Consider the following 72,089-nt stretch of genomic DNA (forward strand, 5'->3'; position numbering starts at 1 on the left):
AGTACGGGACACCCACATGTCTATTCTCCCTTCACACAGGCACCACCACCCATGCCACCCAGACGGAGACGTCAAGGAGTGCCAGTCCTCCACCTGAAGATGGAGGCCCCACTCAGGAGAGTGCAGAGGGATGTCTGGACACAGAGGAAATCCCTGGCCCATCCCACAGTCCTGGACTGTCACCCTCTGAAGCCCCACCCAGGACACCACTGACAACCCTACCACACAGTCACCACCATCCGATCTGGCCAAATGACCACACACACCAGTGTCTCCCAGCCACGGACTGGCTGCCCACATGTACAGAGGCCAGAGTCTCCTCCCACCACCAGGAAGGATGATGAGGGGCCCAGTGCAAGTGTGACTGCCAAACCTTTGCAGGGGACACAGGCACAGAGGGCTAGGGCCAGTGGGAGGGCATTAGTGGCCCATGGGGGTGGCCAAAGGAGAATGCTACAGCCCAGGAGAGGACGGTGATATCTGAGGTCCTGGGAGCATACCACCATACACAGGACAGGATGGGCCAGATCCTGGCCACCCTGGAGCAGAATCAGAGGCTGCAGATAGCACACCACCAAGAAGCCATGGAGCAATAAAAACAGCTCAATGCCACCATGGCCTCCATTGCAGGGGTGCTGCAGCACCTGTACCACAGCCAGCCTGAGTCCTCCACCCACCTGCAAGCCTCTACAACTAGTCAGGACACAACCCTGCCTTCTACATCTGCAGCATCCACTGGACTGGTGGCACTGCCACAGGACTTACAGGAAACCAGCACCCCTACCCCTGCAGCCCAGCTGCACCCTCGCAAACGTGCCCTCAGCCCCAGATATACCACTGAAACACTAACCAAGACCAAGCCCAGTGCCAGGAAGTGACTCTGCCCTGAACTGTCTCCCTTGTGTGCCACTGAGCATATGTACCTGCGTATGTTTTTCACCATGTGCCCACTTCCTTTCAATGTCCCCATGGTTATTTATATATGGACATTGAATAAATACACCTATGCACTCAAATGATATGCCCTTCATCAATATGAGAAATCAATTGTGAATGTGAATGCATTAGCCAGTTACTATCACAATCACACTTTCATTGTAGGAGAGGATCCACTGTAGTGTCTGAAGCATGTCACACCGTACCTAAAATTGCGGTCCCTGGCACATGCCTCTTCAGTCATGATTTAGCATTGTCACTGACAAAAGACACCACAGTACTTATTACATGATTCAGACTGTTACTATGCAGTGAAGACATCAACATCATTGAACAGTATCTTAGAGTCACTGGAAGTATAGCGGGATTTGCTGGGTGTTGGAGTTGAGATCTTCCTCCTCTTCTTCCTCACCATCACTCTCATCCCCTCTCTGAGGTTGCAGGGCTGGTTGGACAGCACCCTTCTCTTCCAGAAGGGGAATAGTTTTCCTGACTGACACATTATCTTACACACCTTGTCAGGGACATAGCACTGGGATCCCCCAGTAAGATAGAGGCAATGAAATCTTGTTTTCAGGAGTCCTATAGTGTTCTCTATCACCCTCCTGGAACAACCATGGGCCTCATTATAATTCCTCGCTGCATCTGTCCTGGGATTCCTCACAGGTGTCAGGAGCCCTTGCAAGTTGGGGTAGCCAGAATTACCTGCAAACGTGGGTGAAAGAGGACTTCAACATATTGCCTTTACTTGCATACAGCCTTGCTGTCAGCTATGTAACTGATCCAGTGTCATACACACTCACCTATGAACCAAGCTCTATTCCCCTGTAGTTGTCCCATCATGTGTGGCACACTGTTGTTTCTCAGGATAAATTAATCATGGAATGATCCTGGGAACCTCGCATTGACGTGATATGTACTGATCAGCAGTACACACCAATTGTACATTCATGGAGTGATAGTTCTTGCAATTCCTATACACCTGTTCATTCGTTCTTGGGGGTATGAGAGCTATGTGGGTTCTATCAATGGCACCTATCACATAGGGGATATTAGGGAAGGCATAGAATCCTGATTTGATGGTGGTGAGTTCAGCCCTTTGGGGAAACTGGACATAAGTTTGCAAGTGTTGAACGAAGGCATCCAGGAAATTGGACAGGATGATGCTGAACATTGGCTGTAAGACCCCTGCAGCCATGCCCATTGTCACCTGAAATGAGCCAGTGGCCAAAAAATGGAGCACAGTTGTAGGGATTACATGCTTTATTCCGATTGCCCGGCTTCAGAACAGGATCCATCAATGCACGGAGGTCATGGATTGTAGCTCTATTGAGTCGGTAGGTGATAATGATGTGACGTTCCTCCATAGTGGCCAGATCTACCAGAGGTCAGTAAACAGATGGGGCACTCCCTCACCACATGGGTCTGTACCTTTGGGGGAGGTAAGAGCACATTTTGAGTGTCAACATACACTTGCATCCCATGATGTCACTATACTTGTCAAAATGTGCCCACATAGGTAACTCACAAGCACAGTAAGAATGAGGTACACCATCAGGCTAATGAGTGCTGAGGTTTCTCTGTCATAATGGCATCACATTGTATACACACTTCCAACCGTGACTACATGTGTGGATCAAAGAATCATGTCAGTAATCGCCGAATGGGAGAGAGAATGGGGCCATGGATGAGGTTCCTGGCAAGGCTATTGCGACATGGTGAAAGCAAAATGGTAGCCTCTTGCCATATAGGTATGGTAGTGTGGAAGTGAATTCATTCCGCTGGTGGAAGTTGTCATTGCAGAAGGCGGTGTTCACCGCCGTGCACCTGATCATTGGATTACATGGTTGTCAATGGGGAACCTGGGCCAATCATGATTGCCGCCGACGGTGACGGTGCACACAGCCGCGGTATCTACCATTGACACTTGACTCCTGCATCACGTGAATGGTAGTACTCCACTGCGTGTGCTGCTGTGTCCTGACTCTGGTCCCTGAGATGGCACGTGTCACAGGGGAAGGAGCCTCAGTCTTCACTGCGGAGGAGCTGGAGAAGCTGGTGGACGGGGTCCTACCCCTGTATGCAAAGTTGCTTGGGCGACCAGAGGAGCAGGTGAGTTGCCATCTGTCATCCTTGATGTGTGTGATTGTGGCGGATGCCTGTATGCATGTGTGTTCGATGTGTAACTGCCCAGCCGTAGGTTGTCTGGCACTGTCTGCCTGTAATTGTTTCATGTGCATGTCAACATGGGCCATGTCGGTATGAAAGGGCATGGCATTTGTGCAAGTTGCACCCACAATGATGTCAGTTTCTTTGCTCTGAGTGCCCCATGCAGGTCAGCGCCCATCAAAAGAAAGGCTTGTGGAAAGCCATCGTCAAGGAAGTGTGGACCCTGTGGGTCTACAACCAGCAGAGCACCCACTGCAGGAAGCGGTTGTAGGACCTAAGGTGCTGGGCCAGGAAGACCGGAAAGGCCCAGCCGGGGAAGATCTCCCAGTGAGGAAGGGGTGCTTCTCGGACCCTGACCCCCCTAATGGCCTGCATTCTGGCAGTGGCCTATTCAGATTTGGAAGGAGGCTTGAAGGCAGCACAGCAGCCACAAGGGGGTGAGTACCAACACTGTTGTGATACGACTTTGATGGGTATATTTGGGTGTTGTGGGATGCATGCATTGTAGTGCCAGGAACCTAGACAGTTGTGTCCCTGCAGTCCTGCCCCCCTCCACATCCTTGGGATAGTGTCATAGCTAGTTTTGGCAGGGTCTGTAGGCCTATGAGGGGTCCCCTTTTTTTATCTGTTATTCATTGTAGCCTTAGGAACTTGGAAGTGCATTAGCTTGGCATGGTCTCTCATGGGTTTACTTCACACAGTGTATTAGAGTCATGTTTCATGAGGGTTATGTGGTGTAACCTGGGGTCACCCCTACTAGTCAGGGGCACATTCATGACATATGTTGTGTCTGCTGAGGGTTGGTGCCTGACCTGGGTGGGAGTGTCTGTGACCCAAAATGTACATACTTTCAGGATTTTACATACTTCTTTCTTGTTTTGTTTCCCCTCCCCTGTGCTCTTGTATCCCTGTGTACATTAGCATCATCTGGTGAGGGAGCTGAGGCTCCGGCGAGTGGGATGCAGCAGCCCATGGTTCCAAGGAGGCAGAGCCAACCGACGCCAAGGGGACCAGTGAGTTGGAGGGTGAGGGGAGCACCACAGAGGGAGTGAACTACCACTGGAGGTAGTGACTCTGAAACCTCCTCCTATGGCAGCTCCCTGGTGGTGGCGGACCCTACTGGGCCGACCCATTCTTTGTCATCTTCTGCCGCCCCCCATACCATCACTGCCCTCCCAGTTGCTCCACACGGAGTTGCCCGTGCGCGCTCACCCAGGAGGGTGGGAATCTCCTTCGCCACAGGTACCTCATCCCCTGACAGCCCTGCTTCCCTCACAGAGGAGGCTATTGACCTCCTGAGGACCATCTCGGTTGGGCAGACAACCATTGTGAATGCCATCCATGGGCTAGCATCCCAGATGCAGCAATGCAATGCATACCTGGAAGGCATTCACGGTGCCATGTCTGGCCTACAGAGATTTTTTCATGCTCCGGCCTCCTCTTTAATGGCAGCCAGTGTCCCTGGTCTTTCAGTACCTCCTCCCACCACCTCTACCCCTTCCAGCACTCTACTCCCTCCACGCATCCCAAGCACACATACAGACAGCCATGCAAACAGATCAACACACAAGAAACACACAGACAAACACAAGCACCACACTTCCCACCACAGGCAGGCACACACCCAACATACCAAACCACACACAACAACATCCACTTCCCCCAGTTTGTCAACCTCCCCACCACCCTCTCTGTCACCTCACCATGCACACCCACATGCACTGTACCCTCAGTCACTGCTGCTGCCCCCATTCATGCAGTCACCACAACATCTGACATCCAGACATGCACCCCAGACACCACACCTGCACTCACCACGACTACATTTACAGACGCTTGCAGCACACTCACCAGACCTGCAGACACCCAGATAACATCCATCTACACTGGCACCCTGTGTTCTCCCACTGTGTCCATCCCCCTCCTCCCAAAACACACAAACATTCGCACAATCCACACCACACACATCCACCACGCATATGCATACTATACAGGCACTTGCATCCACATCCGGCACACCTACACCTGGTATGAGTACTCCCTCAACCTCCACTCCCAGACCTGCCTCCAAATCCCCTCCAACTGCACCTAAGAAGCTCTTCCTATCCCGTGTTGACCTGTTTGAACCCACTGGCCCAACCCGTCTCGTCCCTAAACGTTCCCATGTCCTTGCCCAGTCCACTCCTTTCTCATCTAAGTCCACCCCAGTCCACCCTTCCCATTCCTGTGCCCCTTCCCCAGGGAGAAAGAAGCCCCCTGTTGCCCCAGGTCCCTCTGCTAAGCCCCATTCCAGTCCCACTCCCCCTCCTTCCAAGGGCAAGCCCAAACCTCCTCCACCTCCCAAACCTAAGCTGAAGACCCCCCTTCCAGACCAAAGTCCCCAGCCCCGCCAGCCCCGCCAGCCCCGACACCCCTGCCACCCCCTTCCCCTATTCCCTGAGGTGCCTGGCTGCCCCATTGATGTCCCTTTCCAGTGGAGTTCCCTTTGCACACGTGGGAGTCAAGTTTGGGCTATATTTGCCCTTCAGGCACTTTGGGATGGACTGGCCAATGGCCATATGTGGACATTACCTTTGTTTGATACAATACATTTTAAGTGCCCAGCAGTGCTGTTGGCACAATATAGTGATGCTCAGTGTTTCACTGTGGGGGGGGTGTGTTGTGCACAGGTGGGTACATTGGTGCAGGTATTTGTTGGCTTGTGTCTGGTAAGTACATCTTGTTATGGTGTGTATGGCTTGGGATGGTGGGAGGGGTTGGAAGTGCGTTGCGGGGGTGGGTGGATGTGTAACTGTGCCATTTCTTCCCATGTTTACTAGGCTGCGGTACTTATCGTTGTCGTCTTCGTCGTTGGTCACGGTCCTGGAGGAATATGTGGAGGAGAAGCACTGGGACTATTCCCAACTCTCGCTCCATGTCTGCGTTGGCGTGTTGTGTGTACCTCCGGTGAGTGTTTCCTTTTATATTGTTTTTTTCCACCACACTTTGCCTGGCGGTGGTTCCCGCCCCGGAACTGATGGCAGTATAGTGTTTCATTATTTGGTGGGTGGGTAGGGTCTTTCCGCTGGCCTGAGGGCAGCCTCCTCCGTCGTCGTCGGGACTACAAAAATGGCGGTGTGTTTCTCATGTGCTTCATTATTTGGCAGCCCGGACCGCCAGCCTTTTGGCAGAAGTTACCACCACCACCGGCGGTACAGTGTTTACCGCCATGTTCATAATGACCACCTAAGAAATTAATACTGCATGTGTAGTAAATGTACCTTTCTTTTTAAAAGGAAAAGCGCAGTGAGGACAATAATTTTTTGAGTGTTGAGCTTCCCTAACCTGAGAGAGTCAAGTGCTACAATGGAGTACTCGGGTCACAGTAAGCAGGTAGCTATTATGTGTGAAAGTTTGGTAGGTCGGCCTTTGGGATGTGGCTTGGGAGGGGGTTTTTCAGTTTAGGCTTAGGGGAGGGGTGGCTTTTTTGGGAGGGTTAGACTTCTTGGCAGAAGGAGTAACATTGGTAATTGCAGGGAAGGCATGGGAGGCCTTGGAGGTGAAAGGAGCGGTTTTGGGGAGGGGAAAAAAACATTTAGGGGGTCTCACAGGAGGGGAGAGGAGTAGGGAAAAGGGCAGGGATGGTCATTGCAAAAGGATTTGGCAGTGGAGGAAGAGGGAGTGACTGTAAGACGTGTTGGTGTGGATGTCTTAGATGCATGTTTGTGCGAGGTATGCTTGTGGGTGCTGGATGTCTGTTGGGTGGGTGAGTGAGGGCATTTATGTGTCTTGGGATGAGGGGAGTAGAGTTTCTGGGGGATGCCATGGTGGGTGGATAACTGTCTGTTGGGGTGATGACTGCAGGTATGGTGGATATGCTGCATTTAGGCGTGTCAGTGGTTGTGGTGTCTGTGGGTGTGGTGACTGGGTTGGATGTATGAGGGTCTGCTGTGGTGCTGTCTGTGGGTAGGACAGGTGAAGAGTCTGGATCTGTCAATGTTGTTTGGTATCTGCAAGTATGTCAGGTGTGCTGTCAGTGGTGCTGGGGATGGTGGGAGTGTCAGGGCAGGTTGTGACTGTTGTTGTGTGTGCATCTGAATTTTGCTTGTGTGCATGCTGGTGGTGTATCTTGTAGTGCTTATGTTTGTCTGAGCTACCCTTGGGTGTTGAGGTGGATGCATGTCTGTCTGTGTACTTTGGCTGGGTTTGAGAAGAGGGGTTTGGGACTGTGAATAGGAAGGTGGCGGGCACGGTAGACAAAGTGTGACTGGCTGCCATCAGTGTGGAGGCCAAAGTCTGAAAGGATCTCTGTAGGCCAGCCAGTGCACTGTGAATGCCCTCCAGGAACATATTACACTGTTGGATTTGAGTTGCCAGTCCCTGGATGGCAGTCACAATGGCCGATTGACCTACAGAGATGGACTTCAGGAGGTCAATAGCCTTGCACTGAGGGCAGCAGGGTTAACAGGGGCTGGGGCAGAGGTGCCTGCGGCAAAGGAGACGCCCACCCTCTTGGGTGAGCGGGCACGGCCAACTGGGTGGGAGCTACAGGGAGGGAGGTGGTAGAAAGAGGGGTGGTGGACAGAGATGGTGCTGGGGTAGTCCCAGATGGGCACACTACCGCCAGAGAGTATCCACTGAAGGAGGATTCTGGAGATAATGAACTGGATCCTGTCTCTCCCGTTACACTCCCCTCGCCATCCAGGCCACTGGGTCCCTCGGTGTCGGTGGTATCATGACTTAAGGTCCCATGGCCAGCAGCTTCCCCACTTGGCTGTGCCCCGTCTCCCTCGCCTGCTGATGCTGATGCTGGAAAACAGAAAGAGAAGTAGGGTCATCATATTGTTTTAAACACTAACCTCACACTGTACAAATCAATCACATTACAACCACTTTTACTACATTCCCAGGTAGAACCAGGCTAGTGCTCATATCACAACTAGATACCATCTGCACCCCTAAATTACAACAATGTCACACATCAGCTAAGCCACGTATCACACACCTACTATAACATCATATCAGTAGAGCTGTCACAATAGCCATTCCGTGACAACCCGATTTGCCAACATGATTCTGAGTCCCTCTCCACAGCAATATAGTCCACCAACAACCAAGCAATGGGAATTAATGGTAACATTCATTTCAACATATCACATACACAAAATCCCCACATACCTACATTATTAGCTGATATAATGTACCATGAAAGAAACCTAATCATTTGCCAAACACAAGACAGCATGTTGCATACAAGCCAAAACCATTTCATGGCACAGAGTCCACAACCTTAACAATTGACATTTGCTAACTGGCAACAACTATATTTGCCTTTCCATAAATTAAAGAATGATAGAGTCTAAAGACATGTCAGCAACACATGTCCCAATAGTCATGTAGGAGAGGATGATACATACTTTGTTGAGCTACTCATCTCATCAATCTCAATCTGTAAACATAGTCATGTACACTTATGTGGCCAAATTAGCCCACAGGATTTGCCCACAGACAACCCCAGGAACCATACGAACAACATAAATACAATGTACACCTGTCATGTGCATGAACACCACATACATACAAGTAATCATGATGAATGGCAACAGCAATAGCCCATCATGCAAATGACAACATCACCATCCACAGTTCAGACATGAGCAATCTTACATGTCTATTTGAACATCACAATGCCACAATACACTTCTGAGCTTAGCGTGATAGAGACATACACTTTGAGGCAAGTCAAATGACTGACTACACATACCATTCCAACAACATGTGAAGGTGAACTACCACACCTCTATCACAATTAAGTCAATACTAACAATAGGATTCAATACCAAAAGCCGGTAAAATATATCCATAATAGCAAAAGTAAATGTGTGTAAGTTGCATCACAAATTTGAAATATGGCTCAACTTAAAAATGCACACATGATGTTGTCAAAAAACAGTGTAGATTGTACCTATTACAAAGATGTAGTGGCCTATTTAGCATGCCCACAACATATTGGAATAGGAAATTGCTGTGTAGCCACTTATCATCAAGGGAACATGTACGCGGTACCAATATTCTGAGCTTTCATATCAATGCTATGAGTAGCACTAGGAGTCCAGTGATACTACCATGATTAAGTACATGCAGGGCATCCATTCTAATGAAACATCACATGTGCCAATTTTTAGCCCTCACTTACCAATGGGGACACCTCCCTACAGGATTGAGTAAGTGTAGCAAGTATGGCATGTGAAATGTCAGATTAAGATCACAGCCTCACAATAAGTTGACACTCATTGGAAACCTCAGGAACAGTGGGCATGTTCTCAACTTGTCTGACTCTATGTTGCGGGGAGAGATGGATCAAGGGACATTTGAATGGACAGAGGACAAAGACCAGGACAACTTACCATCAGGGAACTGGGAGTATGGATTTGTAGGTGGCAAGGAACAACCAGCAGGGTGTTAAGAGCAATATAGTGGTACACATATGACACAGTCTCATGTGCACCATCATATGCTAATGTATAGAAGGAATGACATAGGTGAATATTATGTCCCTAGACACAATACAATGTGCACACCTGTGTACTAATGTTGAGGAGTCGACATCTAGGTGTTCCTCAGAGACATGTAACCATTTGCATTTACCACATTGTCGTAGCTTGGGGTCTTTCAATCATACACTGACCTTGCAGAGGAATGTAAATGAGTGTAGTCAGTACTCACCCCCTTGTGGCTGCTGTGCTTCCCTCACAACCCTATCCACCTCAGGGTAGGCCATCGCCAATATGTGGGCCATTAAGGGGGTCAAGGATAGATGGGCACCCCTTCATCCTTGGGAGGACATCCCCAGCTGGGCCTCAGCGGTCTTACGGGCCCAGCGTCTCAGGTCCTCCCACTGCTTTCTACAGTGGGTGCTCCACCAGTTGTGGAACCCCAGGGTCCACACTTTCTTGGCTATGGCATGCCAGATCCCCTTTTTCTGATGGGTGTTGACCTGCATGGATGACACAGACAAGAGGAGAAAGTCATGTACACATGCTTCATCCCAATACAAGTATGGTGAACAATCAAGTTAGTGCAAGTAGCCAAACATACCTTTCCTCACAATTCAAACTCTGTTTCAAGCCACTGTCTGCACTCAGGCCATGGGTGAAGTGGAGTCAAGCATACAACATGCATACCCAGTACTAGCTTTTGGCTAGAAACATATGACCAGACCACAAGTATGTCCTCAAAGTGGTACCTCTCTACAACTATTTGTCACACCAAAATGTATGTTAATGCTGCAATGTACATGTGTTGATCAGGGTACATACATCACACATTACCTACTATCTATCGGGGTAACAGTCTTACTATGGGCATGTGCACATAACCATCTACCCACACATGATAGCTCAATCCTTCATTCCTGCAAATTCAACGACATCATCATCCACTCTACCTTTCACCTATTGCTATTGCATTGGACTCATCTGCTCCACTGGTGCCCCATATAGCTGTCCATACAGGGGGAGGATCCCCTCCACAAGCTTGTTCAGCTCTTCGTGAGAGAAGGCAGGGGCCCTATCACCTGCAGGACATGGCATGATTGTTCCCAGAGGCAGTACACAGCAGCGCAGGTCATGGAGATCTTGCTGACATCAGTGTCAGGAATCTAGTGAGGGACTGTGCTGAGGATGGCGGTCACGTCCACCACGTACAGTATCAGCACTGCCTGTGGACGTTGCCATTGGCCCAAGTCTGCCAAAGGCAGAAATGTGTTCGAATGGCAATGTCCACCATGGCTGTAACCGCCTACCGCCATGACGGCATCCGCCGGCGGAGTCAGGTCACTTCCTGATGTCCTGTACATTAAGTCAGGCAGCTGCCATTTTAGGGCTCATATGTGTATGACAAAGGTATGTAATTTCTTGAAAACCAATGTCTATGACAATGTGTTAAATGCTAGCTTACTGTTTATAAGTATCAATGTGCATGTCATTAGGAGAGGAAGTGAAATTAGGTATTTTGGGTTATGCACATTTAACAGTGTTGTCACCATACAGATGACAATCTGAAGATGGTATAGGTGCAACAAATATGTGATACGTGTCAACTAGGTTGTTGTAACTTTCACTGTCAGTGACTTGTAACTCCATTTCAAGAACATGAGAGGGTTTATGGGATTTTGATCCGGTACACTTTCATATTTGGTTGCTATGTACTGAATGCCACATATAATGTTTCATGTGACATGATTTAGGTATACGTGTGACGTTGCATACTCATGATGTATAGATTGAGTCATTCACATACATTCTGGTGTTGTCCTTCATGGTTTCCCTGGGCTGAGGATAGCAAGACAACCTCCAGTGTACTGTCCACTAGCAGACCTGAAGACCGTGGAAGAGCGACATGTAATCCAGATATATCGCCTGGATAGGCATACAAATATGGGACTATGTCGTTAGTTCAAGCCAAATATGATGGCTGCCATTCGCAATCCCAATAGCGTACCTCCCATCATTCAAGTCATATCAGTGCTGCACTTCCTGGCCACTGGGTCCTTTCAGAATATGGTGACACTAACTGCAGGGATGTCTTAGCCCATATTCAGTCTGGTTTTGAAGGCTGTACTGTCTGCAGTGTTAAAACACCAGAACAGCTACATCAGATTTCCCTAACATGAGAATTTGGCCCCCTATAAAGGCAGATGTCTATACTTTGGGACACATTCCACATGTGGTTGGCACCCATAGATGGCACCCATGTAGACTTGGTTCCCCCAAGTGCTAATGAACAGGTATATAGGAACAGGAAAAATTACCACTCCATAAATGCCCAAGTGGCCTGTTTGGATGAACTATACATTTCACAAGATTGTGCAAGGTATCCAGGATCAGTCCATGATTCCTTCATCATGCGAAAAAGCAATTTCCCACTGCTGATGACATGACTATACACAGACAGGGCCTGGCTTGTTGGTAAATCATATATGTCATGTGTGTCTGTATCTTTCTCCAGCTACCACATATGTGGATGCCCAAGATTAAAGATTGGATAGGTGTTACTATGCCTTACAGGGGGCTCTGGCTACCCAAACTGTCCCTGGTTATTCACACCAGTGAGGTACCCAAACATGCCAGGAGAAGTCCGCTTCAATGAGGCCCATGGGAGGACAAGGGTGTCATGAAGCGAACTTTTGGGCTCCTGAAGGAAAGATTTTGCTGCATAGACAAATCTGGAGGAGCCCTCCTCTACTCACCTAACAAGGTATGTTAAATTATTGTTGCCTGCAGCATGATTCGTCAGATACCATTCATACCAGAGGAGGGGGAGCTAACAGATCCTGTTGGTGGAAATGCAGAGGATGAGGATAATGAGGATGAAGCTGGAGACATCAGGGGAGATGCCATCAATCAGTACTTCAACTGACTCAAGGGATGTGATGGGATGTTACAATATAGATTCTGTGGAGTATTGTTGAGGTTATCCATGCCATGTAATGTTCTTTGTACCACCATCACTGTGGCCTTAAGTGGCTCCAAAGCCCATGATTCAGATATACATGTAGAATGATACTTGGAGTTGTGTACAGAACTGTTATGTACATAGTCTATTGTTTTGCAACTGCACAGTCAGTCACATTTGTAGTTATGAATAGATTATGTGATGTATGCATTCCACTCTGGCCTATACCTTATATTTGTCAATCATGGATTTGTAGATTGTCTGTTTGGCTGTTCCTCATTTGGCAGTCTCAGACAGTGTCACAGGCAGATGGGATCTGCAGGCTGACATGAGAAGAGGGCATGGTTTGGACCAGGTACTCTTTAGAATTAGATTTGTGGTGTATGAGTTCTATGCCTAGACTGTCAGGGTAGTGGTTTGGAAGTGTCCTTTTCCGCAAAAAAGACCTGTTTGCTATTGGAGGTGGCTTAAACAATGCCAAGGGCATCCATTCGTGTCTCACATATGTCAGACCCACTACCATCATCATGGTTTCTGTTGCATGTGATCTAACTTGTGCATAGCTGTCAATGTGTTTCCTCATTGCAGAGCAATGTGCATATGCCTGCAGACTGACATTGGTGAGTGGCAAGCCTACAGATACCTGCCCATGGTAAGTGGAAGGTACCATGACTGGGGAGTTCAGTACTATCCTCTGTCTGTTTCATGGGATGTGGTTATTTGGAAAGATAAGGTATGGGTATGTGATAAGGCTTTAGCTGATGATACATTGAGAAAATCTGTCTGCCTCCTGGGATGGTGATAGACTGACAAGTCCCTAACTTCTGTATTCTGTGAGTTGGTAGTTGGTAGTGAGTGCCACCCAAGCTGAAACACTGAAGCCCACAGCATGACTTGAAAATGTGCTGATTTCCATTCTCAAAATAAATAGGTGGAGATATACAATACAGGTGACTTGTGTCATGGCTATGTTACTGTCCCAATGCAATGACAAAGGAATAAAATTGGAGAGTAACATTTATGTACAATAGTTGTCATACATGACAGTTGTATATGTTTGATCCATTACACTTACACAGGATCTGTGGTTAAGTGGTATTTATTGGCGAGTGCACAACAAAATGAGTGATTTGAAACAGAAATGCAAAAAGTTGACAGTAAATGGTTCCGTCATGATGGATTAAATCATCAGGGTAGCTGCTACACCATTTGGTAACACAAGTCCAGTGTCCTTGCACCATAAGAAAATTTAGTTAGGTATCAGAACAGTCAGCAGGGCTTATCAGTGGCACACAAGGAGAACCAATCAGGCCAGTTTCACTTCCTGGCAGTGGGTTTAGTCTTGGCATCTTCTCCTCCTGGGTGGGCATCCACGTTTGTGGGGGGAGGGGTTCTTCTGCTACAGAGGGTGGGGTGTCTGAGGCATTCCCTTCCCCTGGCAGGCCCTCAATTCCACTAGCAGCCATAGATGACTAGGGGCCTGATGTCTCATTGCTATTGGATGAGGCCTGATGTTGGGTGCCAGACCTACTCAGGGTAGTGTTCATGTTCCTCAGCACCACATTTATGGAAGCCAAGTTGGCATTTTGGGCCTGCCACTGCTGCATGGCTTCCTGGTGGTTGTCCCTTTGCAGCTGTCTGATCTCCCCCATCATGGTCAGTACCTGGCCCATCATGTCTTAGGAATTTTGGGAGGATCTGAAGACTTGGGAGATGGTGTCCTGGTCAGTTATGTCCCATGGAGCCCCCATCCTACGGCCCACACCATCCCTCACATGCACCCTACCCCCACATACTTGTGCCCCTGGGACAGTGTGCCTACTTCCACTAGTGGCAGGACCATCATTGTCAGAGGTGTCATTAGGAGACTCGGGTACCTGTACTGGGGGGCACATGATGGAAGAGACTGTCCGTGGGACACAGGTTTGGGGGCAAATGTTTGCCTGTGCTATAGCTGCAACAGGGCTGGGAAGAGTCGTTGTGGGCAGGGTGAGGCTGATAGTTGTTGACTGACCAGGTGTCCCGAATGGGCCAGCTTCGTCCCCAGTGTCCAGATATCCAGGGGTGAATTCTTCACTATGGCCTTCATCCAGGGTGTATTTTTCACTTTGGCCTTCATCCAGATGGATTGTGTCAGTGTCTGGTGTCCTCTCCATGTTGGGAATTGCAAGGTTACCTATATGAGAAGTGGAACACACAGTTGGAAGTGATATATAAGTTAGACAACTAAACATGGTATGTGAGATGCACACACTGCCTTTACATGATCCGCTGAAATGACAGTGACAGCTGCTACATAATTTGGGTTAGTGCAATCTGAGACACAGAGATTTGCAATTGCATATAGCATGCTGCAAGCTCTTGGAGTATGTAGGTGTTTAGATGGCTGCTAATATCCTCATATTGTGTCTGAGTAAAGGTATGACAATGTATTTTTCTGTCCTAGTAAGGTGTATGGCTTCATTGAGTCAACTAGAAGCTGAACAATGCACAAAGGTGTAAGAGCTGGCACACAAAAAAGGTGTTCCAATTTGACCTGGGCCTCTGTCTGGATGTACTGTAAGTGCGTCCAGTTTACCATTTAGGTGACCCCCCCCCAGGGCAGTGTGTTACATTATTAGAGAGGTTTTCTCAGAGTCCAGGTTGGTATGGGACACAGCTGTAGCTGTGAATTGCTAGTAATGGTACTGGTAGTGGACCATTGCAAAGCTGTGACTTACCCGACTCCACTACCTCAGGTATTCCTGTCAGGCCCTCAGGATGCAGGCTGTCCAAGATGTCCAAGACCTTCTCCTCCCATGATGTGAACTGTGGGGGAGCAAGTGGGGGTTCGCCCCCAGTCTTGAGGACTGCCAGCTGGTACCTGGATACCATGGAACGTACCTTCCCCCTGAGGACATTCCACCTCTTCCTGAGGTCCTCCCTTGTGATTCAGTGGGTACTACATTCATCCTGTTGACTATCATTGCCACAACTCCATTTTCCTGGCTATTGATATTTTCTGGGCCTGCGCTCCGAATAGATATGGCTCTACCCTGACAATTCTGTCAAACATGACCCTCAACTCATCATCAGTGAAATGTGGATGTTTCTGTGGGGACATGGTAGTGGTGTTAAAGATGGTGAGGTAGTGAAAAAAGGATGGAATATGTTTGTGATGAGGTGTGGGTGCTCTGATGTGAGTGGGTGACGGTTGTTGTGTACAGTTTGGGTTGGAAAATGTTGTGTTGTGTATGTTATGCAAGTGTGTGATGTGTGCCGAGTGTAATGTGTAGCGGTGCCTATTGTTTGTTTGGATAGATATGAATTTCTTTGCTAGGTGGGTTGTGTAGGGGTGTGTTTTATAGGGCAGTGTGTGGGTGTGTCAGGTTTGTGAATGTGTGTCATGTGTTGGGTATATGAAACTATCAAATGTGGTGTAGTGTTCTGACTGATGTGAGTTCAAAACACCGCTATTGGCAACACCAATTGTTTTCCACCATGGAAGAACCGCTCTTTTGACTTGTGGATCATAATAAGATTGTTTGTTTTTTGTCGGCCTGGTGGTGATGGTGGTCGAACCACCTTTTTCCGTCCACAAATGTCCTGGCGGTTTCGGGAATTTGACAGTTTTTTTGGCAATCAGTGCTGTGTGCCTCTTAATGCAGCAGTCAGATGACCGCCAACTTGGCGGTCGCCACCTTGGCGGTCTTACCGTCAGACCGTCAATCTCATAATGAGGACCTTATGTTGGAAAGGGCATCTTAAATCAAACCACAAAATGGTAAACTGTTACTGCTTCAGGTGGGATGTGCTTACAGTTAAGAGCGCAACCACAGACAAATACTCATTGGAAACATACAAAAGATTATTTGAAAACATGTTTTGGGATGGCTACAACTAGAAACAAAATTGTACAAAATGTTAGAAAGACAGAAATGAAAGTTAGAAATGTGTTATAAGGCCTTCTGGAAGCTCAAATTAGTTCATAAGAACCTACAGGTACTATTTAAAAAGATATCATTCCAAATGTTCCTGATTATACTAAAGGACAACTATCAGCTATCCCAAACTTGAAAAGACTCTTAGCCAGAACGACAAAAGCTACAACTGAAAGTCCTGTTGCCCCAGAAAAATTTGAAGACATAAATATCCCCATTAATTTAACTACAACAGAAGGTGAGGAATTCTTCCTTATGTAAGACAGAACCACCAATGACAAAATAATGATAAATCATGTTACAGAAAACAGTTTCCGAAGATCAACACAAAGTAGGTCCTGGATGATACGCACACCTTTAACTTGTGTTCCTCCACTATACAAAAGACATGGTGAATACCACAATATGAACATATCTTTAGTGTATGCACTAATACACGTGGAACACAGACCCCCACCACTCCAATACCTTCTTGATGTTGGGCCTTTAACTTGCTTCGTCTGTGGCTAAGCACAAAGCCAAAAGTGCTTATGTGCCAGTGCTGTGTAAGGACCATAATACAGGTCAAAATAACAATGTACCTGTGATCGGGTGGACCCGAGCACGTCCCCGACAGCGGCAGTCACTGACGTGTCGGGTAAACCCGACACGTCACTTCCGTGTTCCCACGTTTCCGAGGGAACGCTCTTGGAACGGTTGCCTGGGAAACACCGAAGGACTTCCGGGCCGGGGAGTTCAAGGAGGCGGCCGTGCACGGAGACGGGGAGAGAGGAGCGACAGGAGAAAGCACGAGGGAATCAGCAACTACAGAGGAGCGTATCGGTACAGAGACGATCCAAACCGAAGACGGGGGCGAGGAGAAGGAGAGTGCTCGCGGAGGAGCGCCGGAGGCACAAAACCCAGGAGCCAGCCACGAACCAGGAGGGTCATGGCTTTCAAAGGTACGGTCCCTGTGGGGAACAAGAGAGAGTGTGCAATCTAAAAAGGCACTGGGGAAAGGAACTGGGGAGGAGTAAAGGGGGGGGTGGAAAAGGCAGCTGAATAGTGCATAATTGGGCACAGGAGGTCATCTATCACGTTCACTTTAGTGTGTATACTGTACACGGGTGTCCCACCACACTACCATCACAAACCCTGACCTTCCCCTTTTCCCCTTTCTTTTGTAAAAACACAAACCCAGACGTAATTCACTACTTACGTTGGCATTCTCCTTCTTTTCCCGGTAATCCACTGGAGCCGTACGGGAGACCTAGGACCCATCGACCTAAAAGACAAAGAAGAAGGAGAAAGGCCTAATTAGAAGACTAGAAGAAACCATCCTGAAACCTTAATAATACTGTAAACTTTGTAACTGAAAGACAAAGAAAAGGAAACCTCACAAATAAATCACTTACTTTACCACTATAACCGCTCTCAGTTGTGTTTATACCGTTCCGCCTCCCACATTGGTGTCAGAAGTGGGATCAGACTAGAGAAACCTAAGGCTAACGAACGGTATAGACAATGAGCGAAAGTCCTACATTAGAGGACATGATTAAACAGCTGGTGGAAGGCCAGCGCCACTTACAGTTGGTATGGGAAGCTCACCAGCGAGAGGCTAAGGAGGATAGGGAGGCCTTACAGTCCGCCCTAAAAAGTCAAGCCAATATACTGGCAAACAACCAACTAGTACATGAAACGGCGATGAAAAAATTAACAGAGACAATAGCTGCCAGTAAAGTCCACCCTAATGTCCCCAGTTCGGTGCTACAAAAATATCAGGAGGGGGAAGACCCAGACTCTTTCTTTACCAACTTTGAACGAGTGGCTTCCTCCGCCCAATGCCCTGAGGACAGATGGGGACAATACATCACGCCGTTACTCACAGGACTCCTGCAGGCCGCATACCAAGCAGCTAATCCAGGGGGGACAACACCGTACAAAGACATAAAGAATAGCATTTTGGAACGGGCGGGGCACGATACCGAGTATTATAGAGTAAAGTTCCGTAAAGTAAAATGGGGACAGAATGAGGACCCCCGAACCTTTTATTTCCGTGTTAAAGATTTAGCACTGAAATGGTTGGGACCAATAGGAAATAGCAGAGAGGAGGTCATAAAGACAATCGTCCTCGAGCAATACTTGGACTCCTTACCTACTACTACAAAAAATTGGATAAGACAACATCCAAAGGTAGATACAGACATGGCCATAGACTTAGCCTGTGCATACCACCGGTCCACCGATGTAAGAGGTATACAGCCCAGGTCCAACATAAAAGCCATCACACCATCCACCAAACCCTCCCCGAGGTTTCCTTTAGAAGACCCGTTTCCCCGGAAACACGGAGAAGGTCAACCCATGCAGAGACCACAATGTTTTAACTGCAGAGAATGGGGTCATATAGCTCGCATGTGCCCCAGGAAATTAGAAGGAGGAGATCCTATGGAGATAGGAGTGACCCGACGTAGAGTCCTATGTACAGGAGGGGGAGACATTAAGTTTAAGCAAACCATAAAAGTCAATGGACGGCCCCTATGTGCTCTCATAGATTCGGGTTGCAGCCAATCCGTCGTTCGTGGAGATCTACTAGGCCCTATAGATAGGGAAGCTAGTCAATGGGTCAACATATGCTGTATCCACGGTGACAAGGAACAATACCCCGTTATGAAAGTGGAACTAGAGTGGGGTAAATACAGGGACTTTCTTCCTATGGGAGTTATGGACCAACTCATTGAGGAGTGTATCGTTGGTACCGACTATATACATTTCCAACAACTTCTAAATTGTATCCAAAATCCGAGAGAGAACCTGGAGTGGTGGGCCGAGGCCCCTTTTTCCGGTAGTCCCATTGAGTGTCCTCCACTCCGCAGAAAACTTTCTCGCCAAGAGAAACGGGACGAGAGAGTACAGTTCCGGGCTCACAAAGAGAATGAGCATCCCCTAAGACTTATAGCTGAGAATCATAAAGCACCCTTAAGCTTCCGTCAACAACAGAGAGAGGACCCTACCCTCACTCAGGCTTGGAGAGCCGCGAAAACCGAAGAAACAGATGAGGTGGGTCCCTATTTCTTGGTACAAAGAAACCTCCTTTATAGGGTTACCACTACACGAGCAGGGGATCGCAAACGTCAATTAAGAGTCCCAGAATCCTATAGAAACCAAGTCCTTATCCTAGCACATAACCAACCAGGAGGGGGTCATTTTGGGAGAGAAAAAACTGAGGAGTATCTCCTCAGACGGTTCTATTGGCCAGGAGTTTTTGCACATATTAGGAAATATTGCTCTCAATGTCCTAGGTGTCAGCTTACAGAACCAGGTAGGCCCAGGAAAGAACCTCTCCTACCGCTTCCCATCATTGACATTCCGTTTAGCAGGGTGGGGATGGATTTAATTGGACCTTTATTACCCTCCTCTAAAGGCCACACATATATATTGGTTATAGTAGACTATGCTACTAGATACCCCGAAGCCCTCCCACTGGCAAGTATGACAACAAAAACAGTAGCACAGGCAATGATAACCGTATTCACTTGAATAGGGTTTCCCAGAGAAATACTCACTGACCAAGGTACACCATTCATGTCGAACCTCATGAAACAGGTATGTAGGGTACTAGGAATTTCCCAAATAAAAACCTCAGTTTATCATCCCCAGACGGATGGACTGGTTGAGCGCTACAATCGGACCATCAAAACCATATTAAAGAAGGTAGTCGAGGACTCTGGGAGGGATTGGGATCAAAAATTACCCTTAGTTCTTTATGCCATTAGAACCCACGAACAGGCTTCAACAGGACATAGCACGTTCGAACTGGTGTTCGGAAGGCAACCCCGTTCCCTTTTAGATATGGCTGTAGAAACCTGGGAGGGAGAAGGGGAGGAAGAAGGAAGGCCGTTGTTAGAATATGTCCAAAACTTGAAATCCCACTTATGGGGATTATGGGAAGATGTACGGCAACATATGGAACAGGCCCAAGAGACACAAAAACACTATTATGATAAAGGTAGTAAATTGCGTACCTTTTACCCAAATGACCAAGTCTTAATAATGCGTCCCACGTCCGAGCAAAAGCTACTCGCAAGATGGCAGGGACCCTATCGGGTTATTAGAGCAATCTCCCCTGTCACTTATCTCATAGAACTAAATGTCAATCCTAAAAAAAAAAAAATGTATCATGTGAATCTCCTAAAAAAATGGGAAGTCGCAGATGAACCGGACAACCCAGTAGAGATGGGCCGGTTTTTATATCCCAGTAAGGAATTAGACGTAGAGTTCTTCCCCGGTGACAAGCAAACTAAAGAAAATACACCCTCTGTCAATGCTTCTCTGACAAGGTCTGAGAAAGGGCAGCTGTATTTCCTGTTAAATCAGTATCAACATGTCTTTTCGGAGACGCCCGGAAGAACTTCCCTGATCTGTCATAAAATAAGGACCCCCCCGGGTCAAACAGTCAGACTGCGTCCCTATCGCATTCCTGAGGCAAGGAAACATATCATAGAAGACGAGATAAAGAAAATGATAGCCTTGGGAGTGATCGAGCCCTCTAATAGCCCCTGGTGCTCTCCCGTAGTCCTGGTTCCAAAACCTGACGGGTCAGTCAGATTTTTTATTGACTTCCGTAAACTTAATGCGATATCCATGTTCGACACGTATCCTATTCCCCGAGTAGACGATGTCCTCGAGAAACTAGGAAGAGCTAAATATTTGTCCACGTTGGACCTCACTAAAGGGTATTGGCAGATTCCCCTTTCCCCAGACGACAAAGAAAAAACAGCCTTCTCTACACAATCCGGTCTCTATCACTTTACAGTGTTACCCTTTGGTCTTCATGGAGCCCCAGCTACTTTTCAGAGACTAATGGATAGGTTACTAAAACCCTTTCACACATTTTCTGCAGCCTACTTAGATGATGTCGTCATTTTTAGTGAGACATGGGGGGATCATCTTCACCACCTCCGTCAAATATTTAATACCCTGGCAGGGGCAGGGTTAACAGCCAACCCCAAGAAATGCATATTAGAGAAAACAGACATATCCTATCTAGGATACAAAATTAGCCATGGTACGCTACAACCGCAACCCACGAAGGTGGAAGCCATAAAACTAGCCCCTACCCCTAAAACAAAGAAAGATCTGCGTTCTTTTCTTGGTTTAGTGGGCTACTACCGTAGGTTCATACCGGGGTATTCCACTATTGCGGCCCCCCTTATGGACCTCCTGTCAAAACATCACCCTAACAAGTTGCTACCCTTTACGGAATGTCAAACGAATAGTTTTGAGCAATTAAAATCCTCTATTGCGGCGGAACCTGTATTGCAATGTCCAGATTTCTCTAAACCATTTAATCTGTACACAGACGCCTCTAATGTGGGGCTTGGGGCGGTTCTGGCTCAACCTGACGAGGACGGCAGAGATCACCCTATTGTGTTTATCAGCAGGAAACTTCTTCCCCGGGAATGTCATTATCCCATCATTGAGAGGGAGTGTTTGGCCATTAAATGGGCAGTGGACAACTTGCAATATTATCTTTTGGGCAGGCCTTTTATTCTGTATACTGATCACGCTCCCCTTACCTGGCTGGCCGCTCATAAGGATTCCAACTCTAGGATTTTACGATGGTTCCTTAAACTGCAGCCTTTTTACTTCCAGGTCCGCCATATACCTGGGTCGCAACAGGGCCCTGCGGATTATTTGTCCCGATTTCCCTGCTCTTCTTCGATCCTCGATCAGGACCGCTCTTGGGATGGGGTGTGTGATCGGGTGGACCCGAGCACGTCCCCGACAGCGGCAGTCACTGACGTGTCGGGTAAACCCGACACGTAACTTCAGCGTTCCCACGTTTCCGAGGGAACGCTCTTGGAACGAGCACGGCGTTTCCCGGTTGCCTGGGAAACACCGAAGGACTTCCGGGCCGGGCAGTTCAAGGAGGCGGCCGTGCACGGAGACGGGGAGAGAGGAGCGACAGGAGAAAGCACGAGGGAATCAGCAACTACAGAGGAGCGTATCGGTACAGAGACGATCCAAACCGAAGATGGGGGCGAGGAGAAGGAGAGTGCTTACGGAGGAGCGCCGGAGGCACAAAACCCAGAAGCCAGCCCCGACCCAGGAGGGTCATGGCTTTCAAAGGTACGGTCCCTGTGGGGAACAAGAGAGAGTGTGCAATCTAAAAAGGCACTGGGGAAAGGAACTGGGGAGGAGTAAAGGGGGGGGTGGAAAAGGCAGCTGAATAGTGCGTAACTGGGCACAGGAGGTCATCTATCACGTTCACTTTAGTGTGTATACTGTACACGGGTGTCCCACCACGCTACCATCACCCCCCCTGACCTTCCCCTTTTCCCCTTTCTTTTGTAAAAACACAAACCCAGACGTAATTCACTACTTACCTTGGCGTTCTCCTTCTTTTCCCGGTAATCCACTGGAGCCGTACGGGAGACCTAGGACCCATCGACCTAAAAGACAAAGAAGAAGGAGAAAGGCCTAATTAGAAGACTAGAAGAAACCATCCTGAAACCTTAATAATACTGTAAACTTTGTAACTGAAAGACAAAGAAAAGGAAACCTCACAAATAAATCACTTACTTTACCACTATAACCGCTCTCAGTTGTGTTTATACCGTTCCGCCTGCCACAGTACCTGTCAACCTGTGCCAGATTAGATTTGACAGGAAGCTTGAAGGTTGTTTGATAGCAGACTAGAAAAGAAAAGGTCTGGCCCCTGCAAATATTATCCTGTTTGTTTCCAACTGTGCTTAAGTTCCCAGGTCTTTCAGTGCTCTAGTTCATGACTTTTTAAAAATATATATCGGGGCATATTTAAGAACCCCCATGCCGCCGGAGCATCACTTTTTGTTACTTTCTGGTAGCGCTATAACCTGCAGAGTAGTTACAAGGTGGCATTAAGTCACTTTTGTGGCTTAACACCACCTTGTAAATACGGCCCCTACACATGCAGCACTTTGCATGGAAGGGGTATGCGGTGGGAGTTGCTCTGGGTGTTCCACAGCAACACCCATTGCATTTTGATGCTGCCCAAGATTTACGAGTTTTCATAAACCTGAGGCAGTGCCAAAATCTAACACCACCCAAGGGGTGGTGTTACCAGGGCGCAACAAGGAGAAATACTTTTATTTCTCCTCATTTTTTGCTCTTTGTACCTGTGCTGTATAGGAAGAGAAAGACACCATTTAAGATTGTTTTTGTGTAGGAAGGTGTCCCTTCCTGCACAAAAACAACCTCCCTCTCAACGCAGCCATTCTTGCACCATAGTGTAAGGGTGGCAGTGTTGGCGCTTGGCTGCAAATTTAGCACTGGCACAGGGGTAAACACAGGGGTGCGCCGTATTTGATAAAATATGGCTCATCCCTGTGTTGTGAAAATGACAGAGTGGGGCGCTGCGAATTTTGGCGCAGCATTGCACTCCGTCAGTTTCTGTTCAACATGGACCATCATGTTTTAAAGTGTGTTAGTTCAATTGGACTAACTGAAGTGTGCTAGGACTACAACTCCCAGAATAAAGTAGGTTGTTAAATGAAAACGTAGACCAAGAGCACTGTCTCTTTGGTGAAATAGTCATCTACTAGCCTTACGTGATATGAATGTTGCTTGATCACTTATGTTCCTTGACAATAAGACTGATGTTAGTTTTTGTTTTTATGGAGGGAAATATTTCAAAAATGGTTAAATTCAGGAGTTTTCAGGGGTGCAAGATTTCATGTCTTGTACACTTAGAAGGGAGTAGTATGAACAGACAATGTTTCATAGAAACAGAATAACAGTGGCCACGAGACCGTTTTTCTTGAACCAAGTAACATTTATGGGCTTTCAGGTTATTTTCATAAAACTTTGTAAAATTGTGTCAAAGCAATAGCAATCTTGCACATCCTTATGAAATTATATTAACTGATATTTTTCACATGGTGCTTTAGTCGTCTCTTCCGTGGTAGACCATAAATAGCATAGTGGTAGTCCATAAGAAACATCCTCAATTTAGACAAGCTGACTCCTGGATTTTTTAGATTTATTTTTTGTAAACTTGTTCAAGCGTTCTCCCACTTAAAACTTGATCTGCTCCAATACACCCCTTCTATGCTCAGTTTCTTCTTCTATAATTTGACTGCTGTTTCATTTATATTTTAATGACGTTATAGAAGTTGCCATGAGTGCTGTAATAACTGGGGTAATTAGCAGTGCATGGCTAAGGTGCGAGTTATAGTTATCTTAGGGTGCAAGTTATAGTTACTAGAACTAACTCCAGCTATAACTGCTGAATTTCTATGTTTTTGTGAGAGTAAATTCAGAACTTAACTATAATGTCCCTGTAACCCCTGTTTTTTTAAAGAGAATTTCTATGCTTTTTTAAATTCCATTTCCTAACTATAATGTCCCTGCAACCTTTTGTTTTTTTCAGTGAATTTATATGTTTTTTTCTAACGTAAAGTAATTTTAATTATTATGTGTTAATCCAACCACTCCTGTGCACAGCCTTCAGCTATGCACGGCAGGGGTTGGCCGTAGTGCACCACCCAACCCCGCACCGTGCACAGCCCAAGGTGGGGTTGAGAGATTGAGAGGGTGTGAGAGAGAGAGTGTCACAGTGCCCTTTCCTCGGGATCTGCACGCTGCTGAACAAAAGGTCCACCTCCCAGCGTCACCAACTCAGAAGGCTATTAAAGCACAGAGTTATGATGAAGCCAGGCGAGGGGAAGGGAATTAGGGTAGGGAACTGCAGGGAGAGAGATCTGAAAAGAAACAGTTAGAACAAATATGCATACATTCATTCATAACACTATAACTCACCAATAGACTCTTAAATAAAGTTGTCTCCGTGATATCAGATTGAGACCCTTTGTGAATTGGGCGTAGCCACTTCTTTGAATCAAGCATTCATAAGATAAACGTTTGATCTCTGCCTAGAAATTCTCAAAGATTGAAATATGTACCTCACATATCATGCTTCCCAAAAAACAATGAAACTATAATTTCCTTATCTCTGAAACATTTCACATTTACTACCTAGACCTGAAAGTTTACTCATTCAACTTGAAGCGTTTTGTTCATTGGGCAGAAGCGCTTGCTTGTTGTTCATGAAGCTCTTTAATCATCATACATGAAGCGCTTTGTTCATTATGACAGAGAGCACTTTTACTTGCTTTGTCTGAAGCGCTACGCCCGTTGTGCCAAGGGGCGCTTTACTCATGTGGCCTGAAGCATTTTGATACTCGTGCCCAGATCGCTTTATTCATGTAGCCTGAAACGCTTTGATTGTCGTACCATGGGCGCTTTACTCTTGTGCCTTGAAGCACTTTGCTCGTTGTGCTAAGGGGGCATTTTTACTCATGTGGACTAAAGCGTTTTGATCCTCGTGCCAAGCCCGCTTTACTCATGTGGCCTGAAACGCTTTGATTGTCGTGCCAAGGGCGCTTTACTCATGTGGACTGAAACGCTTTGATTGTCGTGCCAAGGGCGCTTTAATCATGTGGACTGAAACGCTTTGATTATTGTGCCAAGGGCGCTTTACACGTGTGGCCTGAGGCGCTTTGCTCGTTGTCCTAAGGGATGCTTTACTCCTGTGATCCGAAGCGCTTTGATCGTCGCGCCGAGGCCACTTTACTCTTAGAACTGGAAACACTTTGCTCGTTGTGCTAAGGGGAGCTGTACTTTTGGAAGTAACAACTTCCTTCAAGATTGGGCTCATCAAGACCTTACCCCTACGAGTACGACCTACTCGTATCTGAATTCACTATGGAAACAAGGATACTCCGACTTACTGTCAATCTGGCATGCAGGAAATCTGCTCTTCTTCAGAGGAACCCCCACGAGGTCTGACTGCATCGAAGTCTTCAAAATAGTGAGCAAGGTGCTTGGGTTTGGCTGGGCTTTATAGGCCTGCCACACCCCAAGATGGCCGCTGCCTCTAAAAACCTGGGAATTGTAGTCCCTTCATAGAATAGCACTGATAAGTGCATCTTGTCCACCAATGTCCTGACCCTGCAGCTACATGAGCTTTACCACAGGGCAGGCAATGCTGATGACCACTTTTAGAACAGGAGGGGTGATAAGTGGTGCCCATGAAGTGCCGCAAATAAGCGCAGCAGAGTTTTGGGCGGGACCTGGACTGCGCACAGCCTTATTCCTGACAGAGAAAGAGAGAGAAAGAGAGAGAGAGAGGGGGGGCTTTTAGGCTTCTACGAATAATATAATTAGAATGAGATATTTTCTGACAAATGGAAAAGAAAGATGTATTTGCCGAGTAAAAAGAGTTTGATGAACTTTGGGTATGTACCCTAAATATTTGAAGTTGAAAAGAAACTAAATCAGGGAAATGACCACTGACACACATTTACTGGAACCTTCAACCTTCAGCGTGAGGGTAGGAGTTCTTAATCTCTGGGTGACGACAAAAATAGAGAGGGGACCCTCCTGTATCCAAAATACCGGGGGAGCAGGGTACCGTAACACAGTAAATTTCTAAAAAGATCCCCACCGGGTAAGCCAAACCAGTCACAACTCAATCACACAAACAATGAATCTCTCTATTGATCAACTTAAAACCAAAGGAATCAAAGGTAAGTATTTAATATAATTCTGGATAAAATCCCAGATCATACAATGACAAAACCAACACATAAATACTAAAACATCAATGACACAGAATAAACATCCAATAAAATTCAATAAAAGGGAAACAAACAGAAGACATAAACAATAGTCTATAAAATGGAACTGTCCCAATATTGATAGGAATCGGCCTATCGATAATTGTCAGTACTCTGTATTCGATAAAAGCCTCCTTCTATGGGTCCAGTAAAGGTAAAGCGTCGACGTGCTTCGGTGGCTTTTCACCACCTTCTTCAGGACTAAATATTGTACTCCCCAAAGTTGTTCATTCAAACCTCCAAGAAAGCCAGTATACAACATCCACACTGATACATATAGATACTTTCCTTAACATCAACCGGCTTTATGGATTATATTTCATGGAGTCCAAATATATTCAGATAAAATAGGTCAGAACCGAATATTAATCAACTGGTTCAGCCTTAATTCTCAAAGTCGGCGTTCTTATTTTTATTTTAACACTTAACTTTTCATTCTTAATCTCTGGGCCACAGGTGGCTGCATAAACTGCAGTGTCCAAACATAACTATGACATGCAACCCAAAGATTTTGATGTGAAAAACACCTCAATGTTCTATCACTAGGAATGTTTAACAATGAAATCATGAGCAAATAAACAGATGTACTGTCCTAAAATACCAGGATTTGAACCGACAACCTACTGAGCAACAGTCCAAGAGCTTCACCAGTGGGAAAGAAGTGACTCTGTTTTTTAAATTTTTTTGATGACACTATAAAGTCATTGCATGGAGAGACCATTGCAATAACAATCTCTCTCTTTCTCTCTCTCTCTCTCTCTCTGTCGCTCTATTCCATCCTGTTATGCAATGGAAGAGAGAGAGAGAGTGACAGGACTGTGGGTGAAGCCTGAAGGTCCCACCGGTCCCGGCCGGCTCCCCACATTCTGCGAAAGCCAGCACTGCTCGGCAAAGCAGGGAGCTGCTTGAAATAGCAGCTATGTGCTTGCAGGAGTAATATTTTCATGTTTCCCTGCAGTCATATTTGCATGCAGGGAAACCGATAAAAACTGCACTTTCTGCAAGCAGGAGCTGTTTGGCAGCACCCGCTGGTAGAAAGTGGAGTTATGTTTCCTTTTGCTTAGCAAGAGCTGTCAGCTCCCGCCAAGCAAAAGCAAACAGCTACCACCGAGGGTGCGCACCTCAGGAGGTAGCAGGAGCCAGCCCTAAGGGGTGGCTATCCACAGGGCCATCTATGGCTCCTCGAGGGGGGCCATGGGCCCCCTCCAATGTTTATTTTAGCCCCAGAGAGGTAGGGGTCCCCGGGTGTCCACGACAGACCCCCTTCATTATTATTTTTTTAGCAACGGGAGGTGACGTTCCCCAGGTCACGGAGGCCGTGCTGTCCTCCCATACAATCTAATAATTGCCCTGGGGAGGTGGTGGTCCCTGGGGCATGGGTGGGCCGTGCAGCCCTCTGCATTTTGTTATATCTTAGACCTGGGGATGCGGTGGTCTCCAAGTCTACCATAAGCCTTAGGAGGGGGACCTCTTGTGTCTCCCTGCTTTCTTCACTCCCCAATGCCCCTGGGACCTGGCCCACCCAGGGGAAAAATAAAGAAAAAGCACAGGACGTAGTCTTTTTTTTTTTAAATCTCAGAAAAATCTGCAGAGCCATCCACTGATTTATTAGGATTTTTTTAAAAAGATGCATTTTAGCCCTGGCAGGGTCACTGGGGGACCCCTACACCAAGGTTAGAGGCTCAGTGTATCCCTACACTGATACTTTTGCTTTTTTTGTTTTTGCTTCTTTAGTGGGACTCGGCTGAAACAGAGTCCCAAAGTGGCTGCCAACACTTCCCTGTTGTTGGCAGCCAATCAGATATCTGCATGGGGACAGCTGGATCCACCGAGGATCAGCGTCCCTAAATATCTATATTTTTAACCGTGTATATCTTAAAAACTACTGAACAGATTTACACAAAATCACAAAAAGCACACTTTCTGCCAAATGTGGTGTTATTCCGTCCAGAGTTTCGGCTGTAGTCATGTTGAAAATCCCAATGGGAAAATGAGTTTTAGGACTCCCTTTTTCTCACCTCCTCCTTGACATATCACCCCAACAGCAGCTAAACTGACTGAATTCTAAGTTTTTAACATTTTGTGAAGATTCATCAGGCGCCGCCAAAGTTATTGGCAACACAATAAACGCTCTTCCTATGGAAAATAGATCCTAGTTATATATATGCTATATATGTATGACCTAAGTGTCAGACAATTTGTGGCTGTGTATAAGCGGTGCGCACATCCAAATTTCCTATTGTCCTGGATAACAGAAGTTCATGGTGGTAAGTCTAGTTGAGACAGAGTAGAGTGCTCCAGTGGTAGTACACCCAGCCACAGAGTGTGGTACGCTGTTAACCACAAAGGTCACAGTCCAAGTAGAGAAGAAGAAAACCACGGCACATCACAGGGTCGAGATGAGAATGCTTTATTCCTCGGTAACAAATCAGGGCTGAAATCCTCTGGTGTCATGAAAAATACTAGATACGTGGTAAGGTATCACAGTATTTTCTTCGAATTTGTATATCAACAGCCGACACGTGTTTCGTCATCCTTGACTTTTTCAAGGCTTACTAAATGTAAACTATGAAGTTGATTTTGATAAAGCTCCAAAATTTCAAGAATTGTACAGCAAGGTGTACAAACATTAGCATTCAAATGGAATAGACCATGATAAGTCTGTAGAGCGTCCGGTCCGTTTTGAAACGAGTGAAAGTAGCTTCGTCCAGACCTACTGGCGGTCACCAGTGGGTAGCCATAGTTAGGACCATGTTTCCATAAAGAAAGTGATTTTTGACTTGCCTATGTCTTTGGCATTGTTTGACAAATGTTCAGGAAAAGTGTGCTGGTGAGTCTTGTTGCGCATGGGGAATTTTGGGGTGATCCCTCAAGTGGAGGCCAAGAAAAAGTGGGGTCAAAAACATGCATTTACCATGTTAATTCCCATGGGAGCTTTGAACACGACCATAGCCCAAACCGTTGGATGGATCCCACCAAATCTAGCATAAAGCTAGATTTTTCTGCAGATTGTACTTTTGGTTATTTGCTGTGAATCCATTCAGTAGTTTTTGAGATAATAAAGGGAAAATACATTTGTATATCTATGGGCGTGGATCCATCGTGACGTTTCCAAATATACGGATGTGCATGCCAGCAGGAATGCTTTGATTGACTGGCCGCAACCTGACTAGAAAGTATCAGCCACCATTTTATATTATGGGATACAGTCCCCGGGACTGAAAATAAATGTGATAAGTGGCATAAGAGGTCAGGGGGTAGGTACCCTAACCCCAGTAGTGTGATATAGGGGTCTTTGAGGGTCAATATATGCCCTTAAAAACATTTTTATTCATGCTGCACGATATTCGCAAATATATTGCAACGCTCAGTGTGGCCCTCCTGTGTAATGTGATGACTTCCTGACTTTACTCACAGAACCACTCAGACCCTCACACACCCAGTCTCACACCCAGACGGACATTCTCACACCTATTCTCACTCCTAGAGAGACGGACCCTTGGGCAGTGCATGGTGGGGTTTCTGTGGTTATAAGGTGTTGACCGCAGGTCCTGACCACAGGCTAGGCCCTTCAGCCAAACCCCACCGCACATAGCCAATACCCACCCATGACAAGCGTGGTGCAGAGTTGGATGGTTATAGGGGATTGGCCACAGGGCCTGGATGCTGGCCAAGCCCTGTGGCCACCCCCTGCTGGGCACAGCCAAATGCCATGTACGGCAGAAGTTAGAATAACGTATAGTAATTAAAATTACTTTGCATTAAAAAAACATAGGAATTCACTAAAAAAACAAAGGTTACGGGGATGTTATAGTTAGGATATAGAAGTTTTAAAAAAACATAGAAAGTTAGGTTCTTAATTTAATTGTGCAAAACCTTAGAAATGTAGCAGTTATAGTTAGAGATATTTCAAGTAACTATCACTCACGCCCTAGGATAACTATAACTCGTGCCCTCGCCATGCACTGCTAATTACCCCAGTTATTACAGTAATCATTACATCTTTTATAACATCATTGATAATATCACTGTAACAATTGCAGTGACATTATTGTCAAGAAAACTGTGCATGTCGAGGGCGCATGTTCTTGTAACCTTAGGGCATGAGTTATACTTACTTGAAAGAACTCTAATTATAAAAGCTGATTTTCTATGGTTTTGTACATTTAGGATGTAAGTCTAACTATAACATCCCTGTGAATATGTCAGTGATAATATTAAAATTTCAAACTAAAATAACACAGATATTCACTAGATATTGTTAACAGCGCTAACTATAACTTGTGCCCATGTCATGCTCTGCTTATGGCCTCAAAAATGACATCACTCTTGACATGCTCTACGACTTCATTTATGACATCACTGATGGCCTCTCAAATGAGCCAGGAACTGTAGCTAACACCCCCCCCCATATACCCAATCCATGATCCTCACAGCCTTTGATGTACACAGTGGGGAGGGGGGTGGCCGAAGGGCCTGGCCCTGGGAACCCCATAACCAAGGCTGTCTTTCTTTCAATTAAAGGGGAATGGGTGCTTTGTGTCCCCCGAGCTGTTCTCATGTTATCGGACCCAGGAACACCATCCCCAGGGCCACTCTTTTAAATAAAGGGGAGGGGGGCTTGTGTCGGTCCTCTCCCTGGGTTGATGTGTGATCTGGCGACCCCATCCCCTGGGGCCCAGCATATATTTTATGGATAGGGGGCAAAGACCTACCTCCCCAGGCCTATTTCGGGCCCAGGGCCCAGTGTATGTTACAGGGGACGGGGCGGCATACGGCCCCCCACCCCAACCAGACTGAGCCCAGGAGTCAGCACATTTTACATGGGGAGCATGTGGCCCCATTCCTGACCTGATTTTGGCCCCAGGGACCCTTGTCATCCAGGGACCTGCTTTAGTATCAGAAGCGGGGGGCATACAGCCCCTCCTCAAGCCGATTTCAGCCCTGGGGATCCCATCCCCAAGGGCCCGATGTGCTTTTTTTTTGGGAGAGTGCACACAGCCCTCCTCCGTGGACAACATTAGGCCCCAGGGACACCATACTCCAGGCCCTTGATTTATTATCAGGGGAGGGGGCAATTGGCACCCTCTCCTGGCCTAACTTTAGCCTCAAAGGCCTCATCCCCCTGGGACCTGCTTAATTATCAGGAAGATGTGGCAGACAACACCCCACCTCATCCGATTTTGGCCCCGGGGATCCCATCCTCAAGGGCCCAGCGTGCTTGTTTGGGGGAGAGGGCCGAGTGCAATTTTTAGGGGGAGGGGACGGACACATGAACCCCCTCCCCAGGTTGATTTATGCCCTGGGAACCCCATTCCTGGGGCACACCACAATGTTTATAGAGAGAGTACATGTGGTTCCCCTCCCAGGCTGACTTCTGGCCCAGGGACCCCACACACCAGTGCAATAAAAGGTGGGTGCCCTGGTGCCCACCAGGAGCACCCACCATAGTGTCATTGGAGGCTGCAGGGGGAGCCCCAAGGCCCTTGTTACTTCAGCCAGCGCCCCACATCCAGCGAGAACCGGCATTTCTTCAGCTGAAGGGAGCAGCTTCTGATGCTGCTCCCTATGGGGGGAGCAATATTTGGATCTAAAGATCTAAAGTCCACTCCTAGCTGCGACAGCATGTTAGAAACTTCCATCTGCTAGGAGCATTCCTGGTGTTTGCTCCCCTTGGTGGGAGATTTAAAAATGCACTTGCAAAGTGAGTGTAAACACATGTTTTCCTGCCTGTGCTGCTGCAGCCACATCCCCGTTTTCTTATATTTTGGCCCTGAGGGTGGGCTCCCCAGGCCTCTTGAGGCTCAGGTTGTGGGGTCACTCTGCCCCCTCCCGAAACTAGTAATGTTGGCTCAGGAGGTGGGGTTACTGGGGTCTTCAAGGCTCAGGCAGCGGGCCAGCGCAGCCCCCCTACATATTTTCATACATTTGGGCCCCAGGGGTGGGCCCCACAGGGCTCCTGGTGACTCGAGCAGGGGAGCTATGCATTCCCCCTCCCAATAGAGTTTTCGGCACCACGGGTAGGCTCACCGCCGCCTTTGGCGGCTCAGGTGATGGGGTCCATGTTACCTCGCTCCCTATATGAACTCAGCCAGTGGGGTAGGCTCCCTGGGGTATTAGGCATTTAAATGCAGCTCAGCCACCATTTTGTTTTGTTTTTTCAATTCTGCTAGAGTCTTGCAGAATCTTGCCATTTTATGTCATTTTTCTTACCTTTTTGACCCCGGTGGGGTCCTTCTAGGACTCCTCCCATGGGGCTCAGGGGTCCCTACCCTGCCCCCCTATACATATATATATTTTTTTTTTACAACTTCAGGACATGGGACTAAGGCCCTGATTTATACTTTTTTTTTGTGCCACATTTGCATCATTGTTGACGCAAAAGCGGCGCAAACTTACAAAATACAATTATTTTTTAAGATTGCGCAACTTTTGCGTCAAAAAATTACGCCAACGTTGAACAAAAAAGTATAAATCAGGGCCTAAGTTCCTGAGTCCTGTAATGGCTGCCAGCAGCATTGTTCTCATGTTGCAAGCAGCCAGTCAGAGCGCTTGCTGAAATCTAACTACTGCAGGAATGAGATGGACCAAGGGAAATAAAGTTCCCTTGGTCAATCAGTACACTCTGCCTGTAAATTGTCACTCCTAGAAGAGTCTCTGAGACTCTCTCGCGATCCCAACTGTTAAAATATACAATTGTTTTTACTGTTAATTTCTTGAAAACTACTGAACTGATTTACAGAAAATTACCAACAGTACAATCTTTAGACCAAAATCTAGCTTCCTGATGAATTTGATGCAATTCTATTCTGCCGTTTTTGCAGTAGTCTGTCTTCAAGAAGTCTGTGGAAAATACATGAAGATTTTGTGTTTTGGGACCCTCCTTTTTTCTCAGTCACTGCTTGACGGATCACCTCAAAACTTTCCAGGAAACAGCTGAGGTGGATTAACTTTAATTTTCGAAAGTGTTGTGAAGATTCGTCAAATGGGTCCAAAGTTATCAGCAAACTAATAAAAGCTCTTTCTTAGGAAAAGCAGACCTAACTATCCACCTAGTGGTGGCCACCACTAGGCTGTACATATATATATACATGCACTCTCACACAGACTTGCAAATCAGATTTTAACTTTTCAATCAAAGTGTTTATATAATAGACATACCACATATATGGAGGTCTGTGTGTGCATGTGTGTGTGTTTGTGTGTGTGTGTGTGAGCATGCATGTGTGTGTGTGAGCACACATTCTCTAAAAGGTAGCATCACTAGTTTTATCTATGGCCCAATGTGTGCCTCTCCTAAAAATCACTTCTACAGTAGAGCCACCACTGGCAGGCTCAGAACAGCGTGTCTTGGTTTAAAAGGCTAACTGCATTTCCCGTCCTGTTCTCCTGATGCTAATAGGAACACAAAAGGAGCTTAGTCAAGGTTTTTCACAGTTCACATCTGATCCTGCCAGACAACTTTTGACAAAGGTTAAAGACATGCACAGGGCAACCTTTCCGTGGGCGCAAATGTTCTGAGAAAACAAAATCTAATCCATCCACCATGTACCAAGTTAGTTAGCTGAACAATGAGATTTTGGTGAGTTTTGCTTTTTTTGTTTCATAACTTCTTCTCCATCCATTTCTACACCCCCATCCCCTCCCAAAGAAATGGTGCAAGCACGTGTTTTGCAACTCTGGCCTCAGGGCTGAATCAAAGAACAAAGTAGGCATTATGTAAATTAAACATGAAGCTATATTGTTACCTTCAGGCATTCATTCCATGCATTCTCAGCCTGTTCAGATGCATTCACCAACAGAATCTTGCCACTTTAACGTTAAGAGGGTAGGATTTTGCAGAGTCTGCAGAAGGATATTAACTTCTTCAAATATGTTTTCTTCGAAGATTTTTTGATCATATGGATCAAATTGGATCATATTGTCATAGCAATTACTCATGATTATGTAAGTGATTTCTTAATTTTTTACACTTAATTACTGTTTTTTATGTGCAGTTCTCTTGACATTTTTAGGATTGGATGTTAAGCAAACCTAAGACGTGAGGGCAACAGGTGAAGATCATTCAGAGAAGATGTTGGACCTGGCCCCTTCTAAGGGGTCATTCCCCAAACTTTTTGCCTTCTCTTACTAATTTTTCTAATCCTTTTTGGCTGACGTTATGACTCTGGGCACTTTATCACTGCTAATCAGTGCTAAAGTACATGTCCTCTCCCTTGGTATGATTGGCTTATACCTGATTGGCACATTTACATTTGTCCCTTGTACACAGGTATCTCTATACCCAGGGTCTGTAAATTAAATGCTACTAGTGGGCCTGCAGTGCTGCTTACACCACCCACTGAAGTAGCCTTTCAAACCTGTCTCAGGCCTGCTAACGCAAGACCTGCATGCACAGTTTGCTGCCACAGGGACCTGGCATCTAAATCTACTTGCCAGGCCCAGAACTCCCCTTTTACTACAGGTAAGTAACCCTAAGGTAGGCCCCAGCTTGCCCTATGGGCAGGGTGCTGTGTCTGTAGAAGTTAGGACATGTGCCTGGTTGCGTGGCCTTTCATGATGGTGACAAACGGCCTATCTGGTTTCTCACAGCTGTGAGTCCTGCCTTCTCAGGGGATGGCACTGGAAATGCCCTGCCTTATGTCTATGGGGTATTGTCTGATTTATGAGAGGTATCGTAGGCATGTTTGGTATGGTTGTAATGGTAGTGGAAATGCTGCTTACTTGTGTAAGTGGATTTTTTATTACTATTACAGAAATGCTACTTCTAGAAAGTGAGCATTTCTCTGTGCTGATGACTCTGGTGTTTTACAGCTTGGAGGCTGGAGGTGTCACAGAGGTGCATCTACATTTTGAACCGTCTTCCTGGGCTGAGAGAAGAGGGAGGCGGGGCACACTTGCCCCATCAACTTAGACAAGAAACATACCTGGAACTGGACACAGGATGCTGCTGGAAGGACCCCCCCAGGAACTGCCTTGGACTGCTGCTGTTGCGCTGAGATGTGACATCCTGGGTCACCAGGAGGACTTGCCACTGACTGCATCTTCCTTGTGTTGGCCTGTTGCTGGGCCCTGCCGACTGTAACTCCATTTATTGCCTCCAGGGGCTGGGGGCTGTGGCCCCTGTTTCCCCTGCATCCCTGCTTCCCTGCACTGGAATAGTGCTGGAGGAGTGCTTCATTTGCATTGCAGCTAGCACCTGGAGAGCGCTCTACACAGTGGATCTCCAAGTGCAATTAAAGCGCATTACTCACTTCTATAGCGGCTGGGGATCACTTTATCGCATTTTTCAGAGGGACCCACGGGAGAACTCTCTGCTGTGACCAGGGCGTTTGTTAAACACGAGCGTGGCGAAAGCGCACCGTGTCCTATGCCCCCGGGGCACCATCGAGTGAAGTGTGGCGTGGGCGAGCTCCTAGCGTGCCCCTGGGCGAAGCACGCTATGAGGAGCTCCCTGGGGCACCAGCAAGCGCCAACTTCTGCCCACTTCACCTCTGCGGCCCAGGCAAGCTTCTTTTATGGGCTTTAGGGGACTGTTAGGCTAACCTGTGCTTGGTGTGATATGACATATATGTGTTGATGTTCTTTTTAGGGTCATGACATGCTGATCTGTTTTAGGTGACTTGCCATATGTTTTCTAATGTTCCTGGTATGGGCATTTATGATATTTTTATGACAAGTGCATTTCTTTAGTACTGTGATTCCTGACTACTGCTTGTGTTGCAGAATAATAAGTAACCTATGTGTTATATGTGACTACTTCTGATCTCTGCAGAGCAACATTAGTATGTAACGTTCTGACAACTGTTTGGATAGCAGGGTATTACTGACATGTTATGTTTGGTCTAATTATGTTTTGGGCAGTACAGTTGATTTTTACATAACTTGGTTTTGTGTTCCCTTTGTGGTGTGTTTATTGTGTCTCATGTGTTGTGTGTGTTGTGTGTGTTGTGCAAACGCTTTACACATTGCTTCCGGGTTAGGCCTGACTACTCCTGCCAAGCTACCAAGGGTGTGAGCAGGGGTTATCTTGGACCAGAGTGGGTGAGTTCTGCATGGCTTAGGTGAATACCCTAGCCAACCAGAAACCCCATTTCTAACAGAAGACAAACCTGACCCTTGTTTTGACAAGGGTTAAAGGAAGATAAAGCAATAAAACAATGAGGCTCGATGACAGAGAAAATAGGAGGTTGTAGGAAACACTGCCATCCTACTAGCCTGAAAGACTATTTAAGCTTTCTTTCTGACTTTCTCCCCCTGTGATTTATGGTTACTGAGGTGTTTCTTTTTTGATCATTTCGTTTAGCTACTGTTAATAGTAAAGTAACGTGGAAAGCATAATACCCGACTTTGTGTCCTTTATAGTTCAAGACTTTTTCTTCGTTTTAGGGAGGAAAATCTGCATTTGCACGAAGAAGATGTAAATGGAAAGACGATTTTCCCATCAAGAGGGGTCGTTGATTATATGTTATGCAATATAATTAGGTCTAGATAAATTAAGGGTGAGTTACAGCGACTCAGATGGTGAGGTGGGCAGTTTTTAGACAATCATGGCAAAAATGTAAATGACTAAACGATCTGCAAGGTAATTATGTATACATCAGTAAATATGTATTATTTCTACCTCCAAACGTTTGTAGATTGAAAATATATATATTGTAAAATGTTGCAAAGTACTCACAGTAGCAATCAAACCGTCAAAAAGTCAACGCCTGTGGCAGACTGTGAACCCATCATGCAGGTATTAAGCAGTTCAAAATCAATACGGCACTCCATTGCAATAACACATCGATGTTTTATGCCTGATTAATCATCAGTGTATTATTGCAGTGGAGAACAATATTCATTTTGGGCTATTTCATTCTTAGTGAAAAAGGTATATAGATGTGGCATCAAGTTCAGAAAACCTATACTTACCTATATTTAGTGACCTTTCACGGTTTTGGCCATCATTATATTTGATACAATATTTTGGGGTCTCATTATATAAAACTCGATATTCTGGCACCAAACTGTCCTCCATGTGGGCAAATGTGATTATGTCCCTTAGCCTTGCCACCGTGGCAACTCTGCTAACCAAAAGCCAGCAGTGGAAAGGGTGCCGAAGAAGAGCTATTCCAGTGGACCCTTCAAATCCAAAAGGTGAATCTGTGCTTGCTGAGGTCGCCCACCCCCACTCGAAATCTACTGAGGGATTAATTCCCTCTTCTATCCAAACCCCCCCCCCCCCTGTGCTTCCAGCCTCTACGACCCAGAGCCCTGTTTTCTTCAAATATGTCCCTCCAAACTATGTGAACATTACTTGAAATTACCTCATTAGTCACCATGAGGAACTAACTGTGCTCGATGCCCTCGCGTGTGTGAGATTTCGTAGATTTATAGATCCCTGACTCGTTCACTTGTGACACATCAGCCCATTCGAATAAGCAGACTAGGTTACCATGTTTCTGCCTGGGATCACGAGTCCATCTTCTGACCCTTAAATACGCAATCCGGGGAAGCTTCTTATTAACCAATATACTAAAATTCTGAACGGAATGCAGCTATCTGAGCATGATTTGGCAATGGTTACATAGGCCGAGAACATTCCTCTCGTTTACACAGGGGACATGTCCTCCAGCAGAGGCAGAAAGTAGAACAGCTGGAAAACGGGAATGGAGCCAGACACTGCCGAGCTGGTGATTAACACCGGGTCATTGACCCAGGAAGCTAACTAACGCTGCACTCGTGAGGGGGTTATGCTCACAGTCACACCCAACGTTTTCTGAACATGAAGTTCTCTGTTCCATTGCCACTCCTCCCTCCTCCTTCTGTTCGCTCTCTAGTTCCGCATTTCACATCAAATCTCCACTAAACACACGCTTCCGATGAACTCTAAGTAGGTTTTTTGTATCGTACTGGTATGCCACCTGATGGGTGCCTCGGAAAACTATGAGACCCTGTGAAGGTAAAGTGTTGCAATATAAAACAAGCATTGGCAAAGCCAATAGTTCTGGTTCTACCTGTCAGCCTTTTGACCTTGTGAATGACTGTTTTGTCATGGTTTTTGCAAAGGTTTACTTTAGGGAAGCTGTTGGGTCTGGCCATTCCAAAAAAGATGGCTAGAAGCAAAAAAAATATTTTGCTGTTAAAATAGACACATTTCCATAGTAGTCCCTGGCAGAGAAGGGTAATAATTTGTGTGGGTGTGCGACTTCTGAAAGGGTGGAATGACATCACTAACAGTCAAGTTAACCAAAGGCTGAACTGGGCTGCCCCTTTATCCCATACTGTATGTTTTGATGTTTTCGGAGTAAGAAAAACATGAATGCAGAATAACACACCAATGGACTAAGACCCCTACAAGTAAGTACGTTATACATATAATTTTAGTACAATCAAGAGGTGCTTTGGTAACGTAACATTCAGCGACTGTACATGGAGGGATGGAGACCTGTAAATCCATTCAGGATTTGCAGCTCGTTCAGTAGGACTCACAAACAGAAACCTGCCTCTTTAATATTAGCATGAATGGGTTAGATTTTACAAATACATGTGTTGCAACCCAAAAAATATTCTTGAGTCACAGCTCAGCTGTTGTGCAAAAAGAAAAACGATTGCTTTGCAACCCGAGCATCATACATCACACTATTAATCTTATTTCCCGTACATAGACATTCACAGAAATTGGCATTAGTAAAAGATCAGGAACATTTGACCAGTGCATTCGTTATACATTTGCAGTAGCTGTAGGTCACGAATAAACTATAATCCAAGTTTGATGTTCAGCTACTTGAGATGTTGGATGAATGAATGAAACACACGTTTGTAAAATCTATCGTTCTGGTGTTATATAGTGAAAATATTTTACCAAGCTTTCCAGTACTCTCAGGAAAGGTACAGCATGAACAGTCACGGTGCAAGCTTTCCTTGCACCCATACAACAGCTATATCATGTGCAGCTCTAGTGAAATTACATCAAATGCAGCAGAAATGCAAGTTTCCTTCACAAACAGTTACGCCATAGGCAGAAGTTGCATCAGAATATCTCCCACAGTTACGTAAACGACCCAGTCACAGTGCACAGATTCATGCAAACTAGCATCATGTCTGTTGAAAGGCTCCCCATGCAGTAATAAAAGCGACAGTTTTGGTGCCCTATGGATTAGGTCTTACCTCAGTTTATGGAAACACTGGGCCTGCATTGACCACAGTACTACATGATTCCCTTTTCCTTGATCGCTTAAAGTCCTCATGTTGCTAGGGGCTCATTAGGAGAAGTGTATAACTAATCAGGGACTTTAAAGCATCACCATTCGGGAGGCCGACTGTTAGCTGTCTTTGTGGGGAGGGGATGGAAGTGATACTGTGACATTGGTGCACAGTGCTATGGAGAAACCCATTGTATTCATACAGATACATGAATATAGCACTGTTTGTCTCTTACCTGATGCAGTGTGACTTCCTTTCCCTCATATAGTCCACACTTGAGGCCAAATTTACTATCTTTTTACTGTCTTTGTTATCTTTTCGCAAAACGCAGTGCAACAATCAAAGTTGCTGTGATGTTTAGTGTGTAACGGAGAAAGCAGAACACTAAGGCCCTCATTACAAGTTTGGCAGTCAGATGAGCTGATCGCGAAACACACGTGGATGAAACCTCCGTCGACCCGGAGGCCTCACCCCCAGGCGTATTACACTGTTCCCACTGGGCTGACCGGCGAGAACATCATATTGTGACATTCTGCCTGTCAGCCCGGTGGGAACAATGCTACAGTATTGGTCTCAGTTTCCTTAAAGGAGTTGAGGACGATACCATAGCACAACAGCACCCTTGCAATGTGCACTGTCTGCAAAGGAGACAGTGCGCATTCCGAGGGTGCTGGGCCGTGGGGCCCCTGCACTGCCCATGACATGGTTGTAGGCAGTGCAGGCTCCCCCGTAGCCCTCAACACTTCCTTTCAGCCAGCCTTTTCATAGTGGTACGGCCGCCATTAAAAGGCTTGTGGAAAGGGAACTTATGATCAGCATGGCAGAGCTGAACTCAGCGCTGCTGTGGCTGACCACGAGTCCAACCACCGTCAGCCCCTCTGGAACCATGTTCCTGGTAGGGACGGCAGTCCCCTTGTGGTCTGACCGCCAGGTTCGTAATGTGGCAGTCAGACTACCTGGAGTGCGGCACTCCAACCGCGCTGCAAGGCTGGCAGTCTTGAGACCACCAGGCTCATAATGAGGTTCTAAACCTATCCCCTGCATTGGTGAACTGTAGGCTGTCTTCCTCAATGTGCACACCTCTGCAACATAGTGTAAAGGTATGAGTGATGTCTAACATAGGTTTTGTACTGGAAGGGTACATGCAATTTTCTCACTTTGTATGTGTACTGAAAGTAAAGTTGAAAATGTTTTGAGAAAATGAAATTTGTCTCCAACTTTGCACCTGGTGCAAGGAGCCATAAACAGTTAGCACGAAGCCCTGTCAACAAAAGTTAGTAGATAGGGATGTGCGTCAAAAATCATTGGTGGTTGCATGAGGACCATCATGTAAAACACATGGGATTCCCCTTAGACATAGTTAAAAACATTCATTTAGTTGGTATATCTGCTGTTTAGTATAGCATGCAGGCAAAATTGGAAAAGTTTGCAAAAAAGAAAGGTTGTCTCCAATATTATGCTTGCCTCTAGATGATGTAATTTTTTTTTGCACAGCCCTGCCTACCTCTTTGAAAAGATAAGGTTTTGCATTGAAAACCAGAGGTGATTGCATGGAAACGCCCAGGTACCATCCAAGGTATGTCCCCTTGTCTCAGCATAGTGCAATGTAGATTATGGCACTACTTTGCTTTACATTAGGATTATATTTTGGCTCAAAACAACTTTTATGCTACAAAGTAATCCTAATTCAACACTTTTGTAATGGAAATTCGGGCAAGGTGTTAATAAATCTGGGTTTCTATTTCTGCTGAGTACTATACACTATTTTCTCACATAAGGCCTTAAGCTGCTCCTTGAATCTTTTGATGCCCCAAGCAAGGCGTATCAATTGAGTCATACATTTCTGAGTTTTCAATGCGTCCCATTAAAGTTCTAACTGGTAAAACTGTTTATAATATTTTGTATCTGTAATTTCTCAAATTCACAACTGAAACATGTTTCTCTCGAAAATGGAATACAAAACAGGGTCAGTCCAGTAGACCAAACATGAATCCTGGGAACACCAATATAGACAAAACAATAATTCGGTGTGCTAACATTTGCACAATGTAATTCATCAAGATTAAACCATTTATTGTAATTAATACAAAGTAAAAAAACAGACATGCAGATTCAAACAATATATATTAAAAGGAATTCATTGTCACAGAATTTTAACAAGAAGCCTCAGAAGTGTTGTGTGATCATAGTGATCATAGAGTTATATAAGTAAAACTCAAAAAGCTGTGTCTATGCACAATGACATCAATGTAAAAGGTTTGTCCAGGAATCTAATCTAGACAGACGGGCCCAGATTTGGTAAGGACGTGCGTCATCCTTGAGTGGTATAGCTCTACCTTTTGTTACTTTGCACCAGGAAAATGTACCATGGGTGGAGCATGAGCATTCCCATGCACCCACCCATAGATTTTGATGCAATTCCAGATTTACTGGGTTCGGTAAACCTGGAATTGCACCAAAATGGTGCATCTCTCAGACCAGGTGTAATGAGGAAAAATATATTTATTTCTCTGCATTACTTCCTGTTTCTAAGTGTGATGCATTCCGCATCACATGTAGAAAAAGGAAAATGCAGTTAAGGTGTGTTTTTATGCAGGAAGGTACTACTTCCTCCACATAAACAATCCTACTCATAATAAAGGTGCCCTTGCTGCAAAGGGCAACGGTGCCTGCGTCGACACTAGGCAGCTTCAAGTTGGTGAGCTCAAGAAGCGAGCAGAAGCTCACCATATCTTAGCAGATATGACACAATATTGCTCTCTCCATTTCATGCAATGCAGCACAGCAACTTTGCTTTCCGCCCTGCTTTGCGTCAAACTTTTGTGAATATGCTCCAGAGTTCCTAGCCTTATTGTTGTGCACGTTGACGATGTTTTGACCCAACAACTATTCGAGGATCAACTTGAGGTAAAGGAGATTAGTATGGGCACAAAGTGAGAGGATGTCTAGGGTTTTAGCACTAGAATCTGATAGAGGACAATATCCCAATAATATTTACATATCAAAGGTCTTCAAAACAGTTCATGAGTTTATTGATTTCAAACAGGATAGTAACTGTTGGCTTTCAAAAGGTGAGAGCATGCTGGACCCGAAATGTAGAGACATCCTGAGTTTACATCAGGAGTAACATTGAGTTGGCAGTGAGGAGCAGTGATTGTTGCTGTGCTGCTTTGATTTGGGTGAAGAAAATTTTATGGCAATGACATAATTCTCCAGGAGCTGTTCTGTCCTTTTAAAACACTTCTTAACTTCAGCGTGTCTCCATATCACAACAGCAGATAACACCAATAATTAAGCTCACAAGCCTGAACTTTCATCTCGTTTCTTTTTCTACTAAGGAATTTCTTTACAGAGGAGAATTTGTGAGGATCTATAGTTTCCTTGAGACACAGACACCACCTTTTAGTGGCCTCTACTTTGTGGTCCTGGTGAACTTGCTATGGCTTGGGTATAGGCAGTAAAAATATGGACCCTATCATAAAACCATCTAACTTGAGTTCTAACTGGTTAAACTGAGCAAAGGTCCTGCGCGCTCACCTACTTACCTCAGTTTATCCCACTAAAAAAAGTTAAATCGGATACAATGGGGTTATGGGGAGTCAAAAACATAATAAAAGTACATATTACACCATAAGTATAGAACTGATCTAATATCTTTATATTCAGTTTTTAAAGGCAAAGAGGTTACTGTCTGCCCAACATTAGATTAACAACACAGTTACATGAGTTGTAGCATTAAGCAGCCAACAGTGTTGCACCAACTGAGGCACTCAAGTTGCCATTTAATTTTTACAACCAAGAGTATTAAGGGATTACATTCTGCCTACCGATAAATTATCAGCTCCGTTGTATAAATTGTAGCATTAACCATCCAACAATGTTACACCAATTAAAGCACTGGAATTGCCAACATATGTTTTGCGGAACGTTCTCCCCACTTCTTCGGGCTAAAGAAAAAGAGAATAAAATAAAAACATTAAAAACAAGTAAAAATAGACTTACAGCAAACTACATAAAGACAGTAAAAGAGAACATAGCCACAAGATCACAAAAGTGTTGTTAGACTCCAAGGAACCAAATATGATAAAGTTGAAACATTTAGAAAAATGAGCAAGCATCCAGTAGGCAATGTTTGAGCTGAAATTGACTTATTTTGACCTCTCCTGATAGGAGACTGATTAAAATATATATATAAGTTTGTAAAAAGACTGAAGAAAGAAAGCAAAAATCAAGATACTCAAAACTAGTTAAATAACAAGAAAAAGTAATATTGACAGGAGCACGATTTTAAACAAGAGAAGGCAACAAAGCAACTTGACACTGGAGCACAAATACATACTAAAAACACATATATAAGTCTAACTTACCGGGTTTTTGTAACTAATAGCTTTTGCTTTAAGGCTGGGGGGACAGGACTGCAAGTCCCAACACCACATGCGGCAGGAGGGCTGCCACAGCCTCCTCAACATGCCCGTAGTTGCAATAAAGGTACTCCCTGGGCCCGCTGCACAGAATGGTTTCACTGCAAGTCCGGGGGAGACAGGACTTGAAGTCCCAACACCATACATGGCAGGAGAGCCGCCGCAGTCTCCTCAATGCACCCGGAGGCGCAATAAAGGTACTCCCTGGACAACGCTGTGAGGGATGCTTTTGCTGTAAGGTTAGTGGGATAGGTCTGCAAGTCCCAACACCACACGCAGCAGGAGGGCCACCGCAGCCTCCTCAATGCACCACAGGCTCATCAACACACCCAGAAGCGCAGTAAATGTACTCCCTGGGTAATGCTGCATGGGACACACCAAGGCCTGTCTGCACCCGTCAGCGGCCTGTAGAGGCTGGGCTGGGCCCGCTCTCTTGGCCCTGGGATGAAAAGTGTCGCCCAGAGACCCGACACAGTGATCTGCACACTGCAGATCTTCTTAGTCATTGTTCTTCTTATTTGAGAGCATTTGTTAATATGAGAAAGCGCAAAGCCAGAGTCTGTGCTTCAACGTCTGCCACATCAGCCACTCTGAAAAATTTGGGTGCTTTTTTGACTTGTGCTGTAGACATCATCAGCAAGGAAATTATGCTGGCAGAACGCCATCCCTCCCTGTCTTCTCCACCAGCTCTGCAAGAAGTTCAGCCTGCCAGCCCTATTAACTTGGTGGTGTGGTAAGATCTGGACTTTTAACTGATTTGAATGAAGTGCAGAAGATTTATGAGCAGAATTACTCTACCTCGGAGTTTACTGTCTCGCCTCGACCCCCCCTGCCTGTAACCCCCCTGAAGCCAGAAGTCATGGTGGTTACTCCTTTAGATCAGGGAGTGGGGGAAAAGAAAGATGCTAGGGGCAGTAACGAAATGTAAGAGTCCAACTGTCAATATAATTCAGTCATCAAGAGAGAAAGTCCTTTTAAGTAGAGGAATGGAAAAGTTGGCTATAACCTATTTTGGAGCAAGTAGAAGTTATAGATTTGGAGCTCAAGAAGTTAACTTCAATGAGGGTCAAAAAGGGTAACTGTCATGCAGGTCACACAGTGATGGCTCCCCTCACTACGCCTACATTGACATAGGGCCCAGATATAGGGAGGTGGTTTGTACCCAAGTTGCACCTTTAACCATCTCGGCTCCCCTCTCTCTGCAGAATATTTAGCAGGATAACCCTGTAAGCAGAGTTATTAGTGTTAATAAACCCCCCTTCAACTCAAAACCCTGTTAAGATTTTATTAAACAGTTCATTGGACACACAAAGTCTGGGAGGCCTCCTGCTTCTCTAAAGGTTTTTTGTGGAAGGGAGATGGGTTCTGTGAGTGAGGGCTTAGGAAATTATACAACTCATCCCTGTCCCTATATCCCACCAGAATGCACAGCATATATAATTGTTTTGGCCAACATCCCTAAAATCGACCCCTTGCACCAGGAATGATATGCCTCTATAGAAATAAAGTATCACATTGGCTGGGAATTATGTAGACCTTGCAATCTTTTAAGAGCTGTTTTTTTTCTATCCTCCCTGGATTCATATGCTTTCAGGCAGTCGGGGCAAAGACCCTCAGCCTGGTGTAGTAAGCCACAGTTCAGTGTCCTACGACCTGTACCATAACCCTCTGTTGCATATTTTCAACAGGTTTGATATTCTGTTGTCCTTGGAGGAATTGGACTGACTGCTCAAAGGGTAACCCACTCAGAGGAAAGGCCTAAGTCTCTAACTCACCCAGTAACTATCTATGATCCCCCAGAGCAGGCCGGCATTTTGGGCTTCATTTCGTGGAACATGACTGGAGTTTATACAGAGCAGGAGGCCCCATAGTGGCTGAACACAGTGGATCATTATCAAAGTATCAGTTGGCAAGAGATGTGGCTACTGACATGCCACATATGTAAATGGGTTTGTCACTTATTATGTTCCAGCTACCCCTTCCATTTCAGGATGGGCTCAGGGGGGTTTGGCCACTTTTTTGTCTGTGTCCCTGTTGGATTGCACTGTATTCAAAATGATTATTTCTCACTTTTACAAAGTGTTATTGATTACTTTATAGAAATATTTTGATTTGGTATTGGTATATTTTTACTATAACATTGTGGACCACTCAGAGACTAGTGATGTGGATGATTCGGAGGTTGCTCTGCATAAGATTCTGAATGATCACACTAGGGAGGTGGTAATTCTCTGGGTTGGAGACTTTATTATTGGAGATTGTGTTTTTGGTGAAGTTTCACTATGTAGAATTTGTGATGAATTTAATCAACCCTTCACACACTTCAAACATACATCCTATGGCGATTCACTGTATAGGGTGATTTATGTACATAATCTGATATTAGCCTTAGATCATATGCAGCCGAGCACAACAAAAGTTCGTTCTTTTATGGGCCCAAAATCAAACACTTTTATTGATCATATTGATCATGTGCTCATATCTAGACATTAGTGACTTGTGAAGTCAAGTCCTGGTGCTTAAATGATCATAGTCCACTCATCATGGAGTTCAAGTTAGCCCCAGCTAGGGAAAACAAGCAACCCCTCACCCTCAGATAGAATACAGTACTAATAAAGACTTGAGTATTAAATGGTAGAAGATGGACAAGGACGCCTTCCACAAGGACCTATATTGCACAATCAATGAGACTTTGACAAAGTCCTGCAGGAGGATGTTAATCCGTTAGAAGTAATAACTACATGCACAAGGTTAAATAGCTATATGGCTGATAAACTTACCAAAGTTGCCCCAGAAAGTAAGGATAACCCAGGGTGGTTTAATAGTCCCTGCTCTAAAGCTCTTAAAACTTGTTCTAAATAAATGCTCACTGAATCAGTTAGAAATAGCTCAGGCCAGGAAACTTTACCAAAAGGCAACCTGCCCAAGGAAGGCTGAATTTACGGCAAAGGCCTGGGAGGATCTGAGACTAGCTAGTGAGCTGAAAGATTGCCAAAGCTTTTGCCGAGTTGTAAACTCTTAGAACCCCTTGTGTGAGGCTGTACCAACAGTTGAATGTGTCATTTCTAGTAAAGATTGGATGATTTACTTTTATAATGCCTTTGGGCCCAAAGAGCAGACTCTCATCATGGGCACTGAAAAGGAAGCTCTTGGTGACCTGAGCTCTAGTCGGACACATTGCAGAGCAATTACAGTATCTGATGTTGTTTTAGCTATTGAGAGTTGCCTCTGAGGTAAAGCCCCAGGACCTGGTAGAGTCACTACGGATGTTTTCAAATCTTTTCCAGAGTTTTAGGCTCCTTTATTAACCAATGTCAGAAGAAGCACAATAAAAGGCCCTCTGGGTAAAACCTGGCAGGAAGCCATCATTGTTCCAATATTCAAAAAAGCAAATAAGAGTTCACCACACTGCTATCACCCAATATCTTTCCTAGACAGTACAGTGAAGATCTTAGGTAAAGTAATAGGGTGGGGATCTTACCGGAGAATTTCTGTCATTATCCAGTGTCAGACAAGGTTGTGTCCTGGCCCCCTTTTATTTTTAATTTATATGAATTACTTGGGAGAGTATTTGATGAAGGTTGGAAAAGACATCCCCAAGGAGAATTCTAGAGCAATCCCCATTCTGCTTCATGCAAATGATGCTGTCCTCATTGCACGAACAGCCAATCCGCTCCAGCTTCTTTTAGATGCTTTTTATCACTTGCTTGGGCCTTAGGATCAATCGCACCAAGGGGGTCATTCCAAGCTTGGCGGGCGGCGGGAGCCGCCCGCCAAGCGGGAACCGCCAGAAGACCGTACCGCGGTCAAAAGACCGCGGCGGTCATTCTGGGTTTCCCGCTGGGCTGACGGGCGACCGCCAAAAGGCCGCCCGCCAGCCCAGCGGGAAACACCCTGCCACGAGGAAGCCGGCTCCGAATGGAGCCGGCGGAGTGGAAGGGGTGTGACGGGTGCAGTAGCACCCGTCGCGAATTTCAGTGTCTGCTAAGCAGACACTGAAATTCTAAGTGGGGCCCTCTTACGGGGGCCCCTGCAGTGCCCATGCCATTGGCATGGGCACTGCAGGGGCCCCCAGGGGCCCCACGACACCCCATACCGCCATCCTGTTCCTGGCGGCCGAAACCGCCAGGAACAGGATGGCGGTATGGGTGTCGGAATCGCAGCGGAAAGTCGGCGGTACACCGCAGACTTTCCGTTTCTGGCCGCGGCTGTACCGCTGCGGTCAGAATGCCCAAAGGAGCACCGCCAGCCTGTTGGCGGTGCTCCCGTGGACCCCGGCCCTGGCGGTATTTACCGCCAGGGTCGGAATCACCCCCCAAGTCCTTTGTTGTGAAATGTGGCCCCAAACTATCTAAGACCAAAAACTTTTTACTTAGTGGTGAGGAAATTATGAAAGGTCCTCACTTTACTTACTTAGGGATTCCGATTGATGAAGATTTCAATTGGAAGTTCCACCTCAATGTGAGAGTCATACAGTTTCAATGGACTATAGATGCTGTTTTAAGATTTTCTAAGTAGTTGGGTCACAAGCCTGCTAGACAAATTCTCTGTATTTTTAAAAGCAAATGTGTACCTGTGGCTACATTTGGTGCGGGAGTATGGGGGGCATGCAAATTGTAAAGTCTTGCAAACAGTCGAAAACAAGTTTCTAAAAAGGTTGTTGGCAGTTTCGCAGTCTACCTCTGTTATTTTTTGCCATGAAGAGGTTGGGCTTTTTAATATAGAAGATTATGTTAGGGTGCAGCCTTATGGCATCTAATAGAGTAAACCGGAGGCACAGCTGTGTAGGACCATAATAATGGACTGCATGAATCTGGATAAGCATTTAGACATCCCTTGACTAAAGCATATTAAAATGAGCTTTGAAAGGCTCGGTACCCCTGCCTTCTTCTGTAATCCTGATAGTTTAGTTTTGATCACCCCAAGGCAAATCAAAGAACTCTTTAAATAACACATCCATGGGGGGGTTGATACTAGATGGGGTGGGACAGCGAGCTCTCCCTGTGATCTATCTGTGCACCCAGCAGTTTTTCTACAGATTATTGCTAACGAGACACATACGTTTCTGATAACAAGATTCTGCCTCAAAACAATTCACTTCCTGGTGACTTTTCCCCAAAGAGGCACTTGTTTTTCATCTCTCGTCCCTTGCCATTCTGAAATACTGGCAGAACAGAGCACATTGCACTTTTTACGATTTTGCACATTTTATATGCTCAAAGAAAACAGTTTCTGCGCCCAGGATTAAGAGCACTAGAAACAAAATCACATGAAGCTACTTTTGTTTATTTGCACCAATTGGGTAACGAAACTGTTATATATGCTGTTTTAAATTTTACTCTGAATGCTTTAAAGATACGCTCTAAATATTGAGGTTTACTTTTAAGTTTAGGATGCCTCCAGTTTATCTTTTTAATGCCTTCTATCATAAATTATATTTTATTTCTATGTAACTGTGTGACTTTTATGGCTCAAGTGAGCCGAATGAAGTATTTTGATGATGATAATACAGAACACAGTCACCAAGAATCCAAACAAAAGGTGATTGAGGTATAAAAATTGCATTCTGAAATGTCCAACCAATCATTGTTGTGATGAAAATTCTTATATAGTGTACATAGGTTCCAAATCCTGAAATGATATAACAATTGGCACAATTGAGTATCCCAAACAACCACCAAATCTGGCTATTCAACAATGATAATGCCACCCTCACATATCCCCATCGACTACTTCAAGTGCAAGTTTCCGTCAAACCAAATTCACTAAAAATGTGAGTAAATCTACTAGATTTCCACCACCACATAAGCTTCAGCAGAGGTAATTTTTGATTGTACGATGGTCAAAAGATGTCCTTTATGTTTATGTTTAATTCTCATTTTCTTTACCCCTGAAGAAGCGGAGAGAACATTATGCAAAACAAGTGTTGGAAACTTCAGTGCTTTACTTAGTGTAACATTGCCGGTTGCTTAATGCTACATTTTATACAACTGAGTTGATAATTTATTGATGGACAGAATATAATCCCTTATTACTGTTCGTTGTAAAAATTAAATGGCAGCTTCAGTTTCCCAGTTGGTGCAATACAGTTAGCTGTTTAATGCTACAACTGATGTAACTGTGATGTTAATCTAGCGTTGAAGAGAGTGTAACCACATCATTTTTTTGCCATTTAAAATTCAATATAAAGCTATTAGATCAATTCTATACCTATTGTGTATTGTGTACTGTTATTACGTTTTTGACTCTCCACTAGCCCCATTGAATCCAATAAAATCATCTAATACATGTGATAAATTGATTTATTTTTGACATGTGTTAGCATACACCTTAATAAAGAAAAGTGGTGTTACTAAGTGACACATTTTTATCCAGTCCCATTTGGGGTTTTCAACGTTGAGGGCAGACATATAATCACACCACACCCCTACACGCAGCACTGTTTGAGGGAAAGACCTAAAGGGGGGTCAAGTATGCAGCTGCTCACCAGCACCACCAAAGACAAGTCATAGACTGTCATAGTAGGAATAGATAGCAAGGATTCACCATATGTAACCATCTTTCTATCTATGAGACTTCTCCCCACTTTGCGATAGGAAATACATCATTCACGAGACGCCTGGGATACTGTTAAAATGATTTACAGTGATTCCATCTAGAGCTCCCATTTGATGTTCTCTCCTATTCTCACTAGAGACAGGGCCATCAGTCGCTGCTTGGTACACACTGGGCTAAACAGGACAGGTTTGAATTTCCCAGGCCACAAGTCAACAAGTGTAAACAAACTTTGTTTAATTACATGCTTTTGGAGTCCTTGCGGCTTTTATTTTATCAGCACGATGCCCACTTCATGAACATTGTGCTTCATGTTTCATATTATTTGTTCTTTTAACGAGGAGGTAGCATGTGTGATTGTGGAGGCGGCACAGATTTTATTTAGTTCAATTATTTTATTTTGGAGGCCTAATCAGCACATCTCATGTTTCAGCACGGTCAGCGCTTAAAGAGGCTGCACCTACCTTTTAACTGTACGCTTGCTTTCACCTCATGGCAGACTCACGCAAGTGCTGATGCCGATCGGTGGAAGTGAATGGAGAGGACCCTGTTGCGTTTACTGCTTGGGCTTACGGAATGAGATTCAGCGGACTTGGAAGCTGCACCCTCCCTCCTAGGAATTGTACAAAGCATGTGACTGAGGTTTCTTGTTAATAGCAATTTTTCAATCTTCATTAATTTAAAAGAATGTCCCAGTATAACAGCGACTAGTCACAAATAGTGTAAAATGTGTCTGCTCTATTTGAACATTTCTGAGGGATGTCTGACTTTGGTTGACAGTGTTAGTTATTTAGTAACATTCTTTACAATCCCTTCCTACATCACTGCTTGCCCTCTTACCCACACCACCCATCCATGGTCGCTACTTGCTCATCCCTCTCCCCCTGTCGCTGCTTGTTAGGTCGAGCATAGCAGCGCCCAAGCGCTGCTTTTCCGACGTGTTGGTGTGTATCTGGGCTTTTAACCACCCCTATGCCCATCACTATCATTCGTTCGAGGGCTTGCCTTTCAAAAAAAAAATATTTTCGTTGGTAAATGCATTACGTTTGTCCCTCCTAAGGGCAGTTTTGTTAGCGCCTTGCAGACCAACCCTGTTACATGGATAATTGCACGTTTGCCGAACTTTGACTGCGAGTAAACTTCTTTTTCCTTTTGTGTGTCTCCTTCACGCTCCAGCGGCGCTTTCAATTGGCTTGCTTATGTCAACTGTTTTACTTTTTATATTCAGATTGTGTGGCAAACAAGTCTAGTTCGTTTTTTACAACGCTAATAGCTGTAACTCGAGCAAATGTAAGACCCATTGCATTGCAAATGCTTGTTTTTACTACAGGGTCCACTCGTGTGGCAGCTTTCAGATTCTGGTGATTCGTGACAAATTTGGACTCATGCCTAGCTCACCTTAAAAACTGTACAAGATTTGTTTCTGTCTTGGACATATTTGGAGTAATGCAGTTTTTATTTTATTCATGTTGAGCTAACAGCGTTGAAAAACAGTGTCTTGTTTTATTTTGATGTAATTTATTCATTTTAAGCCAACAGTGTTGAAAAACAGTCTCTCACTTGAGAAAAACCCTGTTTTTGGGAAGTGTTTTAGATCCTATATGTATCTATTTTTTGGGTTTTTAGAGACAACCCACATGTGTTAGTTCATTGAATACATTATTTCACACTGTATCACATCATTGATGTGTTTTTTTTCAAATGCACATATTAGTGAGGCACAAAGTGGCTTGGGGTGGTCTAAAATCATGTTGCCTTAGGTGGCTGACCTGCAGTTTTATGGTCTTATGCCGTGGCCTCCAGCTCAGATTTAGTGTGAGATATCTGCATACGCCAAAGCACAGAATAGAGCACCTTCTTACAAAAAGGGAGAAATCACTGTGCATTCCCCACTTCATGCAGTGCTTAATTTGAAATTTAATATGTGCTGGTGCCCAAAGCAGTCCTCTTAAACACGCAGCTGCTGCATTTAAATGTCCCAGTATGGAATACTGAGCCAGCAGAACCCCAAATCCATCTTGAGCCTCTTCAATCTATTCACATCCACTCCCTGCCCCTTCAGCTCACTCTTGCAGCTTTCTGCTTTCTCCCTTTGTGGTGTTGTTTTCATTTTTCTCATCATCTGCCTTTCCCTTATTTGTCTTTTGCTCGCAGTAAATGCTTGAGGCAGAAAAATAAGTGTCAGCCCTCAAAAATAAGTGCAGGTGCTCCGCACCGGAAACTACATGCACAAATTAAGCACCGACTGACAGCAAAAACCATTGTTTAATGGTTGTTTGCTTTTGTCGCCATAAGTGCCCCAGGTATGCGCCGGGTATGCCCAGACGTGGGTCCCATGCTTGCTATGATACCAGATTCAAGCTAGCCTGGCTGATGAAGAGTGATACCCTGAAACCGGTCCCAGGATGTTTGTTTCTGGTCCAGGGAGGACCTGGCCTGGCAGTTCGGGCTGGACTGTTCACATGGGGAACAGAATCAAGACTGATTTGCCTATGGCTGGGTCCAAACTGGAATGGAATGGCATGGCAAGCAAACAAACTGATGGATTAAACCCAGGTCTGTGATTGGGTGTAAATGCTTGATTTGCTCTGCATTCCGTCCATCATCTGCTGTTTTTGCATTTGTCACCCCAGCTGGGAAGGGTATGCCCAGACGTGGGTCCTGTGCTTGCTATGCCACCAGATTCAAGCTAGCCAGGCTGATGAAGGGTGATACCCTGATACCGGTCCCAGGATGCTTGTTTCTGGTACAGAGAGGACCTGGTCTGGCAGTTCGGGCTGGACTGTTCCCTGGGTAAGAGGGTCAAGACTGATTTGCACATGGCTGGGTCCAAACTGGAATGGCATGGCAAGCAAAACAACTGATGGATTAAACCCAGATCTGTGACTGGGGGTGAATGTTTGATTTGCTCTGTATTCCTTCCATCATCTGTTGTTTTACATAATTCCAATCTGCATGATTTCACTCAACTCTACACAGTTCCTTGCCAAACGATTCAACTCCACACATTCCCATTCCACAGCACATAATCCAGCTCAATAGCACAATTATACAACACACCACATACATCCAATCCACACCACAGAATTCCACATCATGCCACAAAATTCAACAGCACACCCCATAATTAAATTCCACTACATACCACTCCACAACACAAAATACATTCCACATAACTATACTCCATAACGCACAATCACACTCTGCATAGTTCCAGTACACTCAATACCACATAATAGGTATCCACATAATTCAACTGCATATCAAGGCACATACTTCCACCATGCAAATTCACTACACACCACACAATTCCATGCTACACAATTCCACAACTAACAATTCCAACCCAGAACACATAATTCCACTTTACACAACATACATCCACTCCACTCCATAACACTTGGGTAAAAGAAATTGGCCCTCATTACAACCCTGGTGGTCGGTGAGAAAGCGGCGGTAATACTGCCAACAGGCCAGCAGTAAAAAAAAAGGAATTATGACCACAGTGGAAACCACTCATACAGATAACCACTTTAACACACCAACTGCCACAGCGGTATCAAAAGCACCACGCCGGTAACCGCCAACACTGCATTAAGACAGGCCTATCCGCTACCTTTTCCGGGGTGGTACCAACGACATCAAAAGCAAGGCGGAAACAGGACACAGAAGTAAAAGGGCTCACCTCTGGAGACTCAGGGAACAACCACGACTCCATGGAGTCCGAGTTGCACATTTTTCCGATGCTCGTCTACCTTTTCCTGCATTATGAACATCAACGTAGGTGAAGACGACCACAGTGAGTACTGCCACCTAGCACACAAGGGAGGGGGGAGGAAAAAGAGAGTGACATACACACGCAACACACAACACCGCCACCCCCAACACCATACACACAAACAGATGCAGTAACATTACATAAAAATGCTGTACTCCTCAGGAATAATGCAAGGACAAAAAGATTGGAAGAAAGTGAGTGTAATACGATAAAATAACATGAATAAGTGCATCAAAATACAAACGAATATACATATTTACAAATGGAGGAACACTGCCCAGTCCTCAATGTCCGTGGGCCACAGGGCCACATCACATAGGGCAAGGCCCCACCTCACTCCTGCAACAACACAGAGAGAACACTGCAGGGGCATCAGGTTGAAAATACACTGGCACCTCAGGGGGACGGGGAATGGGGGGCACCTCAGCTGGAAGATGGTACAACGCCACTGGTACTGGAGGGGGCAACATGCCCTGTGTGATGTCCTGGGGAGTGCAAGGCCACAGTCTCTCAAGTGGGTGGTTTGCCCACTGCTTGGTCCAGGAGAGTGCAAGGCTACAGTCTCTCAAGTAAGTGGTTTGCCCCTGCTTGGTCCTGGGAGTGCAAGGCCACTGTCTCTCAAGTAGGTGGTTTGCCCACTGCTTGGTACTGGGGAGTGCAAGGCCACGATCTCTCTAGTGGGTGGCTTCTTCCACTGGTTCGGGAGGGGGCATTGTGCCCAGTGTGCTTCATCCTAGGATGGATGGGGTGAGTGGATGACTTCTTCCACTGGTTCTGGAGGGGGCATTGTGCCCTGTGATGCAGATCGTGGGGAGTGCAAGGTCACAGTCTCTCACCTGGGTATCACACCTACAGGATTTGCAGGGTCCAGGATTCGCTACAGCCCATGGAGGCAGGACTACACACTGCCCGCCGGCGGTGACGGCTGCTCAGTGGTGGCAGTGGCGGTGCTGGTGTCGGGGCTGGCAGTGGTGGAGGTAGGCTCCAGCCTTTCCCCTGCAGCCTCAGACGGCTGCCCACTGGGGCTGCTGCTGCTGGCAGTGGTGCTGGTGGTGGTGCTGGCAGTGGTGGGGGGAGGCTCCAGCCCTTCCCTTGCAGCCTCAGAAAACTGCCCACTGGGGTTGCTACTGCTGCCAGTGGTGCTGGTGGCAGTGCTGGTGGCAGTGCTGGTGGCGGTGCTGGTGGCGGTGCTGGCAGTGGTGGGGGGAAGCTCCAGCCCTTCCCCTGCAGCCTCGGACGGCTAAACCGCTATGGGTGGTGGTGGGGGCTATGAATGAGTCTCAGTATCAGGCCTCCTGTCCTTCCTGCCCACAATTGCAGGCCCCTTGCCCTTCCCTTTCACAGCTGGTGGTGCCTCCTTGTCCTTCCCTTTCACAGCTGGTGGTACCTCCTTGCCCTTCCCTTTCGCAGCTGGTGATGCCTCTTTGCCCTTCCTTGATGCACCTGGTGCAGGCACACTTTCAGTGCTGCTGGCTGGTTCCCGGGATCCTCTCCCACCTGCAGTAGTTGTCAACACTACTGTGGCCTTGGACTGGGTGGCTGATGTGCTTGCCTGGGTTCTGACCACCCTGGCCGGATGTGAAGAATGGGGGTAGGGGTAGGGAAGAGGTCAACAGTGGAGAGGAAAAGCTTCTTAGGGACATTGGGGCGGGAAGAAGGTGAAGGTTTGGGAGTGGAGGAAGAGGAAGTGGTTTTAGGAGGTGCCTGTGTGATGAGTTTGGGTGCAGGTGCATGGGCTGGATGCTGTTGTGAGGTGGATAATTGTTGGGTGTTTGAGTGCTTGCGTTTGTGTACTTTGGGAGGAGGGGGCACAGACACAGTGAGCGAGGACACAGGGGACATGTGCATGGATGTGGGGGTGGTGACTGCTAGTGAGGGGTGTGTAGTGATAGGCATGCTGGTGATGGAGGTAGTGGATGAGGACGTAGTGCATGCAGGTGTGAGTAGAGATGCTACTGGGAGGAAGGTGTACGACGAGGAGGAGGGGGACACAGTGGAGGCAGTGGAAGTTGGTATGTCTGCATCTGGATGGTGTTTTGTGAGTGCCTTTGGGATGATGTGTGGTGCTTGTGTTTGCCTGAACCACTCTTGTGTGTTGTCCTGTGTGCATGCTGGTCTGGCTGTGTGCTTGGGATAGGTTGGGGTTCAGGGGAATGGGAGTGAATACAGGATGTTGGAAGGGGGGAGGCTAGAAACAGGGACAATGGCTGCCATCAGAGAGGAGGCCAGAACCTGGATTGATCTCTGTTGGGCCGCCATGCCAGAGTGAATGCCCTCCAGGAATGCATTTGTTTGTTGAAAATGGGCTGGCAGCCCCTGGATGGCATTCATAATGGTTGACTGCCCAACAGAGATGGATTGCAGGAGGTCAATAGCCTCCTCACTCAGGGCAGCAAGGCTAACTGGGCAGGGCCTCAGGTGCCTGGGGCGAAGGAGATGCCCACCCTCCTGGGTGAGCATGCACATGAAACACGCTGAGGGGCTGCTGGGAGGGCGGTGCTGGTACAAGGGTGGCGTCTGTACCTGTAGTCGGGGTGGGCACAGAGGTGTCCACCACCACCAGGGAGCTTCCATCGGAGGAGGTATTACTGTTCGAACTGTCCCCTCCTGTCCCCACCGTGGTGCTCCCCTCGCCCTCCGTCCAACTGGTGCCCTCACAGTCGATGGATTCAGCCTCATGGGCCATGTGGAATGCAGCTCCGTCCATCGCCGGAACTCAGCTCCTCCGCCAGATGATGCTAATGCACTGAAGGACAGGGTGACAAAACAAAAAGGGGGGGGGGGGAGACAAAGGATACACTTGGTCAATGGCTGCTCCAACACCACCATTGGCGTACATGACACACACACACACACACACACATAGGGAACAGCCCTACACATTAGGCAATGCACTACCAGTCACAATGCTAGTCACCAGGCCATGGACAGTAATACCTAACGCCAATAACAGCATACCCGAGCCCCACAGACCCCCGCTGTTTAGTGGATGCCTACTAGCTTGGTTGGAGGTAGTTCACATCATTCCCTGCCCAACATGAGGCCTACCCTGCAATGTCCGGCCCTGCCTAGGGGAACCCACAGGCCCACATCCCCCACCCGGAGACCACCCTACCACGCGCAAGTAGTATATTGGGAAACTGTACTCATCCCCTTGTGGCTGCTTTGATGCCCTCAAGCACCTATCCAGCTCTGGATAGGCCACCACCAGTATGTGGGCCATCAGGGGGGTCAGGGTTCGACGGGCACCCCTTCCTCATTGGGAGGCCATCCCCAGCTGGGCCTCCGCCATCTTCCTTGCCCAGCATCTCAGGGTCTTCCCACTGTTTGCAACAGTGGTTGCTCTACCTGCCACAGACCCCCAGGGTCCGTACGTCATTGGCGATGGCACGCCATATACCCTTTTTCTGATGGGCGCTGACCTACAGAAATATACACGTAGCAAAAGGTATCAGACAGACCGCCCGGCCTGTTACACTCATGTCCCACCCTAGCCCTCCCATCCCCTTATGCACAGACAGTGCCCACCATACATGCAGCACGCAGCCCAGGTCCCTTCGACCAACCTCCCCTACACGAGGACCTGGCACACAGCACTCCATGCATTCATTCCCCATGCATCGTGCTCACAGTGTACTCACCTGTTGGTCTTCAGGTCCATGCAGGACTTGGTACTGGGGTAGTACCCCATCCACCAGTCTCTCCAACTCCGCAGCGGTGAAGGCAGGGGCCCAGTGACACGAGCCACGGTTGGTTCCAGACACAGGTCACAGCAGCACTTGCAGTGTAGGTCTTCTCCTGTTGAAGGTCAGGTAGAATGTGGGTGAACAGATAGAAAATGGCAGTCACGTCTGCGGCGGTGCATACTGTCACTTCCGGCGTACATCACAATTGGCCACTGTAACCCATAGGGCCCAATGGGATCCTATGAGGAGTTGCACAGCAGTTTTCGACTGCCTCCCGCAACGGTGCACAACATCAGCAGAATTACCTCATTTCCACATGTCCCTCCATACAGGACAGGCAGACGCCATTTCAGGGGTGGGTGGCAGGCCACAGCACCTAACTGCTTCACAGTACACATGGGCACAATTTGGGCCTATACAACAATATTGTGTTACAGTCACAACATGCAATGCAGTGTAGTGTTTGGAAATATGGAATACTGACCAGCTACTCACCGTTTTCCCACTAGATTGCAACCGCTGCGGATGAATAGGAGATGGAGACATCCTCCATGTTCAGGCCACTGGTGGACTTGGCAACAATGGAGGACAGGCACATTATCCGCACCTATAGACTGCACAGGGCCACAATCACAGAGCTGTGTGCCCAATTGGAACCTGACCTGATATCTGATATCCGTCAGCCCACCGGGATCCCCCCTCTTATGCAAGTCCTATCTGTGCTCCATTTCCTGGCAAGTGGCTCCTTCCAAGTGACAGTGGGCTTGGCAGCAGGAATGTCTCAGCAAAAGCACGGACCAGAGTGTTGTCTGCCCTGATTAAACACATGCGCAGCTACATCGTTTCCCCCCAGGTGGAGGATTTGGCCACAGTGAAAGCTGATTTCTATGCTATGGAACTTATTCCCAGCATTCTCGGGGCGATTGATGGTACACATATTGCATTTGTCCCCCCACCCCCGGAGAAATTAACAGGTGTTCAGAAATCAAAGAGCTTTCACTCCATGATAGTGTGCCTGGCGGACCACTACATCTCCCATGTCAATGCAAAGTATCCTGGGTCTGTGCATGATGCCTTTATCCTGAGGAATAGCAGCATCCCATATGAGATGGCTCAACTCCAGAGGCACTGGGTGTGGCTAATAGGTGAGCCCTGGTTCCCACCCAGTAGGTGTTGGTGTATGGGTATGGTGTGGGCCCTAAGGGTTAGTGTGTGTCTAACAGATGTCCCTCGATATTTGCAGGTGACTCTGGTTACCCCAACCTCTCATGGCTACTGACCCCTGTGACAAATTCCAAGGACAAGGGCAGAGGAATGTTACAATGAGGCACATGGGCAAACAAGAAGAATAATAGAAAGGGCATTCCGCCTCCTGAAGGCCAGGTTTAGTTGCCTCCATGTAACAGGTGGATCCCTGTACTACTCACCCAAGAAGGTGTGCCAGATCATCGTGGCATGCTCTATGTTGCACAACCTTGCCTTCCGTCGCCAGGTGCCTTTTCTGCAGGAGGATGGGGCTGGAGATGGTCGTGTGGCAGCAGTGGACCCTGTGGACACTGAAGATGAGGAGGCAGAGGATGAGGATGAGGACAACAGAAGTGCTATTATAAGACAGTACTTCCAATGACACACAGGTAAGACACTGTAATTATACTTTACATTGACAGTTTTGTATTTGACATTGTCACTGGCAGGCTGATTTTCCAACTTTTATGGCCACTAACTGTAGTACCCTTTGGCATCTCTATTTTCAGATATTTGTGTCCCACTGTCATTCCTGGTGTGTTGATTGCAGCCACCTGCAGGTCATTCCTATGTCTACAATACTGTACAGTTATATTTCAGTGTTTATAGTGTGTTAAATGAATACATGGTTAAATGATTTGACAGACTCCATACTTGTATTTATTCAAATGGTGTTTATTTAAGTGCTAATGGTTAGAGGGGGCTGTGCAATGGGCTGGGGTGATGATGGAGGAAAGTCCAGGACAGAGTCCAGTCTATTTGTATCACAGGTGCATTGTCCAAGGGGGCATAGGAAGGGGACCAATAGCAGTTCAAGGTGGACAGGGTGAAAGAGTGGGAAACAAGTGTGACATTCAGGAGAGTCTTAGTTCCTGGTGGGGGTCTTGGCAATGTTCTCTGGCTTCTGCCTGTATCGCAGGGACCATTTGTGGGGTGGTTCTCCTTCTGCTGGTGGCCTGTTGTTCCTGTGGTGGGGCCTCCTTTCCTCTAGCGACAGAGGAGGTGGAAGGCTGTTCATCTGTTTGGCTAGTGTCAGGGGCCCGGTGGTGTGCCACTGCCTCCCTCATGGTGTTGGCCATGTCTGCCAACACCCCTGCAATGGTGACCAGGGTGGTGTTAATGTTCTGTATGTCCTCCCTGGTCCCTAGGCACTGTCCCTCCTGCAGCCGCTGGGTCTCCTGCAACTTGTCTACTATCTGGTCCATCGTCTCCTGGGAATAGTGGCATGCTCCCAGGATGTTGATGAGTGCCTCCTGGAGGGCCGGTTCCCTGGCCCTGTCCTCCCCCTGTCGCACAGCAGTCCTCCCAGCTTCCCTGTTGTCCTGTGCCTCTGTCCCCTGAACCGTGTGCCCACTGCCACTGACCCCAGGTCCCTGATCGTCATGTGTTTGTGGGGTGGCCTGGGGTCCCTGTAGTGGTGGACACACTGCTGATTGACATGTCCTGGGGACAGAGGTATGGGCCCGCTGGGTGGGTACTGTGGTGGTGTTTCCTGAGGGGGAGGCTCTCTGGTGGTATTGGATTGTATCTGGGAAACCAACTGTCCAGAGATCCCTGATGGGCCAGGTTGTTCATCCAGATCCAGGTGTCCAGAGCTGCTGTCATCACTGTGGGCCTCTTCTGGGGGGGACTGGATGTTGTTGGCACCTCCTCTCCGGAGACGTTGGGTGGGGGGCCTGTGGGGATGTGAATGCAGTGTTATTGTTTCTGTGTGTGTCATCTTGTGTGTGTGTTGCCCTGTATGGTTGTTATTGCCCTGGCAGCTTTGCCTTGTGTGAGTAGTGATTTTGTGGGCTAGGTGATTCTCTCTAATGTGCATGCTTTAGTGATGGGTGTCCATGAGGTCGGTGAGGGGTGTCCATGCATTTGTGTTGCATGCAGGACTTGGTATTGGGATGAGTGGGTTGTGATGGTGGGGTGTGTGTGAGGTGGTGGAGTAATGGGAGTGAGGGTAAGGGTGGGGGTTTGTGATGGCTTGCAGGTAGGGGGAGTAATAGTAATAGAGATTTGACTTACCAGAGTCCAGTCATCCTCCTCCTACTCCTGCCAGGCCCTCAGGATGCATGATTGCCAAGACCTGCTCCTCCCATGTTGTTAGTTGTGGGGGAGGAGGTGGGGGTTCACCGCCAGTCCTCTGTACAGCTATGTGGTGTCTTGCTGATGTGGAACGCATCTTCCCCCGTATGTCGTTCCACCTCTTCCTGATTTCATCCCTTGCTCTGGGGTGCTGTCCCATGGCATTGACCCTGTCCACGATTCTCCGCCACAGCTCCATCTTCCTTGCAATGGACGTCTGCTGCACCTGTGATTCGAATAGCTGTGGCTCTACCCGGATGGTTTCCTCCACCATGACCCTTAGCTCCTCCTCAGGGTACCTAGGGTGTCGTTGCGGTGCCATGGGTGTATTGTGAGTGGTGTGGGTGAGGGTGTGTGGGGTGCTGTGTTGTGGTGTGTGATGTTGTTAGAAATGGGGTCTTTGGTTGACAGTCAGGTTGCTCCCCTGTTCAAGCAAGGACCCTCACTCTAGTCAGGGTAAAAGAGAATCACTCTCAGCTAACCCCTGCTTACCCCCTTGATAGCTTGGAAGAGCAGTAGGCTTAACTTCAGAGTGCTAGGTGTAAAGTATTTGTACCAACACACACAGTAACTTAATGAAAACACTACAAAATGACACAACACAGGTTTAGAAAAATCTGCCATACACAAGTCAAGTTATGAATATTGAAAGATTAAACTAAAAAATAGCGCTTAGAAACACAAAATGCTTCAATGAGGTGTTAACATGGCGTCGTGACGGAGTCGTTCCCAACAAGCCGACACCAGCGGCGCCGGACACGGAGTTGTGTAGACCCCCAAGTACAGTACCTTTGGTGAAGACTGAAAACAAGCCGATGCGCGAAGTCGGGGATTGCAGCGTCTGTGTGAAACGTTGAATCTGTGCACTTCGAGCGGCGTCGGTCACGACGTGTTGCGGCGACTTCCACGGAGTTGCGGACTTCAGCGGGGCTGCAGCAGTATCGGGCCTGTGAAGGTTGTCACGTTCCAGCAAAGATCACGGAGTCAGTTGCAGGCGGCGTCACCGGATTCAGCAGCGGCGTCGGTCCGAAGTCGATTTCCTTGGATTTCCACCAGCTTTCCTTTCAAGGTCCCAGGGACTGGATAGGGCACCACTTGTCAGAGCAGGAGGCTCTCCAGAGACTCCAGGTCCTGGCAGAGAGAAGTCTTTGCAGTCCCTGAGACTTCAAACAACAGGAGGCAAGTTCTAAATCAAACCCTTCGAGATTTCTTCACAAGATGGAAGGCACACAAAGTCCAGTCTTTGCCCTCTTACTCTGGCAGATGCAGCAACTGCAGGATAGCTCCACAAAGCACAGTCACAGGCAGGGCACCACTTCTCCTCAGCTCTTCAGCTCTTCTCCAGGCAGAGGTTCCTCTTGTTTCCAGAAGTGTTCTAAAGTCTGTGGTTTTGGGTGCCCTTCTTATACCCAATTTCCCCTTTGAAGTAGGCCTACTTCAAAGTAAAGTCTCTTTTGAATGTGAAATCCTGCCTTGCCCAGGCCAGGCCCCAGACACTCACCAGGAGTTCAGAGACTGCATTGTGTGAGGACAGGCACAGCCCTTTCAGGTGTAAGTGACCACTCCTCCCCTCCCTCCTAGCACAGATGGCTCATCAGGAAATGCAGACTACACCCCAGCTCCTTTTGTGTCACTGTCTTGTGTGCATCCAGCCCAACTAAACTGACCCTGAAAGGGAATCCACAAACAGGCTGAGTCACCGAAATGGCATAAGCAAGAAAATGCTCACTTTCTAAAAGTGGCATTTTCAAACACACAATCTTAAAATCAACTTTACTAAAACATGTATTTTTAAATTGTGAGCTCAGAGACCCCAAACTCTGCATGTCCATCTGCTCCCAAAGGGACTCTACACTTTAATCAGATTTAAAGGTAGCCCCCATGTTAACCTATGAGAGGGACAGGCCTTGCAACAGTGAAAAACGAATTTAGCAATATTTCAGTCTCAGGACATATAAAACACATTACTATATATCCTACCTTAACCATACACTGCACCCTGCCCTTGGGGCTACCTAGGGCCTACCTTAGGGGTGCCTTACATGTAAGAAAAGGGAAGGATTAGGCCTGGCAAGTGGGTACACTTGCCAAGTCGAATTTGCAGTTAAAACTGCACACACAGACACTGCAGTGGCACGTCTGAGACATGATTACAGAGCTACTTATGTGGGTGGCACAACCAGTGCTGCAGGCCCACTAGTAGCATTTGATTTACAGGCCCTGGCACCTCTAGTGCACTTTACTAGGGACTTACTAGTAAATCAAATATGCCAATCATGGATAAACCAATCACATATAATTTACACAGAAAGCATATGCACTTTAGCACTGGTTAGCAGTGGTAAAGTGTTCAGAGTTCAAAAGCCAACAGGAACAGGTCAGTAATAATTAGGAGGCAGGAGGCATAAAGATTGGGGATGAGCCTGCATAAGCAAAAAAGTCCAACACAACCCCCTACCAGCCTAAAGCCAGGGGAGAACAATCAATACCTTGTTGTACTTCCCTGATTGGGGCGATAAAACAAGGACCCAGGCCCACAACAGCAGGGGCATGTTCCAGTTCTACGCCTCCCTGACTCAAGGTGGATCCCTCTGTCCATACTCTCAGGGCCCCCTAAGCTAACTCATGAGGAACCCCTCTCCACATCTGCAGATATCATCTGTGCAGCACCTAACTTTACTTTGCTCACAGATGTATCCCAATGGGCAGATAGTACCACCAGGGCCAACACAGTGGTGTTGCCCACTCCACCCCTGGGGTGTGACATTCGCCCCCCCCAGGGGCAACTCTGTCCACCAAGACAGCAAGCCACAGTGACCCCTGACAACTGTCAGGGATGAGAGCCTGACCTCAGGCCTCTCCAACCACTGTGACTGTGGAGAGTGGGGGGTGGTAGCCCCAGGTGCTTGACACCCTTTGACCACACTCCCTTCCACCAGGTCAGGGATGACAACCTGACCCTGGTCCTCCCCTCTGGGGCTCTGTACCCTCCCTGCATGAGCGGCACCCCCAGAGTCCAAAATTGTCAGGGTACTTGTAGAAGCAGTCCTGCACAATTCTTCACCCAGTGCAGGGATGTTAACCTGCAACTGGTCCTCCAACCTGGGGTCTGTACCTTGAGGTTGGACTGGGCCAGGGGTGAGGCTTCCCTCCCCCTGCCCTCCCTTCTGGGGTCCTGCACCCCCGAACTAGGAGTGGCACCCCCAGAAGACAACCTGTTAGGGGCCCTGTTAGCAGTGGCCCCTTCCTCCAAGTCAGGGGGGCCACCCTGAACCTGGCCTTCCAATCCAGGGTCTGTACCCTTAGATTGCACCGGGGTCAGAGGTGAGTCTCTCTCTCCCCTACCCCTACTCTCAGGGTTCTGCATCCTCTCCTCAGGGAGAGTACCCCTCAAAATCACACCGGGGGGTGATTGGGCAAACCGCTCTTCCCTTCAGGTCAGGGTTTACTCCCTGCACCTGATCCTCCAGTCCCGGGTCTGTACCCTCAGATTGGTCACTGCCTGGCAACCCAGGACTTCCTGGGGGGCATACCTACCCCCCACCAGGTCAGAGTTTACCCTCTGAACCTGGTCATCCAACCGAGAGTCACCACCCTGCGGTTGAACCACTGCCAGGCACACCAGGACTTCCTTGGGAGCACACCTAGCCCCCACCAGGTCAGAGATTACCCCTGAACCTGATCATTCAACCCAGAGTCACGACCCTGCGGTAGAACCATTGCCTGGGAAACCAGGACTTCCAGGGGGGCACACTTACCCACCTCAAGCGACACACCGTCCCCAAGGGCCACACAAGAGTCTGACTGGTGCAGGTCTCCTGACCTCTGCCCATCTGACAGAGTCTGGATTCCCCCCAACCCAGAAATGGTCTCACCAAGGTCATTCCTGGGGGGCTCTGCTCTCAGAGCTGATCCCTGACCCTCCAGGTTCTCCACTGGGGTCCGCAACCTCCTCTCAACCCTCTGTCTGGACTTCTGCACCCCCTCACTAGGAGTGGTACTGCCAGACACCAGAACTGGTGGGATGCTGGCTACAGCCGCCCCCCCCCCCAAGTTCTCCTGACACTGTGGGGTCTCCCTCAACAGATGGCCCTATGGTACAGGCAAGGCGCCCCTCCGGGTGTTCCCTCATGGAACCCTCCAGATCCTGGGACTGGATCTCGGGCACCTTGGGCCTTAACCCATCCCCATTCCCTCTCCTCTGAGACTGGACATGGGGTCCCTCACCCATCCCACTACACTGGGACCTACCTGGGACACTACAAGCCTTCCCTACCTCACCTGGTTGGGAACTACCTAGACCACCCCTCTCAGGAGCACCCCCAAATGCCTCTTCAGACTCTCTGGTACTCACCCAGAAGTCTGCCTCCAGTGTAAGTTCCCTGGGGTCAGAGAACTCACACTCCACCGGGTGTTGGCGTAGCTCTGGAAAATAAGGACTAGACATATGCTCTCCAGTAATTACATCACTCAGCCCCTCACATGAATTAACCAAAGTACCCTTCACCCAACCATCCAGTGCCTCTGCTTTGAAAAAGCATTCCACATCACCCTCCTGAGACTGGTGAGACAGTACATGACTGTCCCTGACACTCAACCCACACTCTTCTGGGATGTCTTCACACTCCATAATCAGGTCTTCTACCTGAGGGAAACCCCTCTCCCTGTCACTCTCACCTAGAGTCAGTAGAGTGTCCCTCCCACCAGTAGGAATATGACTCCCCATGCCAGTTCCCCAATCCACCTCAGGGACCCTGTGCATCACTGGAACTACCTCATACCCCTGAACCTCCTGGCGTGTGTGAACTCCCTCCTTCAAGTAGGGCACCACATCTCTGGGAATGTGCACTTCTTCAGCAGCACTGGATATAAAATTGTTGCTGCCACCATTCCAGCTGGACTCAGCCCTCCTGACTGCCAGCTCTTCCAGTTTTTGCTCATAAGCCCAAATCATAGTTTTTATCTCTAAGTCCCTTTTCCACTCGTCAAACTCCCTTTGCATCCTCAACTTTTCTGTCTCCAACCAGCGAGCCCTTTCTGCCTGTCTGTCCTGCACATCTTTAGGAGTCAGACCCTCAGAGGACCTACTGTTACCACTCCTGGAGACCCTCCCCTCAGGTGTAACAGGTACCTCTACTACACCACTGCGTGGACTCTGCACTTTCCCATCCATATCTTCTGTGTGCCCCCCAGCTTCCTTGGCTGTCACCCAGGCCCTCAATGCCTGTTGCAGCTCCCCCTTCCTGGCAGAGCTCTTAATGGGACAGGCAAGATATTCACAGAATTGTTTCAATTGGGCAACTGAGTACTTCTTCAGTTTCCCTAATTCAAACACAGCTCCAGCTGTTGCATCTCCAGATTGAGACATGATGGCAACAAGTGCAAAGTTCCAACAGCAGAAAACAAGTTCCCAATGAAGTAAAAATAATCAGTCAAGGGATCAGCAAAATCATGAAAGTAGAACAAAAAGGAGTCCCAAAGAGAAAAATGAAAGATCACCAAACAAGTAGTATGTGGTCACGTAGTGGTCTGAAATCAAAACAGTAGTGTACACTTAATCACTGTATGTCAAGTACAAATACAAGTCCAAATCCCAACCGCTCATAACCAATGTTAGAAATGGGGTCTTTGGTTGACAGTCAGGTTACTCCCCTGTTCAAGCAAGGACCCTCATTCTAGTCAGGGTAAAAAAGAATCACCCTCAGCTAACCCCTGCTTACCCCCTTGTTAGCTTGGCAGAGCAGTAGGCTTAACTTCAGAGTGCTAGGTGTAAAGTATGTTTACCAACACACACAGTAACATAATGAAAACACTACAAAATGACACAACACAGGTTTAGACAAATAGGAAATATTTATCTAAACAAAACAAGACCATAACAACAAAAATCCGACATATACAAGTCAAGTTATTAATTTTTAAAGATTAAGCTAAAAAATACCGCTTAGAAGCACAAAATACTTCGATGAGGTGTTAACATGGCATTGTGATGGAGTCGTTCCCAACAAGCCGACACCAGCGGCGCCGGACACGGAGTCGTGTAGACCCTCAAGTACAGTACCTTTGGTGAGGAGTGAAAACAAGCCGATGCGCATAGTCGGGGATTGCAACGTCTGTGCGAAACATTGAATCTGTGCACTTCGAGCGGCGTCGGTCACGACGTGGTGCGGCGACATCCACGGAGTCGCGGACTTCAGCGGGCTGCAGCGGCGTTGGGCCTGCAAAGGTCGTCGCATTCCAGAAAAGATCACAGAGTCGGTTGCAGGCGGCGTCACCGGATTCAGCAGCGGCGTCGGTCCGAAGTCGTCCGAAGTCGATTTCCTTGGATTTCTACCAGCTTCCTAGGGCCCAGGTACTGTACAGGGCACCACTTGTCAGAGCAGGAGTCTCTCCAGAGACTCCAGGTGCTGGCAGAGAGAAGTCTTTGCTGTCCCCGAGACTTCAAACAACAGGAGGCAAGCTCTAAATCAAGCCCTTGGAGATTTGTTCACAAGATGGAAGGCACACAAAGTCCAGTCTTTGCCCTCTTACTCTGGCAGAAGCAGCAACTGCAGGATAGCTCTACAAAGCACAGTCACAGGCAGGGCACCACTTCTTCTCAGCTCTTCAGCTCTTCTCCAGGCAGAGGTTCCTCTTGTTTCCAGAAGTGTTCTAAAGTCTGTGGTTTTGGGTGCCCTTCCTATACCCAATTTCCCCTTTGAAGTAGGCCTACTTCAAAGAAAAGTCTCTTTTGAATGTGAAATCCTGCCTTGCCCAGGCCAGGCCCCAGACACTCACCAGGGGGTCGGAGACTGCATTGTGTGAGGACAGGCACAGCCCTTTCCGGTGTAAGTGACCACTCCGCCCCTCCCTCCTAGCATAGATGACTCATCAGGAAATGCAGACTACACCCCAGCTTCTTTTGTGTCACTGTCTAGTGTGAGGTGCAGCCAGCCCAGCTGTCAAACTGACCCAGACAGGGAATCCACAAATAGGAAGAGTCACAGAAATGGCATAAACAAGAAAAAATGCTCACTTTCTAAAAGTGGAATTTTCAAACACACAATCTTAAAATCAACTTTACTAAAAGATGTACTTTTAAATTGTGAGCTCAGAGACCCCAAACTCTGCATGTCCATCCGCTCCCAATGGGAATCTACACTCTAATCAGTTTTAAAGGTAGCCCCCATGTTATTTTATGAGAGGGACAGGCCTTGCAACAGTGAAAAACGAATTTAGCAATATTTCACTGTCAGGACATATAAAACACATTACTATATGTCCTACCCTAACCATACACTGCACCCAGCCCTTGGGGCTACCTAGGGCCTACCTTCGGGGTGCCTTACATGTAAGAAAAGGGAAGGTTTAGGCCTGGCAAGTCGGTACACTTGCCAAATCGAATTTACAGTTAAAACTGCACACACAGACACTGCAGTGGCACGTCTGAGACATGATTACAGAGCTACTTATGTGGGTGGCACAACCAGTGCTGCAGGCCCACTAGTAGCATTTGATTTACAGGCCCTAGCACCTCTAGTGCACTTTACTAGGGACTTACTAGTAAATCAAATATGCCAATCATGGACAAACCAATCACATATAATTTACACAGAGAGCATATGCACTTTAGCACTGGTTAGCAGTGGTAAAGTGCTCAGAGTTCAAAAGCCAACAGCAACAGGTCAGAAAAAATTAGGAGGCAGGAGGCAAAAAGATTGGGGATGACCCTGCATAAGCAAAAAAGTCCAACAGATGTGGGGTGTGTGGATGGTGAATAGGTGATGGTGGTGTGTGTCTGTGGTCTTGTTTGTGGTTTTGCTATCTCTCTTGTCGCACTTGTTTGTAATGGTAAAGGGTTGTGGGTAATGTGCGTGTGTTTTACAGTGGTGTGTGGGTGTGGTGTGTGTATGGGTGTCAGGTGTGTGTAGTTTGAATTGTCCAATGTGGTGTTGTTTTGTATGTGTGTGTGTATTTTGAGCGCGGCGGTATGTACCGCCAATGGTTTAGCACCATTGAATGTCCGCCATGGTGATTCGTGGGTCATAATGCTGTGGGCATAGTTCTGTTGGCGTAACGGTGTGTGTTTTGGTACCACCAGTTTATCACTGACCTTTGGGCTGGCGGACTTGTGTGTGTGGCTGTATAGTGACGGATTGCTATGTGTGGGTCATAATATGGGTGGCGGTAATCTTCTGTGGCGGCGGTATGTTGGCGGCAGTCAGCATGGCAGTAAGTGGGATTTACCACCAAGGTCATAATGAGGGCCATTGTTATTTACAATGCCAATAGCTCTAACTCTCGCAACTCGCAAAAGCAAGAACTGTTTGCTTTGCTGATGCTTGTTTTTTTTGTAAGTAAGTAATTCTTGCCTGTGGAACGTGAGCCACATACCCTACGATATAACTAGGGTCTTTGGTGTTTACATACACTCAGTGTATAGCTTGTGGCTCTGTTCTGTGTCTACCACACTGTCACCGTGCCTGGTAAATATAGTCACATATGTCCACTGAGCTGTGTTTACTGTATCTTCATGGTACACATAGTGCGTGCCCTCTGGGCAATGCACTCTTCCACAGCACCGTTGTCTCTACAGCTGTTAGACACTAACCTTAGTCCGCATTTTTTAAATCTGGGCTGTGTTTATTGCCAAGTGTTGTACACACGGTGTGTAGCATGCAGCTGTGCACTGTTTTTCACCGTCCCAAGTGTGTCTCTGACTGTGACAAATTAACTAACCTCCACCAATTCATTGTGAGTTTTGTTTACCGCGTCACTGTGGTACATGCAGTGCGTAACCTGCGGCTGTGCACAGCTTATACCACAATACCAATCTACCTACTTCTCAAACACATTGACCACAACTCACACACTTCGACTGTGACCTGGGTTTATTTTATTAGTGTGGCACACACTCTGCACTGCCTACGTTTCGAAATGTTTTCTATTATAGTGCCCTACGCCCACCACTCTTATGACCTAAACATGACCACATGGCTCAAGTGTTAGAGTTTCACAGTAGGGGTGTCACAAGGACGGAAGCGAAAGGGCAAACTACGAATGGCTTTAGTACTTCGGCAAAGAAAGGGAAGGGTGTGGAAAATCGCCATGCTGGAAAATGAGGGGCTGTCGTCATCGTATTAGTATCTCAGTCATTAAATATGCATTTGAATTGCTCGCCAACAGCCTCATTTCGGAGGCAGTCTCTCAACATGGAGTGGCCTAAGGCATCAAGCAGCACTTGTGTCAACATCATGTGATACTCCACTCTGTCATTCCATACCTTATGAATTGTTAATTGCCCAAAGACTTTGGGGGGTACAATTACATCGAAGTCTCAGAAACACAGCTCCCTACAGAGATCCTAACATACTTCAACCAACCCATTATATTCATTTTGCAAGAATAAAGTCACGTGTGTATGTACGCGTCTGTCTCTTAATTCAAAAGTACAAAATGACAAACATTGCTTCAGTTACTTTCACTTGGCTGTGTTTTCAAGGTTCCACTGTCTAAGCCTACAAGGCTTTAAATATTTTGCTCTCAGCAACTCGGGGAAGCACAGAGGAAAGGACAGCAAGGCCACAGATTTCATAGAGACTCATTCCGGAGTCGTCTTCGTTCTATAGTATGCAGTTCCCAAAACAATCACTCAGGTCATGTATTCAGCCTGTAGAGCACTCAGACGGGAACCAGGTGCATTTGCTCACTGTAGCACTTGTGTGGTGCTATTAGACCACGTGTCTTTTTCCACATACATGACGTTCAGTGGCGGCCGGCAGCTTTAGGAGGGAGGGGGGCGGGTGGCAAGCACACAAATACACACACACACACTCATTCTTTCACACACAGACACGCACGCACGCACATCCATTAACAACACTCATAACATTCAAATATGCACGCACGCACCAAACATTCATTTTAAAAGTTCACACACACTCATTCTTTCACACACACACACACACACATCCAGTTACAACACTCATAACATTCAAACATGCATGCACGTACCAAACATTCATTTTAAAACATCACATACACTTACCTTCAGCCTCGAG

The 72,089-nt window shown here is 46.9% G+C and overlaps 1 long non-coding RNA gene across 1 annotated transcript; it reads right to left on the minus strand.

Annotated features, from left to right (window-relative positions):
- Positions 1 to 17,670: 17,670 nt before the first annotated feature.
- On the minus strand, positions 17,671 to 44,309 carry LOC138297349 (uncharacterized). Its single transcript, XR_011204041.1, has 3 exons — positions 44,116 to 44,309; positions 22,826 to 22,891; positions 17,671 to 17,724 (listed from the first exon to the last, which is right to left on the minus strand). It is a non-coding gene; the product is annotated as an uncharacterized lncRNA (long non-coding RNA).
- Positions 44,310 to 72,089: the final 27,780 nt, after the last annotated feature.

Source organism: Pleurodeles waltl, chromosome 5 (assembly GCF_031143425.1).
Source record: "Pleurodeles waltl isolate 20211129_DDA chromosome 5, aPleWal1.hap1.20221129, whole genome shotgun sequence".
Lineage (NCBI taxonomy): Eukaryota > Metazoa > Chordata > Amphibia > Caudata > Salamandridae > Pleurodeles > Pleurodeles waltl.